At 47.6% G+C, this 71,816-nt stretch overlaps 1 protein-coding gene and 2 long non-coding RNA genes across 3 annotated transcripts; 1 reads left to right on the top strand and 2 right to left on the bottom strand.

The window, feature by feature from the left end:
* Nucleotides 1-34,252: 34,252 nt before the first annotated feature.
* Nucleotides 34,253-34,631, top strand: LOC137839570 (uncharacterized). Its single transcript, XR_011086610.1, has 3 exons — nucleotides 34,253-34,295; nucleotides 34,372-34,449; nucleotides 34,506-34,631. It is a non-coding gene; the product is annotated as an uncharacterized lncRNA (long non-coding RNA).
* A 28,013-nt stretch (nucleotides 34,632-62,644) lies between these two features.
* LOC125989901 (uncharacterized) lies at nucleotides 62,645-64,661 on the bottom strand. Its single transcript, XR_007488740.2, has 3 exons — nucleotides 64,502-64,661; nucleotides 64,279-64,356; nucleotides 62,645-62,751 (listed from the first exon to the last, which is right to left on the bottom strand). It is a non-coding gene; the product is annotated as an uncharacterized lncRNA (long non-coding RNA).
* A 1,176-nt stretch (nucleotides 64,662-65,837) lies between these two features.
* LOC125989806 (janus kinase and microtubule-interacting protein 3-like) lies at nucleotides 65,838-67,111 on the bottom strand. The gene is made up of 2 exons (XM_049756140.2): nucleotides 66,677-67,111; nucleotides 65,838-66,597 (listed from the first exon to the last, which is right to left on the bottom strand). The coding sequence occupies exons 1-2, from the start codon at nucleotides 66,902-66,904 to the stop codon at nucleotides 66,481-66,483; spliced, it is 345 nt and encodes a 114-aa protein (XP_049612097.1). The 5' UTR covers nucleotides 66,905-67,111; the 3' UTR covers nucleotides 65,838-66,480.
* Nucleotides 67,112-71,816: the final 4,705 nt, after the last annotated feature.

The following is a 71,816-nucleotide window of genomic DNA, read 5'->3' as shown; positions in this document are numbered from 1 at the left end:
ATGGAGTGAGCTGAAGTGCATGGCGCTGAAGATTTGAATCTTTGAAATGCGCTGAGGTGTGACATATCAGGCAGAATGGTTTGCCATCACGTTCAACAAAAAATAGAAACTTTCCCACTCTGATTAAAACGTCCTGTGTTCATCTACGTATTTTCGTTTTGCTGTGCATCTTTTCCCTGCCATTTCGAGAGCCCAATTGACACTCATAGTTTAAAGAAATGTGTTTGCCCATCCTACTTTGTGGAATTTCACCACATGCGCTTTTGACCAAAATACCAAATTGAACTCAAGTGAAGCCAACATGCACAGAATTGTTGGGGCACATTGCCGGAGTTCCCCTTGGCTGATGTCGCGTGTCTGTCTACCTTCTCACTTTCAATGTCCAACATCTTCTGTTGAAGTGCTGACTTGGTCACTTTGATGTATTCTAACCACTGAGGAAAGGCTGCTGTCACATAAGCAGAATGCGAGAGCGTGCGTGGACGTGCGCGTTACCTTCTCGGCTAGGGTGAGAAGGGTCCTGGCGTGAATCACGACCACCTGCTCCTCGTTGGTGAGATTCTGCAAGAGCCCAAAGGCACAGCGTCAACAAGCTTCTTTCAGCGCAAAGCCTTCCAAAAGTCACATTTGAGCCGCCGAGTCTCGTGGAGTGCGAACATAAGGAGTTCGACATACACTTACGGCGTTATAGCCCAGGATGTCCAGCTTCTTCATCAGATCACTGATGACGATGTCCGGGGGAAAGGCGCAAGAAGCAATGTAAGGTGTTCTGGGACCTCGGGTTAAGGTTAGGGTTGCGAGGGACGCCTTACGTACGCTCACGCCCTCGGCCTCGCAGTAGATCTGCAAAGGGCTGAGGCCGTCTGGGAAACGGACTTGCAGAAACTTCAAGACGGGGGAGCGCCACTCCCTCTCCTGAAAGGCAGAGGCATGCATCCGTCCGTCCGTCCGTCCGTCACATCTCTGGCCTCAACACGCTTGTGCGAGTCTTCCCACCTCCAGCTCCAGGATGCGGAACTCAAGCAGTTCGTTTTGGTCTCGGATATCCTGGATGTGCTCTTTCAGACGCGCTTCTTCCGCCTCCATCCGCCTGACCTGAAAAGACAGTCAGACCTCATCTGCGGGGCTTCCCGACAGGTGTGACGCCAAGCGACTCCGCCCAGCGCCTTTCTTTCCGTCACCTTTTCGGCCAACTGCTGATTGCTCTGACGCAGCAGCTGCTTCTCCTCCACCCACTTGACATTCGAGAAGAGACAAACGCGTGGACAGCTTTGGAATGTTGTGTCATTTTCATCCACAAATTCTTTGGTTGACTGGAAAATGACATTTGCTTTTCTCCGCATTTTCCCAGCCACGTTCGGGGGGGGGGGGGTTGGTCCAGTAATGCCAGACGGATGAGTGACTGAAGAATGTAGCTATTTTGTCTGAGAAAAAGGTGTGCTCATTGATGAGCTTACCTGTCCTTGTTGCTTCAGCGCTGACTCCAGATCTGCTACTCTGCTTTGATAGTGACCCATTTCTACCATCAGCTTTTCTCTGGTCTGAAAGGAGGAGGAGGGAGGCTCCTCCTCCTCCTTTCAGACCAGAGAACACCCGAGGCTGGGTGAGAACGGGGAGGCTGCGACCCGGCCGGGGGTTGCGGGAAGGGGCGCCACCTTGATCTCCTTCTCGGCGTCGTAGTCCCCTTCGCTGGTCTGGGCTAGCAGAGCGTAGGCTCGTTGCAGCGCTTGATATTCTTGCGTCAGCTGGCGGTAGCGAAGCTCCGCCTCTTCATGCACACACCAATGCAACACAGCACTAGTACCAGAATCAGTCAGACCGGCGACAAAGCACCCGCGACGCAAAGACGAGTCCGATTCCAGGCTGAAGAGGAATGTTTGGTGCCAATACGCTGGCAGAAATGGCGGGCTACCTCTTCGGGTTTCGTGTCGGGGGTTCTGTCGGTGTGAAAAGACAAGGACGATCCGTCCGGGTCCACCAACACGTCTTCGTCGTAGCCGTAAAATGTTTCGATGACCTGCGGGCGCGGAAGCAAACATCTCTCTGAACAAACTGAAGCGACACCTCACGATGAATCGACGAGAGGAACTATAGCGAGAAAAAGGCCATTTCATCTTGCGCAACACCAAGCAGCCGCAAACAAACAGACTCACCTTGCAGGACCTCACGCTTTGTTCCTCCTCAGAGATTCTCGACGTCGGTATCGTAGCAGCAAATCTCTCTCCTGTCGACACAAATAATCCGCCTTTGAGATTCTTTGGATGCAAAGGGAACGAACGGCTCCGGCGCAGAAACAAACGCGACTCACAATGACATTTCTGACATGAGCTCCTGTCTCCAGAGCCTGAAAAACACGTCACCGGCGATGATTGGAGGGACGCTCGTCTTTTCCAAAAGTGACAACTACAGGGTGTGTCAGGGTTTTCCAGATTATCTTTATCGTATCATTGTGTTGCTTTGACTTTGACTGCGACCTGTAATAAATAATATTATTTATCCCTTATTTATCCCTATCGCTTATCCCTTCCTACACAAAGTCGTAAAACACCCCTTGCTATGTTTTGACTAGAGGTCAAGGGCTTCCTCTATTCAATCCACTCTTACACCCACCCTGTTTCTCTTAATTAAAATGCTCGTGCAGGAGCCGAGAGTCAGACTTCATTCGTACAACGGATGGACTCTCCACCTGCAGGTGTCCAAAAGAACTTACTTGTCTCCCGTGTGGTTCTTGCAAAATAAGTTGGAGCGAGCGCAACTCTAACAGGGTGCATTTTGCCACTAGCTGCCTACGGACAATGACGTCGCGCTCGCGGCTCATGGTTGACGGGCTGAGCAGCCGGGCAAGTCCGTCGTTTTCAGCGCACAGCGAGTGGCAAAGGCGCTGACAAAACGGGAGCTTTGAGCTGCTGAAAACGGCAAAACAAGTCTAAAGCGTGTTCAAACGCGTGCGCACAATGCTCCTGCTTGAAAGGTCGGAATTTAAGGGGCCGATTTTTTGGATGGCGGCCGCCGGCCAAGCTTTGGACGGAAAAGGTTTCCTGGCGACAGCGAGCGAGCGCGGCGCTGCCGTACGTGCACCGAGTCGCCTGCCTGAAGACCTTGGACAAGTCGTCGATGATGTGCCGCTGCTCCACAACTTGAAGGAACTCCATTTCACCGTCCTGCTGGCCGCAACCGCGGTCCAGGTCATTGAGCGAACTAGGCCTTCTCTGTGGAACACAAATGCAGTGGACTCTGTTGGCACGCCGCCGTTGTCCGCGTCGACTTACCAAGCTTGCCATCTCCTCGTTCTCCTGGGTGACAAAGCGCACTTTGTTTTCAAGGCGACACAGCACCAGCGAGAGTTCTTCATTCTTCCTGCTCAGGCGTTTGTTTTTGTACAGGAGTGGCAGAAACTGGCTTTCTGTTTCTCTCAGTCGCTTAAGCTGCAAGCATGAAGTGCGGGATGCGAAAGACGCACAACACGCGGGCCAGAACGTATCCATTCCTTTTGCATCGGTTTGAACGGAATCGTGGCTTTGGCTCCCAATAAAAGACATCTACCAGGCAACCGACTCGCCGCGCCGCTCAACTAATAAGCAAGCACAATGGGTGCCTCGCTGGATGGCGCGCATCAAACGTAGCGCAAACCTTCAAGCGTGCCGTCAATAAATTACCAGTTCATTGCGCTCTTCAGAAAGCAGGGCGTTTCGATCCTCCAGTTTCCTGATGACTGCGCTGAGCTCAGCGATTTTCAGATGAAACCGTCGCGTGTCCCGATCCTCCTGAGACTGAAAACGCCCCGCAACACACACACACAAGCACTCGTTCAAAGTTCAAAACTGTTTTTGTGCTACCTTCCTCCAGCAACGAACTAAGTCATGCGTACTGCAAGTGTGTGATGAGGTGGCTTACGCAATGAAGAGGATTGCTAGTAGCGGCGTTGACCCCACTTCCAGGGTAGTTTAGGCCCGCCCTTTGGGAATCCCTCAGGGCAGCGATCTGCTGCTCGGCAGCCTGAGTCTGCAGCTGAAGGCGGTGGACGTGGCCAGCCCCAGGGCTTCATCCAAAACACTAACCGCTCTGTCTTTCAGCTTGATCTCATCCGTCTGGATGTACAAACGGGGAGCGCTCAGGCAGGCGGGCAAACTCATTTGCCAGAATTGTGACAAAAACAAAGAGAGCAACCGGCCAATTTTTTTCTTGAATCGACTAGAACACCTTTGCTGTGACAAAAGCGAAGCGAGCAACCGGACATTTTCTTCTTGTGAAATAGAATAGAATAGAATGCCTTAGGTGTCATTGCACTGCAGGTATACAACGAAATTGGGAACATAGCCACGCACCGCGCATCTGATCAGTCCTACCAGTCGGCGGATCTCCCTCTCGCAGTCTCTCTTGGTTCGGCTCAGCTCCTCCCGATGCTGGTGATGAGCCGATCGGAGCTCGGCCGCTCGGGACTGCCAGGCCTGCTGGGCCGCTGCCAGGGCTTCTTCCGCGCTCCTGGTGGAGGCGACACCGCTCGGTCTCCCGACACCGCCGCGTCTCCTCCACCTCCGCCAGCAAAGCGCCCCCCCTCCTCACCTGAGCAGACATTGCGCCACACCGGGCCGTTGAGACCGCAACGGAGCGCCGCGACGCTTACTGGGGACAAGCTACACAATACGGTAGCGGCCGCATCGAAGCCCGACGTGGCGTGCGGATAGTCAGACACGGATAGAGCGGATCACCTTGTCCATGGAGCCGTCCCTCAGGCTGAGGACCAAGGCATTCAGTCGCTGGATCTCTCCATCTTTGATTTTGATCACTCTCATCAGCTCCATTTCATGCTGCCGCAGTAATGTCTCCCTGGTAATGGCTAACTCTTTCTGCTTCTCCTCATGGAGTTTGCTTTTGAGTTCCGTCATGGCGGCGGTGGCACGGTGGTGCTCCGCCCGCAGGTCCTGACTTCTCTCTCTCTCCAGACAGCTGACCTGACATGACTTAGACTTAGACTTAGACAAACTTTATTGTCATCTTGTCTGCACATGGTGCATACAAAACGAAATTCCGTTGCATACGTCTTACAACAAAGTAGTGATATTGCAGTTGAATAGAAGTAACATATCCTATGAAAATATATATATATACATATACTATATATATATATATATTAAAAATAAGTATAAAGTGCAGCAGTGATAATTATGCAATAGTGCAAGTAGGCAAAACAGTATTCAAGAGTGTGCAGAGGAATGCTAAACCATGTATTAAACTTCTATTTAAAGGGTTTATACAAGTTCAGTAAAGTTGGTAGTGCGAGATAGTGCAAGATAGAGGTCCGTAGTGTCATAAAGTACAGTTCTGTGAATGTGTGATGCAGAGTTCAGTTTAGAGCTCAACAGTTCTAGTGTTCAACAGTCTGATGACAGCAGGGAAAAAGCTGTTGCAGAACCTGGTGGACCTGCAGCGGATGCTGCAAACCTCTTCCCAGAGGGCAGCAGGGAGAACAGTCCATGGTGGGGGTGTGATGGGTCATTGATGATGTTACGGGCACGGGACATGCAGCGCTGAGATGAAATGTCCTGAATGGAGGGAAGAGGAGCCCCTATGATCCTCTCTGCTGTCCTCACCACTCTCCTCACGTTCTTCCAATCGGAGGCGGTGCAGCCTCCACACCACACAGAGAGACAGCTTGTCAGAATGCTCTCTATGGTGCTCCTGTAGAACGTCCTCATGATGGGTGGGGGCAGGTGGGCTCTCCTCATCCTCCGCAGGAAGTACAAGCGCTTCTGTGCCCTCTTGACCAGTGCCGTAGTGTTCATAGTCCAGGTGAGGTCTTCTGTGATGTGGACCCCCAGGAATTTGGTGCTGCTGACCACCTCCACAGCTGAGCTGTTGATGATCAGTGGAGCGTGGTGAGGCTGTTTTTTCCTGAAGTCGACGATGATCTCCTTCATCTTCTCCTCATTCAGGATCAGGCTGTTTTCTCTGCACCAGCCCACCAGCTGCTCCACCTCCTCTCTGTAGTCCAGGTCGTTGTTGTCTCTGATGAGCCCCACCACCGTTGTGTCGTCTGCTGACTTCACGATGTGATTGGTGGTGAACCTGAGGACGCAGTCGTGTGTCATCAGGGTGCACAGCAGGGGGCTCAGGACGCAGCCCTGAAGGGAGCCTGTGCTGAGGGTGATGACATCAGAGGTGTTCTGTCCGACCCGGACTGACTGAGGTCTGTTGGTGAGGAAGTCTAGCAGCCAGTTGCGAAGGGGGGTGTTGAAGCCCAGGTGTTCCAATTTTCCTACCAGATGCTGTGGGATGATGGTGTTAAACGCTGAGCTGAAGTCCAGGAACAGCCTCCGCACATGGGTGTTCTTCTCCTCCAGGTGAGCCAGGCTCAGGTGAAGAACGGAGGAGATGGCTTCCTGAGTGGAGCGGTTTTGCCGGTCGGCAAACTGGAACGGGTCAAATAATAGGGGGAGTCTGGAAACGATGTGACCTTTAAGCAGCCTTTCGAAGCACTTCATCATAACCGGAGTCAGTGCAACAGGCCGGTAATCATTAAATGAGGTGATTTGAGGTTTCTTCGGCACCGGAATGATGGAGGCAGTCTTAAAGCACGCCGGCACTGTGGCTTGGCCCAGCGAGGTGTTAAAAATGTCTGTGATGACCCCAGCCAGATGACTTGCACATTCCCTGAACACACGCCCAGGAATGTTGTCCGGGCCAGGGGCCTTACAGGGGTTGACTCTCCTCAGGGTCTTCAACACATCGGCGGAGTCAAGGCAGAGTACCTCCTCTTCCTGATGGGGGACAGTTTTAACTGCTGGAGTGCCGTTTAGTGCCTCGAACCTCCCAAAGAAGTTATTTAGACCATTTAGAAAGTCAGCATCAACTACACCCACCGGGGGGGGGGAGGGTGAGTTGTCGTCTGTAATCGCCCGTATGCCTTGCCACATACTCCTGATGTTTTTGACGTCGTGGAAACGATCCTGAAATTTTCGACTGCGGTCTCGCTTCGCTATCCTGATGGCACGGTTCAAGTTGGCTCTCGCTGTCCTCAGTGTCTCCTTGTCGCCAGACTTGAAGGCAGAGTTCCGCGCTCGTAGCGTTTGACGTACCTCCTCAGTCATCCAGGGTCGTTGGTTGCCCCGGGTGATGATATTCTTAGTGGTGCTGACGTCCTCGGTGCATTTGTTGATGTAGGCTGACACAGTCATGGCACACGCATGTCTAATCTACATCGGGAAAACTGGGAGGGAGGGAGGCAGGCAGGGAGGCAGGCAGGGAGGCAGGCAGGGAGGCAGGCAGTGTCTGTCTGTTGAGGTTTTCACCTTGTTCTTCTCCTGCTGAAGTTCTAACTGGACGTCCATCAGTTTGGTTCTCAGCTCGTCATTGGCGGCCTGAAGGGCGTCCGTTCGCTCCGCCTTGGCCCGCCCTGCCGGAGCTCGTTTGGACATCTCTTACTCGAGTCTCGCCCGGTCGTCAGTCAGAGATCACAACATTTGTACCTGGAGAGCACAAACGCAGCGCTGTTTTCCACTGGCTTCGAACTCAACTTCAATCGGTACCGTAACTTACAACATCATAAACATAGAACTAGCTTGACTTATTCATTGAATAAATGCATTTGGTTCTTCAAAACTGCATCACGCAACATAGCGTGACCGAGACGGCCGTTATCCACCTGCGTGAAGTTATTTGGTGAAATGAATGAGATGTTTAAGACACCATCGTTCTGTCTCTATGTAGATGAAGGGAAATAATCGATTGCTGAAGGTCCAAAGGTGTTGTGATAAACAAATAAACATATTAGTGATTAGTGACATATTTGTGATAAACATATTAGGCAGGATAATCACATATGTTAACGTGACTGCCCACACTGTATTTATTTATGGTTATTTGTTAAATCGAGTACTGTTAGACATGAAATAGGAAGTGTTTAACATAAATGGAAGACGAAAGGGGTACTCACCATTGTAGCTCCTGCTGGTCAATGATACGAGCCTCTTCTTGCAGTGGAAAACATACAGCCAACAAACACCGTGGAACCTAAAGGAATGAAATTAAACATTAACATTTAGCCTAAACCAACATTCACAGATACAACGCAACGCAAACTACATAAACGTAAATCTTTTTAAACACAATGAGTTGTACTTACCGTGTACGCTCTAGACGGTCCACTTGCAAGCAGAAAATAAAGATATTTCTGTTGATAATCGTCGTGTTTGTATCCGGTGTCTCGCTCAAGGCCATTGCGCCCACAGATTTGAATTTTGGCGAGAGTTCAGCCTATTGACGTCATTTCCGCGGTGTAATACCCGCATATCTGAAACGGCAAAGTTAAGAGTAGAGTTAAATACAGTTTTTAGTCAACGCAATAATTTACAACCGTTGACCAGTCGAAATAATCGTCGAAATTTGGCGTCTGTGGCTGGAAGCAGACGCCGAGTTCGACATTCCTCCCAAACGCCACACTCCCTCGCTTTTCAGGGCTAAAAAAAAACAGTTGTAATTACCTTGTACGCTCTAGACGGTCAAGTTGCAAGCTGAAAACAAAAATATTTGCCTTGTAAGTCATCGTGTTACTAACCGCTGTGTCTTGTTTGCCAGAATTGCCGCTTTCCTACTTCCTGTTGCAAGCCACGCCCACGGATTATAATTTTGCCGTGAGTTCCGCCTATTGACGTCATGTCCGCGTCACATGACTGCGACGTAATATTATCTAAAACTGTTTGTGCGGTATTGTGTTGTTCTGTGCGGTATTGTGTTATTCTGTGCGGCGTCGTGTTGTTCTGTGCGGCGTCGTGTTGTTCAGTGCGACGTCGTGTTGTTCAGTGCGGCATGGTGTTGTTCAGTGCGGCATGGTGTTGTTCAGTGCGGCATGGTGTTGTTCAGTGCGGCATAATGTTGTTCAGTGCGGCATAATGTTGTTCAGTGCGGCATGGTGTTGTTCAGTGCGGCATGGTGTTGTTCAGTGCGGCATGGTGTTGTTCAGTGCGGCATAATGTTGTTCAGTAGGCCATAATGTTGTTCAGTGCGGCATGGTGTTGTTCAGTGCGGGATGGTGTTGTTCAGTGCAGGATGGTGTTGTTCAGTGCGGCATGGTGTTGTTCAATGCGGCATGGTGTTGTTCAGTGCGGGATGGTGTTGTTCAGTGCAGGATGGTGTTGTTCAGTGCGGCATGGTGTTGTTCAATGCGGCATGGTGTTGTTCAGTGCGGCATGGTGTTGTTCAGTGCGGCATGGTGTGTTGTTCAGTGCGGCATGGTGTTGTTCAGTGCGGAATGGTGTTGTTCAGTGCGGCATGGTGTTGTTCAGTGTGGGATGGTGTTGTTCAATGCGGGATCGTGTTGTTCAGTACGGGGTGGTGTTGTTCAGTGCAGGATGGTGTTGTTCAGTGCAGGATGGTGTTGTTCAGTGCGGCATGGTGTTGTTCAATGCAGGATCGTGTTGTTCAGTGCAGCATGGTGTTGTTCAGTGCAGCATGGTGTTGTTCAGTGCGGCATGGTGTTGTTCAATGCGGCATGGTGTTGTTCAGTGCGGGATGGTGTTGTTCAGTGCGGCATGGTGTTTTTCAGTGCGGCATAATGTTGTTCAGTGCAGCATGGTGTTGTTCAGTGCGGCATGGTGTTGTTCAGTGCGACATAATGTTGTTCAGTGCGGCATAATGTTGTTCAGTGCGGCATGGTGTTGTTCAGTGCGGCATGGTGTTGTTCAGTGCGGCATGGTGTTGTTCAGTGCGGCATGGTGTTGTTCAGTGCAGGATGGTGTTGTTCAGTGCAGGATGGTGTTGTTCAATGCGGCATGGTGTTGTTCAGTGCGGGATGGTGTTGTTCAGTGCAGGATGGTGTTGTTCAGTGCGGCATGGTGTTGTTCAGTGCGGAATGGTGTTGTTCAGTGCGGCATGGTGTTGTTCAGTGCGGCATGGTGTTGTTCAGTGCGGCATGGTGTTGTTCAGTGCGGCATGGTGTTGTTCAGTGCAGGATGGTGTTGTTCAATGCGGGATGGTGTTGTTCAGTGCGGGATGGTGTTGTTCAGTGCAGGATGGTGTTGTTCAGTGCGGCATGGTGTTGTTCAATGCGGCATGGTGTTGTTCAGTGCAGGATGGTGTTGTTCAGTGCGGCATGGTGTTGTTCAATGCGGCATGGTGTTGTTCAATGCGGCATGGTGTTGTTCAGTGCGGCATGGTGTTGTTCAGTGCGGCATGGTGTTGTTCAGTGCAGCGTAATGTTGTTCAGTGCGGCATGGTGTTGTTCAGTGCGGAATGGTGTTGTTCAGTGCGGCATGGTGTTGTTCAGTGCGGGATGGTGTTGTTCAGTGCGGCATGGTGTTGCTCAGTGCGGCATGGTGTTGTTCAGTGCGGCATGGTGTTGTTCAGTGCGGCATGGTGTTGTTCAGTGCGGCATAATGTTGTTCAGTGCGCCATAATGTTGTTCAGTGCGGCATGGTGTTGTTCAGTGCGGGATGGTGTTGTTCAGTGCGGGATGGTGTTGTTCAGTGCGGCATGGTGTTGTTCAATGCGGGATCGTGTTGTTCAGTGCGGCATGGTGTTGTTCAGTGCGGCATGGTGTTGTTCAGTGCGGCATGGTGTTGTTCAGTGCGGCATGGTGTTGTTCAGTGCGGCATAATGTTGTTCAGTGCGGCATAATGTTGTTCAGTGCGGCATAATGTTGTTCAGTGCGGCATAATGTTGTTCAGTGCGGCATAATGTTGTTCAGTGCGGCATAATGTTGTTCAGTGCGGGATGGTGTTGTTCATTGCGGCATGGTGTTGTTCAGTGCGGCATGGTGTTGTTCAGTGCGGCATGGTGTTGTTCAGTGCGGGATGGTGTTGTTCAGTGCAGGATGGTGTTGTTCAGTGCGGCATGGTGTTGTTCAATGCGGCATGGTGTTGTTCAGTTCGGGATGGTGTTGTTCAGTGCGGCATGGTGTTGTTCAGTGCGGCATAATGTTTTTCAGTGCGGCATGTTGTTGTTCAGTGCGGCATGGTGTTGTTCAGTGCAGCATAATGTTGTTCAGTGCGGCATGGTGTTGTTCAGTGCGGCATGGTGTTGTTCAGTGCGGCATGGTGTTGTTCAGTGCGGCATGGTGTTGTTCAGTGCGGCATGGTGTTGTTCAGTGCGGCATGGTGTTGTTCAGTGCGGGATGGTGTTCAATGCGGGATCGTGTTGTTCAGTGCGGCATGGTGTTGTTCAGTGCGGCATGGTGTTGTTCAGTGCGGCATGGTGTTGTTTAGTGCGGCATGGTGTTGTTCATTTCGGCATAATGTTGTTCAGTGCGGCATAATGTTGTTTAGTGCGGCATGGTGTTGTTCAGTGCGGGATGGTGTTGTTCAGTGCGTTATAATGTTGTTCAGTGCGGCATGGTGTTGTTCAGTGCGGCATGGTGTTGTTCAGTGCGGCATGGTGTTGTTCAGTGCGGCATAATGTTGTTCAGTGCGGCATGGTGTTGTTTAGTGCGGCATGGTGTTGTTCATTTCGGCATAATGTTGTTCAGTGCGGCATAATGTTGTTTAGTGCGGCATGGTGTTGTTCAGTGCGGGATGGTGTTGTTCAGTGCGTTATAATGTTGTTCAGTGCGGCATGGTGTTGTTCAGTGCGGCATGGTGTTGTTCAGTGCGGCATGGTGTTGTTCAGTGCGGCATAATGTTGTTCAGTGCGGCATAATGTTGTTCAGTGCGGGATGGTGTTGTTCAGTGCGGGATGGTGTTGTTCAGTGCGGCATGGTGTTCAATGCGGAATGGTGTTGTTCAGTGCAGGATGGTGTTGTTCAGTGCGGCATGGTGTTGTTCAGTGCGGCATAATGTTGTTCAGTGCGGCATGGTGTTGTTCAGTGCGGCATGGTGTTGTTCAGTGCGGCATGGTGTTGTTCAGTGCGGCATGGTGTTGTTCAGTGCGGCATGGTGTTGTTCAGTGCGGCATGGTGTTGTTCAGTGCGGCATAATGTTCAGTGCGGCATAATGTTGTTCAGTGCGGCATAATGTTGTTCAGTGCGGCATGGTGTTGTTCAGTGCGGGATGGTGTTGTTCAGTGCAGGATGGTGTTGTTCAGTGCGGCATGGTGTCTTTCAGTGCGGCATGGTGTCGTTCAGTGCGGCATGGTGTCTTTCAGTGCGGCATGGTGTCGTTCAGTGAGGCATGGTGTTGTTCAGTGCGGCATGGTGTTGTTTAGTGCGGCATGGTGTTGTTCAGTGCGGGATGGTGTTGTTCAGTGTGGCATGGTGTTCAGTGCGGCATGGTGTTGTTCAGTGCGGTATCGTGTTGTTCAGTGCGGTATCGTGTTTCTCAGTGCGGTATCGTGTTGTTCAGTGCAGTATCGTTGTGTTGTTCGTATTGTGTTGTGTTGTTCGTAATGTGTTGTGTTGTTCGTATTGTGTTGTGTTGTTCGTATTGTGTTGTGTTGTTCGTATTGTGTTGTGTTGTTCATATTGTGTTGTTCATATTGTGTTGAGTTGTTCGTATTGTGTTGTGTTGTTCGTATTGTGTTGCCTTTAACACTTAGCCTCTAACACTTAGCCTCTAACACTTAGCCTCTAACACTTAGCCTCTAGCATCTAGAAGGTAAATAAATAGGAAGGAAGGACTCACCGGTGACGTCCAAGCGTTGTACTTTGTATTTTCATCCTTCTGACAGTGGAAAACATAGCCAACAAACACCGTGGAACCTAAACGAATGAAAGAAAACTATCATTTGGCCACAACCAACATTCACAGATACAACACAATGTGACGTGCGGGGTTGAGGTTAAAGGTTGAGTGAAGGGCCCTCGTTTTAAACTACTTTTTTGAAAAGGATTGGGAACAAGTAAGACGTATTTAATTTATTTAATGGGAAGTAGTAAGAGCTATTGAATTTAATCTATGTATTATATTCTATTGTATTGTATTCTGTTGGATTGTATTCACACTAACCCCACTAAAACTTCAGCCCACAAAAACTCGCCTCTGGCGCCTAGCCTCTGGCACTTAGCCTCTAACACTTAGCCTTTAACACTTAGCCTTTAACACTTAGCCTTTAACACTTAGCCTTTAACACTTAGCCTTTAACACTTAGCCTAGAAGGTGAATAAATAGGGTTAAAGGTTGAGTGAAGGGCCCTCGTTTTAAACTACTGTTTTGAAAAGGAGTGGGAACAAGTAAGACGTATTTAATTTATTTAATGGGAAGTAGTAAGACTTATTAAATTTATTTAATCTACTTTTCTTCCCAGGCAAAATTTGATGTGCTGCAATTCCAAATTTCCAAAGTGAATGAAGGAATGAAGTCCTTTAAATTATGATTTTGTATAAATACTAGGCATTAACACAAAATCGACGGCACAAAATGGGCAGACTTTACTTGTTTGAAAAGGACTGGTTACAAGACAGACTTTTTTAATTTATTTAATGGGAAGAAGACTTAGTTTAATTGATCTATTTTTGTTCCCTGGCAAAATTCGATTTGCTGCAATTCCAAATTTCCAAAGTGAATGAAGGCAAGAAGTCGTTTAAATTATGATTTTGTTTAAATACTAGGCATGGACACAAAATCTACGGCACAAAATGGGCAGACTTTACTTGTTTGAAGAGGACTGGTTACAAGACAGACTTTTCTGATTTATTTATTGGGAAGAAGACTTATTTAGTTTATTTAATCTATTTTTGTTCCCTGGCAAAATTGGATTTGCTGAAACTGTATTTTGCCAAATCTTGCCTTGAGACCTGATAGGAAGTATTAAACGCTTAGTTAAATCAATACAAGTTGGTAGTAAGAGCGAGTAATGTTGGTTGAACCGATGAATGAAGGTTGAAAGCAATTTAAATTATGACTTTGTATAAATACTAGATATTAACAGAACATCTACTGCGCGAAATGGGCAGAGTTTACTTGTTTGAGAAGGAGTGGCTTATTCAAAACTAAGATTTATTTAATCTGTTTGTTCCCAGGCAAAGTTGGATGTGATGCAATTCCAAATTTCACCACATGACGGTGCCCAATTTCGACTTCATAGGACATATTAAACACTTAGCTTGTTATTATGTTCAAGGTAATCAGATTTGTTTATTATTCTAATGGCCTCTTCAAAACTATTCTGGATTACTACTTTGGATCTATTCTACATTACTTGGCAACAACATACTCTGTAACAGATTAGGCAGTATAATCATATATGTTAACTTGAGAGTGCCCACACTCAATCTACTTATCGTGATGTGTTAAATCAATTACTGTTAGACATTATTTGTCTGATAATCTACCAAATCTTTGAATTGAAGAATTTGTGATTTAATTAATAGCTTGTTGTTATGTTCAGGGTAATCAGACTTGTATATAATTCTAATGGCCTTCTTTTGAAAACTATTCTGAATTACAACTTTGGATCTTATATTACTTTGCAACAATCTACTCGGTGACAGATTAGGCAGTATAATCACATATGTTAACTTCAGTGCCCACACTGTATTTATTTATGGTTATTTGTTAAATCAAGTACTGTTAGACATGAAATAGGAAGTGTTTAACATAAATGTTATGGCTACTCACCATTGTAGCTCGCTCCTGGTCAATGATACGAGCCTCTTCTTGCAGTGGAAAACTTGCAGCCAACAAACACCGTGGAACCTAAAGGAATGAAATTAAACATTAAAATTTCGCCTCGACCAATTTTCACACGTACAACGCAACGCGGCTACACTTCTGCTATTACAAACGTAAATCTCCTTAAACACAATGAGTGTTACTTACCGTGTACGCTCTAGACGGTCCAGTTGCAAGCAGAAAATAAAGATATTTCTGTTGATAATCGTCGCTGCTCAGTGGCTCACGGCCATCGCGCCAACAGATTTGAATTTTGGCGGAGGTTCCGGCAATTACGTCATATCCGCGGCACATGACTGCGACGTAATACCCGCTTATCTGAAACGGCAGTTAAAAGTAGAGTTACATCAAGTTTTCTTGGAACCTAAACGAATGAAAGAAAACTATCATTTGGCCACAACCAACATTCACAGATACAACACAACGTGCGGGGTTGAGGTTAAAGATTGAGTGAAGGGCCCTCGTTTTAAACTACTGTTTTGAAAAGGAGTGGAAACAAGTAAGACGTATTTAATTTATTTAATGGGAAGTAGTAAGACTTATTAAATTTATTTAATCTACTTTTCTTCCCAGGCAAAATTTGATGTGCTGCAATTCCAAATTTCCAAAGTGAATGAAGGAATGAAGTCCTTTAAATTATGATTTTGTATAAATACTAGGCATAAACACAAAATCGACGGCACAAAATGGGCAGACTTTACTTGTTTGAAAAGGACTGGTTACAAGACAGACTTTTTTAATTTATTTAATGGGAAGAAGACTTATTTAGTTTAATTGATCTATTTTTGTTCCCTGGCAAAATTCGATTTGCTGCAATTCCAAATTTCCAAAGTGAATGAAGGAAAGAAGTCGTTTAAATTATGATTTTGTTTAAATACTAGGCATAGACACAAAATCTACGGCACAAAATGGGCAGACTTTACTTGTTTGAAGAGGACTGGTTACAAGACAGACTTTTCTGATTTATTTAATGGGAAGAGGACTTATTTAGTTTATTTAATCTATTTTTGTTCCCTGGCAAAATTGGATTTGCTGAAATTGTATTTTGCCAAATCTCGATTTGAGACCTGATAGGAAGTATTAAACGCTTAGTTAAATCAATACAAGTTGGTAATAAGAGCGAGTAATGTTGGTTGAACCGATGAATGAAGGTTGAAAGCAATTTAAATTATGACTTTGTATAAATACTAGATATTAACAGAACATCTACTGCGCAAAATGGGCAGAGTTTACTTGTTTGAGAAGGAGTGGTTTATTCAAAACTAAGATTTATGTAATCTGTTTGTTCCCAGGCAAAATTGGATGTGATGCAATTCCAAATTTCACCACATGATGGTGCCCAATTTTGACTTCATAGGACATATTAAACACTTAGCTTGTTATTATGTTCAAGGTAATCAGATTTGTTTATCATTCTAATGGCCTCTTCAAAACTATTCTGGATTACTACTTTGGATCTATTCTACATTACTTGGCAACAACATACTCTGTAACAGATTAGGCAGTATAATCACATATGTTAACTTGAGAGTGCCCACACTCAATCTACTTATCGTGATGTGTTAAATCAATTACTGTTAGACATTATTTGTCTGATAATCTACCAAATCTTTGAATTGAAGAATTTGTGATTTAATTAATAGCTTGTTCAGGGTAATCAGACTTGTATATAATTCTAATGGCCTTCTTTTGAAAACTATTCTGAATTACAACTTTGGATCTTATATTACTTTGCAACAATCTACTCGGTGACAGATTAGGCAGTATAATCACATATGTTAACTTCAGTGCCCACACTGTATTTATTTATGGTTATTTGTTAAATCAAGTACTGTTAGACATGAAATAGGAAGTGTTTAACATAAATGTTATGGCTACTCACCATTGTAGCTCGCTCCTGGTCAATGATACGAGCCTCTTCTTGCAGTGGAAAACTTGCAGCCAACAAACACCGTGGAACCTAAAGGAATGAAATTAAACATTAACATTTCGCCTCGACCAATTTTCACACGTACAACGCAACGCGGCTACACTTCTGCTATTACAAACGTAAATCTCCTTAAACACAATGAGTGTTACTTACCGTGTACGCTCTAGGCAAAATTGGATGTGATGCAATTCCAAATCTATCTGAAACGGCAGTTAAAAGTAGAGTTACATCAAGTTTTCTTTTTTAATCAACACAATCATTTACAACCGTTGACCAGAAAGAATCGTCGAAATTCGACGTCCCCCACAAACGCCACGCTCACTCGCTTTTCAGGGCAACAAAAGTACTTCTTTTTAAAAACGATGAGTTGTACTTACCGTGTACGCTCTGGACGGTCCAGTTGCAAGCAGAAAATAAAAATATTTCTCTTGTTAGTCGTATGTTACCATCCGCTGTGTCTTTGTCAACATCGCCGCCGTTTTCCTACTTCCTGCTGCGAGCCACGCCCACGGATTTAAATTTGGGCGGAAGCTCTTTCCATTGGCGTCGTTTTCGCGTATAGCAAATCCGATTGGTTGGGAAGGGGGCACGGTTATGCAGCCGAGGGGTCCTGTGATCGGTGGGATGTAAAGTAGGCGTCGACGTCACGTCCGCGTCACGTGACCACGACGTGGCAGACGTCATATAGCAACCGCTGTTTTGTTTAGTAGACTTACAGTTGTTATGCATTGACATAATGGCGCACACACCAAATAGATTTAAATAAATTAAATAATTCTTCTGCCCACTCTCTTTTAAACAAGTTAACTCTCCCCGCGGATTTGAATTCCGGCGAAAGTTACGCCCATCGACGTCACGTATGTCACGTGACCACGACGTGGCAGATGTCATATAGCAACCGCTGTTTTGTTTAGTAGATTTACAGTTGTTATGCATTGGCATAATGGTGTGCACTCAAAATAGATTTAAATAAATTAAATATTTCTTCTGCCCACTCCCTTTTAAACAAGTTAACTCTGCCCACGTCCATTGACGTCTTGTCTGCGTCACGTGACCACGACGTAGCGACGTCATATAGTAACCGCTGTTTTGATCAGTAGACTTACAGTTATTATGCGTTGACATAATGGCGCACTGGTTAGCATGGCCACCTCTTAAGCATGATGTTGCGGGTTCGACGCCTGATCAATGTTAGCATGGAGTGAGCTGAAGTGCATGGCGCTGAAGATTTGAATCTTTGAAATGCGCTGAGGTGTGACATATCAGGCAGAATGGTTTGCCATCACGTTCAACAAAAAATAGAAACTTTCCCACTCTGATTAAAACGTCCTGTGTTCATCTACGTATTTTCGTTTTGCTGTGCATCTTTTCCCTGCCATTTCGAGAGCCCAATTGACACTCATAGTTTAAAGAAATGTGTTTGCCCATCCTACTTTGTGGAATTTCACCACATGCGCTTTTGACCAAAATACCAAATTGAACTCAAGTGAAGCCAACACGCACAACCCCCCCCCCCCACACACACACACAAATGTTGATATGAACATAAAAGAGCCGCATGCGGTTCGGGAGTTGCGGCTTGGCCAAACCTGTACTATACAACTTTATTTGTATAAAATTTTCACAACAGCTGTCACACAAACAAAGCGGGAAAAACCGAAGACGTGCGTGTTCCGCCCACGCTGGATTTATTTGCACCTTTGAAAAGACACCGTATTGCCGCAGATGTGGCAAAGAGTACTTTTGGGCATCTGAGACGGAAGGATGTCCAAAGCATCACGTCACCTGCTCTGGTAGGCATGGTGGTGGGACGTTGAGGTCAACCGCTTTGGGGTTGGCTGAATCTTTGATCGCAGGATGCCACACACTTGAAGACAGAAGCAGAAAAGCAGAGCTAAATGCAAAATGTACTCACCGGTGACTCCAATTTTTTTCCCCCCTGAAGAAACAGCTGGACGGGTGGCCCCGGCTGGCCAGTGGGACTCTTGTTATTCTGACCCTTTTTAGTGCGCGTTTGGGGCAACAACCGTTTTTTGTGGCGCTCTCTTCTGGTTCAAAAGTGCCCTGCATGTGAATTTGCTTTTCCTGCCTTCTGATTGGATGAGCGCCGGTGTGACGCGGTGCCTCTGTCACCGTGGCGGGGGGTATACGTTGGCATCGGAGCGTCTGCCAACGTCTGAGACCGGCTGGCAGTGTATCGGAGGTGTCGAGTGCGGTGCCGCTGGAGCTCACTCACCAGCTGGTGTTAGGGCCACAGAATGAAGGCCAAGGAGAAGAATAGAAAGAGAAACAGAAACTTCTCCTCCAATTGTTTGATTTGTCTCTTCTGAGCTTCGATGAATTCTTTCAGCTCTTTGTTCCTCTAGGACGGACAAATGGAAAGTGGCATTCAAAAGCCAGTAAGCGTGCAAGTAAGTGCCGGGCTGGCTTTGGGCCCTTACCTGTTGCGCGCTGTGCAGCAGATCCATTCTCTCTTGGAGGATGCAAGCGTCGCGCTCCCTCAACTCGCACATCAGGGCTCGCAGTAGATCTGCAAAGGGCTGAGGCCGTCTGGGAAACGGACTTGCAGAAACTTCAAGACGGGGGAGCGCCACTCCCTCTCCTGAAAGGCAGAGGCATGCATCCGTCCGTCCGTCCGTCCGTCCGTCCGTCCGTCCGTCCGTCCGTCACATCTCTGGCCTCAACACGCTTGTGCGGGTCTTCCCACCTCCAGCTCCAGGATGCGGAACTCAAGCAGTTCGTTTTGGTCTCGGATATCTTGGATGTGCTCTTTCAGACGCGCTTCTTCCGCCTCCATCCGCCTGACCTGAAAAGACAGTCAGACCTCATCTGCGGGGCTTCCCGACAGGTGTGACGCCAAGCGACTCCGCCCAGCGCCTTTCTTTCCGTCACCTTTTCGGCCAACTGCTGATTGCTCTGACGCAGCAGCTGCTTCTCCTCCACCCACTTGACATTCTAGAAGAGACAAACGCGTGGACAGCTTTGGAATGTTGTGTCATTTTCATCCACAAATTCTTTGGTTGACTGGAAAATGACATTTGCTTTTCTCCGCATTTTCCCAGCCACGTTCGGGGGGGGGGGGGGTTGGTCCAGTAATGCCAGACGGATGAGTGACTGAAGAATGTAGCTATTTTGTCTGAGAAAAAGGTGTGCTCATTGATGAGCTTACCTGTCCTTGTTGCTTCAGCGCTGACTCCAGATCTGCTACTCTGCTTTGATAGTGACCCATTTCTACCATCAGCTTTTCTCTGGTCTGAAAGGAGGAGGAGGGAGGCTCCTCCTCCTCCTTTCAGACCAGAGAACACCCGAGGCTGGGTGAGAACGGGGAGGCTGCGACCCGGCCGGGGGTTGCGGGAAGGGGCGCCACCTTGATCTCCTTCTCGGCGTCGTAGTCCCCTTCGCTGGTCTGGGCTAGCAGAGCGTAGGCTCGTTGCAGCGCTTGATATTCTTGCGTCAGCTGGCGGTAGCGAAGCTCCGCCTCTTCATGCACACACCAATGCAACACAGCACTAGTACCAGAATCAGTCAGACCGGCGACAAAGCACCCGCGACGCAAAGACGAGTCCGATTCCAGGCTGAAGAGGAATGTTTGGTGCCAATACGCTGGCAGAAATGGCGGGCTACCTCTTCGGGTTCCGTGTCGGGGGTTCTGTCGGTGTGAAAAGACAAGGACGATCCGTCCGGGTCCACCAACACGTCTTCGTCGTAGCCGTAAAATGTTTCGATGACCTGCGGGCGCGGAAGCAAACATCTCTCTGAACAAACTGAAGCGACACCTCACGATGAATCGACGAGAGGAACGATAGCGAGAAAAAGGCCATTTCATCTTGCGCAACACCAAGCAGCCGCAAACAAACAGACTCACCTTGCAGGACCTCACGCTTTGTTCCTCCTCAGAGATTCTCGACGTCGGTATCGTAGCAGCAAATCTCTCTCCTGTCGACACAAATAATCCGCCTTTGAGATTCTTTGGATGCAAAGGGAACGAACGGCTCCGGCGCAGAAACAAACGCGACTCACAATGACATTTCTGACATGAGCTCCTGTCTCCAGAGCCTGAAAAACACGTCACCGGCGATGATTGGAGGGACGCTCGTCTTTTCCAAAAGTGACAACTACAGGGTGTGTCAGGGTTTTCCAGATTATCTTTATCGTATCATTGTGTTGCTTTGACTTTGACTGCGACCTGTAATAAATAATATTATTTATCCCTTATTTATCCCTATCGCTTATCCCTTCCTACACAAAGTCGTAAAACACCCCTTGCTATGTTTTGACTAGAGGTCAAGGGCTTCCTCTATTCAATCCACTCTTACACCCACCCTGTTTCTCTTAATTAAAATGCTCGTGCAGGAGCCGAGAGTCAGACTTCATTCGTACAACGGATGGACTCTCCACCTGCAGGTGTCCAAAAGAACTTACTTGTCTCCCGTGTGGTTCTTGCAAAATAAGTTGGAGCGAGCGCAACTCTAACAGGGTGCATTTTGCCACTAGCTGCCTACGGACAATGACGTCGCGCTCGCGGCTCATGGTTGACGGGCTGAGCAGCCGGGCAAGTCCGTCGTTTTCAGCGCACAGCGAGTGGCAAAGGCGCTGACAAAACGGGAGCTTTGAGCTGCTGAAAACGGCAAAACAAGTCTAAAGCGTGTTCAAACGCGTGCGCACAATGCTCCTGCTTGAAAGGTCGGAATTTAAGGGGCCAGTTTCTTGGATGGCGGCCGCCGGCCAAGCTTTGGACGGAAAAGGTTTCCTGGCGACAGCGAGCGAGCGCGGCGCTGCCGTACGTGCACCGAGTCGCCTGCCTGAAGACCTTGGACAAGTCGTCGATGATGTGCCGCTGCTCCACAACTTGAAGGAACTCCATTTCACCGTCCTGCTGGCCGCAACCGCGGTCCAGGTCATTGAGCGAACTAGGCCTTCTCTGTGGAACACAAATGCAGTGGACTCTGTTGGCACGCCGCCGTTGTCCGCGTCGACTTACCAAGCTTGCCATCTCCTCGTTCTCCTGGGTGACAAAGCGCACTTTGTTTTCAAGGCGACACAGCACCAGCGAGAGTTCTTCATTCTTCCTGCTCAGGCGTTTGTTTTTGTACAGGAGTGGCAGAAACTGGCTTTCTGTTTCTCTCAGTCGCTTTAGCTGCAAGCATGAAGTGCGGGATGTGAAAGACGCACAACACGCGGGCCAGAACGTATCCATTTCTTTTGCATCGGTTTGAACGGAATCGTGGCTTTGGCTCCCAATAAAAGACATCTACCAGGCAACCGACTCGCCGCGCCGCTCAACTAATAAGCAAGCGCAATGGGTGCCTCGCTGGATGGCGCGCATCAAACGTAGCGCAAACCTTCAAGCGTGCCGTCAATAAATTACCAGTTCATTGCGCTCTTCAGAAAGCAGGGCGTTTCGATCCTCCAGTTTCCTGATGACTGCGCTGAGCTCAGCGATTTTCAGATGAAACCGTCGCGTGTCCCGATCCTCCTGAGACTGAAAACGCCCCGCAACACACACACACAAGCACTCGTTCAAAGTTCAAAACTGTTTTTGTGCTACCTTCCTCCAGCAACGAACTAAGTCATGCGTACTGCAAGTGTGTGATGAGGTGGCTTACGCAATGAAGAGGATTGCTAGTAGCGGCGTTGACCCCACTTCCAGGGTAGTTTAGGCCCGCCCTTTGGGAATCCCTCAGGGCAGCGATCTGCTGCTCGGCAGCCTGAGTCTGCAGCTGAAGGCGGTGGACGTGGCCGGCCCCAGGGCTTCATCCAAAACACTAACCGCTCTGTCTTTCAGCTTGATCTCATCCGTCTGGATGTACAAACGGGGAGCGCTCAGGCAGGCGGGCAAACTCATTTGCCAGAATTGTGACAAAAACAAAGAGAGCAACCGGCCAATTTTTTTCTTGAATCGACTAGAACACCTTTGCTGTGACAAAAGCGAAGCGAGCAACCGGACATTTTCTTCTTGTGAAATAGAATAGAATAGAATGCCTTAGGTGTCATTGCACTGCAGGTATACAACGAAATTGGGAACATAGCCACGCACCGCGCATCTGATCAGTCCTACCAGTCGGCGGATCTCCCTCTCGCAGTCTCTCTTGGTTCGGCTCAGCTCCTCCCGATGCTGGTGATGAGCCGATCGGAGCTCGGCCGCTCGGGACTGCCAGGCCTGCTGGGCCGCTGCCAGGGCTTCTTCCGCGCTCCTGGTGGAGGCGACACCGCTCGGTCTCCCGACACCGCCGCGTCTCCTCCACCTCCGCCAGCAAAGCGCCCCCCCTCCTCACCTGAGCAGACATTGCGCCACACCGGGCCGTTGAGACCGCAACGGAGCGCCGCGACGCTTACTGGGGACAAGCTACACAATACGGTAGCGGCCGCATCGAAGCCCGACGTGGCGTGCGGATAGTCAGACACGGATAGAGCGGATCACCTTGTCCATGGAGCCGTCCCTCAGGCTGAGGACCAAGGCATTCAGTCGCTGGATCTCTCCATCTTTGATTTTGATCACTCTCATCAGCTCCATTTCATGCTGCCGCAGTAATGTCTCCCTGGTAATGGCTAACTCTTTCTGCTTCTCCTCATGGAGTTTGCTTTTGAGTTCCGTCATGGCGGCGGTGGCACGGTGGTGCTCCGCCCGCAGGTCCTGACTTCTCTCTCTCTCCAGACAGCTGACCTGACATGACTTAGACTTAGACTTAGACAAACTTTATTGTCATCTTGTCTGCACATGGTGCATACAAAACGAAATTCCGTTGCATACGTCTTACAACAAAGTAGTGATATTGCAGTTGAATAGAAGTAACATATCCTATGAAAATATATATATATATATATATACATATACTATATATATATATATATATATATATTAAAAATAAGTATAAAGTGCAGCAGTGATAATTATGCAATAGTGCAAGTAGGCAAAACAGTATTCAAGAGTGTGCAGAGGAATGCTAAACCATGTATTAAACTTCTATTTAAAGGGTTTATACAAGTTCAGTAAAGTTGGTAGTGCGAGATAGTGCAAGATAGAGGTCCGTAGTGTCATAAAGTACAGTTCTGTGAATGTGTGATGCAGAGTTCAGTTTAGAGCTCAACAGTTCTAGTGTTCAACAGTCTGATGACAGCAGGGAAAAAGCTGTTGCAGAACCTGGTGGACCTGCAGCGGATGCTGCAAACCTCTTCCCAGAGGGCAGCAGGGAGAACAGTCCATGGTGGGGGTGTGATGGGTCATTGATGATGTTACGGGCACGGGACATGCAGCGCTGAGATGAAATGTCCTGAATGGAGGGAAGAGGAGCCCCTATGATCCTCTCTGCTGTCCTCACCACTCTCCTCACGTTCTTCCAATCGGAGGCGGTGCAGCCTCCACACCACACAGAGAGACAGCTTGTCAGAATGCTCTCTATGGTGCTCCTGTAGAACGTCCTCATGATGGGTGGGGGCAGGTGGGCTCTCCTCATCCTCCGCAGGAAGTACAAGCGCTTCTGTGCCCTCTTGACCAGTGCCGTAGTGTTCATAGTCCAGGTGAGGTCTTCTGTGATGTGGACCCCCAGGAATTTGGTGCTGCTGACCACCTCCACAGCTGAGCTGTTGATGATCAGTGGAGCGTGGTGAGGCTGTTTTTTCCTGAAGTCGACGATGATCTCCTTCATCTTCTCCTCATTCAGGATCAGGCTGTTTTCTCTGCACCAGCCCACCAGCTGCTCCACCTCCTCTCTGTAGTCCAGGTCGTTGTTGTCTCTGATGAGCCCCACCACCGTTGTGTCGTCTGCTGACTTCACGATGTGATTGGTGGTGAACCTGAGGACGCAGTCGTGTGTCATCAGGGTGCACAGCAGGGGGCTCAGGACGCAGCCCTGAAGGGAGCCTGTGCTGAGGGTGATGACATCAGAGGTGTTCTGTCCGACCCGGACTGACTGAGGTCTGTTGGTGAGGAAGTCTAGCACCCAGTTGCGAAGGGGGGTGTTGAAGCCCAGGTGTTCCAATTTTCCTACCAGATGCTGTGGGATGATGGTGTTAAACGCTGAGCTGAAGTCCAGGAACAGCCTCCGCACATGCGTGTTCTTCTCCTCCAGGTGAGCCAGGCTCAGGTGAAGAACGGAGGAGATGGCTTCCTGAGTGGAGCGGTTTTGCCGGTCGGCAAACTGGAACGGGTCAAATAATAGGGGGAGTCTGGAAACGATGTGACCTTTAAGCAGCCTTTCGAAGCACTTCATCATAACCGGAGTCAGTGCAACAGGCCGGTAATCATTAAATGAGGTGATTTGAGGTTTCTTCGGCACCGGAATGATGGAGGCAGTCTTAAAGCACGCCGGCACTGTGGCTTGGCCCAGCGAGGTGTTAAAAATGTCTGTGATGACCCCAGCCAGATGACTTGCACATTCCCTGAACACACGCCCAGGAATGTTGTCCGGGCCAGGGGCCTTACAGGGGTTGACTCTCCTCAGGGTCTTCAACACATCGGCGGAGTCAAGGCAGAGTACCTCCTCTTCCTGATGGGGGACAGTTTTAACTGCTGGAGTGCCGTTTAGTGCCTCGAACCTCCCAAAGAAGTTATTTAGACCATTTAGAAAGTCAGCATCAACTACACCCACCGGGGGGGGGGGGAGGGTGAGTTGTCGTCTGTAATCGCCCGTATGCCTTGCCACATACTCCTGATGTTTTTGACGTCGTGGAAACGATCCTGAAATTTTCGACTGCGGTCTCGCTTCGCTATTCTGATGGCACGGTTCAAGTTGGCTCTCGCTGTCCTCAGTGTCTCCTTGTCGCCAGACTTGAAGGCAGAGTTCCGCGCTCGTAGCGTTTGACGTACCTCCTCAGTCATCCAGGGTCGTTGGTTGCCCCGGGTGATGATATTCTTAGTGGTGCTGACGTCCTCGGTGCATTTGTTGATGTAGGCTGACACAGTCATGGCACACGCATGTCTAATCTACATCGGGAAAACTGGGAGGGAGGGAGGCAGGCAGGGAGGCAGGCAGGGAGGCAGGCAGGGAGGCAGGCAGTGTCTGTCTGTTGAGGTTTTCACCTTGTTCTTCTCCTGCTGAAGTTCTAACTGGACGTCCATCAGTTTGGTTCTCAGCTCGTCATTGGCGGCCTGAAGGGCGTCCGTTCGCTCCGCCTTGGCCCGCCCTGCCGGAGCTCGTTTGGACATCTCTTACTCGAGTCTCGCCCGGTCGTCAGTCAGAGATCACAACATTTGTACCTGGAGAGCACAAACGCAGCGCTGTTTTCCACTGGCTTCGAACTCAACTTCAATCGGTACCGTAACTTACAACATCATAAACATAGAACTAGCTTGACTTATTCATTGAATAAATGCATTTGGTTCTTCAAAACTGCATCACGCAACATAGCGTGACCGAGACGGCCGTTATCCACCTGCGTGAAGTTATTTGGTGAAATGAATGAGATGTTTAAGACACCATCGTTCTGTCTCTATGTAGATGAAGGGAAATAATCGATTGCTGAAGGTCCAAAGGTGTTGTGATAAACAAATAAACATATTAGTGATTAGTGACATATTTGTGATAAACATATTAGGCAGGATAATCACATATGTTAACGTGACTGCCCACACTGTATTTATTTATGGTTATTTGTTAAATCGAGTACTGTTAGACATGAAATAGGAAGTGTTTAACATAAATGGAAGACGAAAGGGGTACTCACCATTGTAGCTCCTGCTGGTCAATGATACGAGCCTCTTCTTGCAGTGGAAAACATACAGCCAACAAACACCGTGGAACCTAAAGGAATGAAATTAAACATTAACATTTAGCCTAAACCAACATTCACAGATACAACGCAACGCAAACTACACAAACGTAAATCTTTTTAAACACAATGAGTTGTACTTACCGTGTACGCTCTAGACGGTCCACTTGCAAGCAGAAAATAAAGATATTTCTGTTGATAATCGTCGTGTTTGTATCCGGTGTCTCGCTCAAGGCCATTGCGCCCACAGATTTGAATTTTGGCGAGAGTTCAGCCTATTGACGTCATTTCCGCGGTGTAATACCCGCATATCTGAAACGGCAAAGTTAAGAGTAGAGTTAAATAAAGTTTTTAGTCAACGCAATAATTTACAACCGTTGACCAGTCGAAATAATCGTCGAAATTTGGCGTCTGTGGCTGGAAGCAGACGCCGAGTTCGACATTCCTCCCAAACGCCACACTCCCTCGCTTTTCAGGGCTAAAAAAAAACAGTTGTAATTACCTTGTACGCTCTAGACGGTCAAGTTGCAAGCTGAAAACAAAAATATTTGCCTTGTAAGTCATCGTGTTACTAACCGCTGTGTCTTGTTTGCCAGAATTGCCGCTTTCCTACTTCCTGTTGCAAGCCACGCCCACGGATTATAATTTTGCCGTGAGTTCCGCCTATTGACGTCATGTCCGCGTCACATGACTGCGACGTAATATTATCTAAAACTGTTTGTGCGGTATTGTGTTGTTCTGTGCGGTATTGTGTTATTCTGTGCGGCGTCGTGTTGTTCAGTGCGACGTCGTGTAGTTCAGTGCGGCATGGTGTTGTTCAGTGCGGCATGGTGTTGTTCAGTGCGGCATGGTGTTGTTCAGTGCGGCATAATGTTGTTCAGTGCGGCATAATGTTGTTCAGTGCGGCATGGTGTTGTTCAGTGCGGCATGGTGTTGTTCAGTGCGGCATGGTGTTGTTCAGTGCGGCATAATGTTGTTCAGTAAGCCATAATGTTGTTCAGTGCGGCATGGTGTTGTTCAGTGCGGGATGGTGTTGTTCAGTGCAGGATGGTGTTGTTCAGTGCAGGATGGTGTTGTTCAGTGCGGCATGGTGTTGTTCAATGCGGCATGGTGTTGTTCAGTGCGGGATGGTGTTGTTCAGTGCAGGATGGTGTTGTTCAGTGCGGCATGGTGTTGTTCAATGCGGCATGGTGTTGTTCAGTGTGGCATGGTGTTGTTCAGTGCGGCATGGTGTTGTTCAGTGCGGCATGGTGTTGTTCAGTGCGGAATGGTGTTGTTCAGTGCGGAATGGTGTTGTTCAGTGCGGCATGGTGTTGTTCAGTGTGGGATGGTGTTGTTCAATGCGGGATCGTGTTGTTCAGTACGGGGTGGTGTTGTTCAGTGCAGGATGGTGTTGTTCAGTGCAGGATGGTGTTGTTCAGTGCGGCATGGTGTTGTTCAATGCAGGATCGTGTTGTTCAGTGCAGCATGGTGTTGTTCAGTGCAGCATGGTGTTGTTCAGTGCGGCATGGTGTTGTTCAATGCGGCATGGTGTTGTTCAGTGCGGGATGGTGTTGTTCAGTGCGGCATGGTGTTTTTCAGTGCGGCATAATGTTGTTCAGTGCAGCATGGTGTTGTTCAGTGCGGCATGGTGTTGTTCAGTGCGACATAATGTTGTTCAGTGCGGCATAATGTTGTTCAGTGCGGCATGGTGTTGTTCAGTGCGGCATGGTGTTGTTCAGTGCGGCATGGTGTTGTTCAGTGCGGCATGGTGTTGTTCAGTGCGGCATGGTGTTGTTCAGTGCAGGATGGTGTTGTTCAGTGCAGGATGGTGTTGTTCAATGCGGCATGGTGTTGTTCAATGCGGCATGGTGTTGTTCAGTGCGGGATGGTGTTGTTCAGTGCAGGATGGTGTTGTTCAGTGCGGCATGGTGTTGTTCAGTGCGGAATGGTGTTGTTCAGTGCGGCATGGTGTTGTTCAGTGCGGCATGGTGTTGTTCAGTGCAGGATGGTGTTGTTCAATGCGGGATGGTGTTGTTCAGTGCGGGATGGTGTTGTTCAGTGCAGGATGGTGTTGTTCAGTGCGGCATGGTGTTGTTCAATGCGGCATGGTGTTGTTCAGTGCAGGATGGTGTTGTTCAGTGCGGCATGGTGTTGTTCAATGCGGCATGGTGTTGTTCAATGCGGCATGGTGTTGTTCAGTGCGGCATGGTGTTGTTCAGTGCGGCATGGTGTTGTTCAGTGCGGCATGGTGTTGTTCAGTGCAGCGTAATGTTGTTCAGTGCGGCATGGTGTTGTTCAGTGCGGAATGGTGTTGTTCAGTGCGGCATGGTGTTGTTCAGTGCGGGATGGTGTTGTTCAGTGCGGCATGGTGTTGCTCAGTGCGGCATGGTGTTGTTCAGTGCGGGATGGTGTTGTTCAGTGCGGCATGGTGTTGTTCAGTGCGGCATGGTGTTGTTCAGTGCGGCATAATGTTGTTCAGTGCGCCATAATGTTGTTCAGTGCGGCATGGTGTTGTTCAGTGCGGGATGGTGTTGTTCAGTGCAGGATGGTGTTGTTCAGTGCGGCATGGTGTTGTTCAATGCGGGATCGTGTTGTTCAGTGCGGCATGGTGTTGTTCAGTGCGGCATGGTGTTGTTCAGTGCGGCATGGTGTTGTTCAGTGCGGCATGGTGTTGTTCAGTGCGGCATAATGTTGTTCAGTGCGGCATAATGTTGTTCAGTGCGGCATAATGTTGTTCAGTGCGGCATAATGTTGTTCAGTGCGGCATAATGTTGTTCAGTGCGGCATAATGTTGTTCAGTGCGGGATGGTGTTGTTCATTGCGGCATGGTGTTGTTCAGTGCGGCATGGTGTTGTTCAGTGCGGCATGGTGTTGTTCAGTGCGGGATGGTGTTGTTCAGTGCAGGATGGTGTTGTTCAGTGCGGCATGGTGTTGTTCAATGCGGCATGGTGTTGTTCAGTTCGGGATGGTGTTGTTCAGTGCGGCATGGTGTTGTTCAGTGCGGCATGGTGTTGTTCAGTGCGGCATGTTGTTGTTCAGTGCGGCATGGTGTTGTTCAGTGCAGCATAATGTTGTTCAGTGCGGCATGGTGTTGTTCAGTGCGGAATGGTGTTGTTCAGTGCGGCATGGTGTTGTTCAGTGCGGCATGGTGTTGTTCAGTGCGGCATGGTGTTGTTCAGTGCGGCATGGTGTTGTTCAGTGCGGCATGGTGTTCTTCAGTGCGGCATGGTGTTGTTCAGTGCGGGATGGTGTTCAATGCGGGATCGTGTTGTTCAGTGCGGCATGATGTTGTTCAGTGCGGCATGGTGTTGTTCAGTGCGGCATGGTGTTGTTCAGTGCGGCATGGTGTTGTTCATTTCGGCATAATGTTGTTCAGTGCGGCATAATGTTGTTTAGTGCGGCATGGTGTTGTTCAGTGCGGGATGGTGTTGTTCAGTGCGTTATAATGTTGTTCAGTGCGGCATGGTGTTGTTCAGTGCGGCATGGTGTTGTTCAGTGCGGCATGGTGTTGTTCAGTGCGGCATAATGTTGTTCAGTGCGGCATAATGTTGTTCAGTGCGGGATGGTGTTGTTCAGTGCGGGATGGTGTTGTTCAGTGCGGCATGGTGTTCAATGCGGAATGGTGTTGTTCAGTGCAGGATGGTGTTGTTCAGTGCGGCATGGTGTTGTTCAGTGCGGCATAATGTTGTTCAGTGCGGCATGGTGTTGTTCAGTGCGGCATGGTGTTGTTCAGTGCGGCATGGTGTTGTTCAGTGCGGCATGGTGTTGTTCAGTGCGGCATGGTGTTGTTCAGTGCGGCATGGTGTTGTTCAGTGCGGCATAATGTTCAGTGAGGCATAATGTTGTTCAGTGCGGCATAATGTTGTTCAGTGCGGCATGGTGTTGTTCAGTGCGGGATGGTGTTGTTCAGTGCAGGATGGTGTTGTTCAGTGCGGCATGGTGTTCAGTGTGGGATGGTGTCTTTCAGTGCGGCATGGTGTCGTTCAGTGCGGCATGGTGTCTTTCAGTGCGGCATGGTGTCGTTCAGTGAGGCATGGTGTTGTTCAGTGCGGCATGGTGTTGTTTAGTGCGGCATGGTGTTGTTCAGTGCGGGATGGTGTTGTTCAGTGTGGCATGGTGTTCAGTGCGGCATGGTGTTGTTCAGTGCGGTATCGTGTTGTTCAGTGCGGTATCGTGTTCCTCAGTGCGGTATCGTGTTGTTCAGTGCAGTATCGTTGTGTTGTTCGTATTGTGTTGTGTTGTTCGTAATGTGTTGTGTTGTTCGTATTGTGTTGTGTTGTTCGTATTGTGTTGTGTTGTTCGTATTGTGTTGTGTTGTTCGTATTGTGTTGTGTTGTTCATATTGTGTTGTTCATATTGTGTTGAGTTGTTCGTATTGTGTTGTGTTGTTCGTATTGTGTTGCCTTTAACACTTAGCCTCTAACACTTAGCCTCTAACACTTAGCCTCTAGCATCTAGAAGGTAAATAAATAGGAAGGAAGGACTCACGGGTGACGTCTTCGCCCACGTCCAAGCGTTGTACTTTGTATTTTCATCCTTCTGACAGTGGAAAACATAGCCAACAAACACCGTGGAACCTAAACGAATGAAAGAAAACTATCATTTGGCCACAACCAACATTCACAGATACAACACAATGTGACGTGCGGGGTTGAGGTTAAAGGTTGAGTGAAGGGCCCTCGTTTTAAACTACTTTTTTGAAAAGGATTGGGAACAAGTAAGACGTATTTAATTTATTTAATGGGAAGTAGTAAGAGCTATTGAATTTAATCTATGTATTATATTCTATTGTATTGTATTCTGTTGTATTCTTTTGGATTGTATTCACACTAACCCCACTAAAACTTCAGCCCACAAAAACTCGCCTCTGGCGCCTAGCCTCTGGCACTTAGCCTCTAACACTTAGCCTTTAACACTTAGCCTTTAACACTTAGCCTTTAACACTTAGCCTAGAAGGTGAATAAATAGGGTTAAAGGTTGAGTGAAGGGCCCTCGTTTTAAACTACTGTTTTGAAAAGGAGTGGGAACAAGTAAGACGTATTTAATTTATTTAATGGGAAGTAGTAAGACTTATTAAATTTATTTAATCTACTTTTCTTCCCAGGCAAAATTTGATGTGCTGCAATTCCAAATTTCCAAAGTGAATGAAGGAATGAAGTCCTTTAAATTATGATTTTGTATAAATACTAGGCATTAACACAAAATCGACGGCACAAAATGGGCAGACTTTACTTGTTTGAAAAGGACTGGTTACAAGACAGACTTTTTTAATTTATTTAATGGGAAGAAGACTTAGTTTAATTGATCTATTTTTGTTCCCTGGCAAAATTCGATTTGCTGCAATTCCAAATTTCCAAAGTGAATGAAGGCAAGAAGTCGTTTAAATTATGATTTTGTTTAAATACTAGGCATGGACACAAAATCTACGGCACAAAATGGGCAGACTTTACTTGTTTGAAGAGGACTGGTTACAAGACAGACTTTTCTGATTTATTTATTGGGAAGAAGACTTATTTAGTTTATTTAATCTATTTTTGTTCCCTGGCAAAATTGGATTTGCTGAAACTGTATTTTGCCAAATCTTGCCTTGAGACCTGATAGGAAGTATTAAACGCTTAGTTAAATCAATACAAGTTGGTAGTAAGAGCGAGTAATGTTGGTTGAACCGATGAATGAAGGTTGAAAGCAATTTAAATTATGACTTTGTATAAATACTAGATATTAACAGAACATCTACTGCGCGAAATGGGCAGAGTTTACTTGTTTGAGAAGGAGTGGCTTATTCAAAACTAAGATTTATTTAATCTGTTTGTTCCCAGGCAAAATTGGATGTGATGCAATTCCAAATTTCACCACATGACGGTGCCCAATTTCGACTTCATAGGACATATTAAACACTTAGCTTGTTATTATGTTCAAGGTAATCAGATTTGTTTATTATTCTAATGGCCTCTTCAAAACTATTCTGGATTACTACTTTGGATCTATTCTACATTACTTGGCAACAACATACTCTGTAACAGATTAGGCAGTATAATCATATATGTTAACTTGAGAGTGCCCACACTCAATCTACTTATTGTGATGTGTTAAATCAATTACTGTTAGACATTATTTGTCTGATAATCTACCAAATCTTTGAATTGAAGAATTTGTGATTTAATTAATAGCTTGTTGTTATGTTCAGGGTAATCAGACTTGTATATAATTCTAATGGCCTTCTTTTGAAAACTATTCTGAATTACAACTTTGGATCTTATATTACTTTGCAACAATCTACTCGGTGACAGATTAGGCAGTATAATCACATATGTTAACTTCAGTGCCCACACTGTATTTATTTATGGTTATTTGTTAAATCAAGTACTGTTAGACATGAAATAGGAAGTGTTTAACATAAATGTTATGGCTACTCACCATTGTAGCTCGCTCCTGGTCAATGATACGAGCCTCTTCTTGCAGTGGAAAACTTGCAGCCAACAAACACCGTGGAACCTAAAGGAATGAAATTAAACATTAACATTTCGCCTCGACCAATTTTCACACGTACAACGCAACGCGGCTACACTTCTGCTATTACAAACGTAAATCTCCTTAAACACAATGAGTGTTACTTACCCTGTACGCTCTAGACGGTCCAGTTGCAAGCAGAAAATAAAGATATTTCTGTTGATAATCGTCGCTGCTCAGTGGCTCACGGCCATCGCGCCAACAGATTTGAATTTTGGCGGAGGTTCCGGCAATTACGTCATATCCGCGGCACATGACTGCGACGTAATACCCGCTTATCTGAAACGGCAGTTAAAAGTAGAGTTACATCAAGTTTTCTTGGAACCTAAACGAATGAAAGAAAACTATCATTTGGCCACAACCAACATTCACAGATACAACACAACGTGCGGGGTTGAGGTTAAAGATTGAGTGAAGGGCCCTCGTTTTAAACTACTGTTTTGAAAAGGAGTGGAAACAAGTAAGACGTATTTAATTTATTTAATGGGAAGTAGTAAGACTTATTAAATTTATTTAATCTACTTTTCTTCCCAGGCAAAATTTGATGTGCTGCAATTCCAAATTTCCAAAGTGAATGAAGGAATGAAGTCCTTTAAATTATGATTTTGTATAAATACTAGGCATAAACACAAAATCGACGGCACAAAATGGGCAGACTTTACTTGTTTGAAAAGGACTGGTTACAAGACAGACTTTTTTAATTTATTTAAAGCTGTCCACGCGTTTGTCTCTTCTAGAATGTCAAGTGGGTGGAGGAGAAGCAGCTGCTGCGTCAGAGCAATCAGCAGTTGGCCGAAAAGGTGACGGAAAGAAAGGCGCTGGGCGGAGTCGCTTGGCGTCACACCTGTCGGGAAGCCCCGCAGATGAGGTCTGACTGTCTTTTCAGGTCAGGCGGATGGAGGCGGAAGAAGCGCGTCTGAAAGAGCACATCCAGGATATCCGAGACCAAAACGAACTGCTTGAGTGCCGCATCCTGGAGCTGGAGGTGGGAAGACTCGCACAAGCGTGTTGAGGCCAGAGATGTGACGGACGGACGGACGGACGGACTGTCGGACGGATGCATGCCTCTGCCTTTCAGGAGAGGGAGTGGCGCTCCCCCGTCTTGAAGTTTCTGCAAGTCCGTTTCCCAGACGGCCTCAGCCCTTTGCAGATCTACTGCGAGGCCGAGGGCGTGAGCGTACGTAAGGCGTCCCTCGCAACCCTAACCTTAACCCGAGGTCCCAGAACACCTTACATTGCTCCTTGCGCCTTTCCCCCGGACATCGTCATCAGTGATCTGATGAAGAAGCTGGACATCCTGGGCTATAACGCCGTAAGTGTATGTCGAACTCCTTATGTTCGCACTCCACGAGACTCGGCGGCTCAAATGTGACTTTTGGAAGGCTTTGCGCTGAAAGAAGCTTGTTGACGCTGTGCCTTTGGGCTCTTGCAGAATCTCACCAACGAGGAGCAGGTGGTCGTGATTCACGCCAGGACCCTTCTCACCCTAGCCGAGAAGGTAACGCGCACGTCCACGCACGCTCTCGCATTCTGCTTATGTGACAGCAGCCTTTCCTCAGTGGTTAGAATACATCAAAGTGACCAAGTCAGCACTTCAACAGAAGATGTTGGACATTGAAAGTGAGAAGGTAGACAGACACGCGACATCAGCCAAGGGGAACTCCGGCAATGTGCCCCAACAATTCTGACCTTGAGCTGTGCTAGGATATGTTCTGCAAGCAGAAGGGCTACCTGGATGAAGAGTTGGACTTCAGGAAGTGTTCCATGGACCAGGCTCATAAGGTAAGCCGCCCTCAAATCTCCCGCCGGACCACTGATGGACGAGGATTGCGGCCCAGAGGATCCTGGAGCTGGAGGCCATGTTGTACGAGGCGCTACCGCAGCGGGACTGCCCCGCCACGGACGGCGAAAAAGCCAGCCACGCTGGCGTGAATGACGTGCTGACGGCGGATCAGAGAGAAGAGCTTAGGAGCGCCGTGGACCAATGGAAGCGAGCCCTGATGTGCGAGTTGAGGGAGCGCGACGCTTGCATCCTCCAAGAGAGAATGGATCTGCTGCACAGCGCGCAACAGGTAAGGGCCCAAAGCCAGCCCGGCACTTACTTGCACGCTTACTGGCTTTTGAATGCCACTTTCCATTTGTCCGTCCTAGAGGAACAAAGAGCTGAAAGAATTCATCGAAGCTCAGAAGAGACAAATCAAACAATTGGAGGAGAAGTTTCTGTTTCTCTTTCTATTCTTCTCCTTGGCCTTCATTCTGTGGCCCTAACACCAGCTGGTGAGTGAGCTCCAGCGGCACCGCACTCGACACCTCCGATACACTGCCAGCCGGTCTCAGACGTTGGCAGACGCTCCGATGCCAACGTATACCCCCCGCCACGGTGACAGAGGCACCGCGTCACACCGGCGCTCATCCAATCAGAAGGCAGGAAAAGCAAATTCACATGCAGGGCACTTTTGAACCAGAAGAGAGCGCCACAAAAAACGGTTGTTGCCCCAAACGCGCACTAAAAAGGGTCAGAAAAACAAGAGTCCCACTGGCCAGCCGGGGCCACCCGTCCAGCTGTTTCTTCAGGGGGGAAAAAAATTGGAGTCACCGGTGAGTACATTTTGCATTTAGCTCTGCTTTTCTGCTTCTGTCTTCAAGTGTGTGGCATCCTGCGATCAAAGATTCAGCCAACCCCAAAGCGGTTGACCTCAACGTCCCACCACCATGCCTACCAGAGCAGGTGACGTGATGCTTTGGACATCCTTCCGTCTCAGATGCCCAAAAGTACTCTTTGCCACATCTGCGGCAATACGGTGTCTTTTCAAAGGTGCAAATAAATCCAGCGTGGGCGGAACACGCACGTCTTCGGTTTTTCCCGCTTTGTTTGTGTGACAGCTGTTGTGAAAATTTTATACAAATAAAGTTGTATAGTACAGGTTTGGCCAAGCCGCAACTCCCGAACCGCATGCGGCTCTTTTATGTTCATATCAACATTTGTCTGTGTGTGTGTGGGGGGGGGTTGTGCGTGTTGGCTTCACTTGAGTTCAATTTGGTATTTTGGTCAAAAGCGCATGTGGTGAAATTCCACAAAGTAGGATGGGCAAACACATTTCTTTAAACTATGAGTGTCAATTGGGCTCTCGAAATGGCAGGGAAAAGATGCACAGCAAAACGAAAATACGTAGATGAACACAGGACGTTTTAATCAGAGTGGGAAAGTTTCTATTTTTTGTTGAACGTGATGGCAAACCATTCTGCCTGATATGTCACACCTCAGCGCATTTCAAAGATTCAAATCTTCAGCGCCATGCACTTCAGCTCACTCCATGCTAACATTGATCAGGCGTCGAACCCGCAACATCATGCTTAAGAGGTGGCCATGCTAACCAGTGCGCCATTATGTCAACGCATAATAACTGTAAGTCTACTGATCAAAACAGCGGTTACTATATGACGTCGCTACGTCGTGGTCACGTGACGCAGACAAGACGTCAATGGACGTGGGCAGAGTTAACTTGTTTAAAAGGGAGTGGGCAGAAGAAATATTTAATTTATTTAAATCTATTTTGAGTGCACACCATTATGCCAATGCATAACAACTGTAAATCTACTAAACAAAACAGCGGTTGCTATATGACATCTGCCACGTCGTGGTCACGTGACATACGTGACGTCGATGGGCGTAACTTTCGCCGGAATTCAAATCCGCGGGGAGAGTTAACTTGTTTAAAAGAGAGTGGGCAGAAGAATTATTTAATTTATTTAAATCTATTTGGTGTGTGCGCCATTATGTCAATGCATAACAACTGTAAGTCTACTAAACAAAACAGCGGTTGCTATATGACGTCTGCCACGTCGTGGTCACGTGACGCGGACGTGACGTCGACGCCTACTTTACATCCCACCGATCACAGGACCCCTCGGCTGCATAACCGTGCCCCCTTCCCAACCAATCGGATTTGCTATACGCGAAAACGACGCCAATGGAAAGAGCTTCCGCCCAAATTTAAATCCGTGGGCGTGGCTCGCAGCAGGAAGTAGGAAAACGGAGGCGATGTTGACAAAGACACAGCGGATGGTAACATACGACTAACAAGAGAAATATTTTTATTTTCTGCTTGCAACTGGACCGTCCAGAGCGTACACGGTAAGTACAACTCATCGTTTTTAAAAAGAAGTACTTTTGTTGCCCTGAAAAGCGAGTGAGCGTGGCGTTTGTGGGGGACGTCGAATTTCGACGATTCTTTCTGGTCAACGGTTGTAAATGATTGTGTTGATTAAAAAAGAAAACTTGATGTAACTCTACTTTTAACTGCCGTTTCAGATGGATTTGGAATTGCATCACATCCAATTTTGCCTAGAGCGTACACGGTAAGTAACACTCATTGTGTTTAAGGAGATTTACGTTTGTAATAGCAGAAGTGTAGGCGCGTTGCGTTGTACGTGTGAAAATTGGTCGAGGCGAAATGTTAATGTTTAATTTCATTCCTTTAGGTTCCACGGTGTTTGTTGGCTGCAAGTTTTCCACTGCAAGAAGAGGCTCGTATCATTGACCAGGAGCGAGCTACAATGGTGAGTAGCCATAACATTTATGTTAAACACTTCCTATTTCATGTCTAACAGTACTTGATTTAACAAATAACCATAAATAAATACAGTGTGGGCACTGAAGTTAACATATGTGATTATACTGCCTAATCTGTCACCGAGTAGATTGTTGCAAAGTAATATAAGATCCAAAGTTGTAATTCAGAATAGTTTTCAAAAGAAGGCCATTAGAATTATATACAAGTCTGATTACCCTGAACAAGCTATTAATTAAATCACAAATTCTTCAATTCAAAGATTTGGTAGATTATCAGACAAATAATGTCTAACAGTAATTGATTTAACACATCACGATAAGTAGATTGAGTGTGGGCACTCTCAAGTTAACATATGTGATTATACTGCCTAATCTGTTACAGAGTATGTTGTTGCCAAGTAATGTAGAATAGATCCAAAGTAGTAATCCAGAATAGTTTTGAAGAGGCCATTAGAATGATAAACAAATCTGATTACCTTGAACATAATAACAAGCTAAGTGTTTAATATGTCCTATAAAGTCAAAATTGGGCACCATCATGTGGTGAAATTTGGAATTGCATCACATCCAATTTTGCCTGGGAACAAACAGATTACATAAATCTTAGTTTTGAATAAACCACTCCTTCTCAAACAAGTAAACTCTGCCCATTTTGCGCAGTAGATGTTCTGTTAATATCTAGTATTTATACAAAGTCATAATTTAAATTGCTTTCAACCTTCATTCATCGGTTCAACCAACATTACTCGCTCTTATTACCAACTTGTATTGATTTAACTAAGCGTTTAATACTTCCTATCAGGTCTCAAATCGAGATTTGGCAAAATACAATTTCAGCAAATCCAATTTTGCCAGGGAACAAAAATAGATTAAATAAACTAAATAAGTCTTCTTCCCAATAAATAAATCAGAAAAGTCTGTCTTGTAACCAGTCCTCTTCAAACAAGTAAAGTCTGCCCATTTTGTGCCGTAGATTTTGTGTCCATGCCTAGTATTTAAACAAAATCATAATTTAAACGACTTCTTGCCTTCATTCACTTTGGAAATTTGGAATTGCAGCAAATCGAATTTTGCCAGGGAACAAAAATAGATCAATTAAACTAAGTCTTCTTCCCATTAAATAAATTAAAAAAGTCTGTCTTGTAACCAGTCCTTTTCAAACAAGTAAAGTCTGCCCATTTTGTGCCGTCGATTTTGTGTTAATGCCTAGTATTTATACAAAATCATAATTTAAAGGACTTCATTCCTTCATTCACTTTGGAAATTTGGAATTGCAGCACATCAAATTTTGCCTGGGAAGAAAAGTAGATTAAATAAATTTAATAAGTCTTACTACTTCCCATTAAATAAATTAAATACGTCTTACTTGTTCCCACTCCTTTTCAAAACAGTAGTTTAAAACGAGGGCCCTTCACTCAACCTTTAACCCTATTTATTCACCTTCTAGGCTAAGTGTTAAAGGCTAAGTGTTAAAGGCTAAGTGTTAAAGGCTAAGTGTTAAAGGCTAAGTGTTAAAGGCTAAGTGTTAGAGGCTAAGTGCCAGAGGCTAGGCGCCAGAGGCGAGTTTTTGTGGGCTGAAGTTTTAGTGGGGTTAGTGTGAATACAATCCAACAGAATACAATACAATAGAATATAATACATAGATTAAATTCAATAGCTCTTACTACTTCCCATTAAATAAATTAAATACGTCTTACTTGTTCCCAATCCTTTTCAAAAAAGTAGTTTAAAACGAGGGCCCTTCACTCAACCTTTAACCTCAACCCCGCACGTCACATTGTGTTGTATCTGTGAATGTTGGTTGTGGCCAAATGATAGTTTTCTTTCATTCGTTTAGGTTCCACGGTGTTTGTTGGCTATGTTTTCCACTGTCAGAAGGATGAAAATACAAAGTACAACGCTTGGACGTGGGCGAAGACGTCACCGGTGAGTCCTTCCTTCCTATTTATTTACCTTCTAGATGCTAGAGGCTAAGTGTTAGAGGCTAAGTGTTAGAGGCTAAGTGTTAAAGGCAACACAATACGAACAACACAACACAATACGAACAACTCAACACAATATGAACAACACAATATGAACAACACAACACAATACGAACAACACAACACAATACGAACAACACAACACAATACGAACAACACAACACAATACGAACAACACAACACATTACGAACAACACAACACAATACGAACAACACAACGATACTGCACTGAACAACACGATACCGCACTGAGAAACACGATACCGCACTGAACAACACGATACCGCACTGAACAACACCATGCCGCACTGAACACCATGCCACACTGAACAACACCATCCCGCACTGAACAACACCATGCCGCACTAAACAACACCATGCCGCACTGAACAACACCATGCCTCACTGAACGACACCATGCCGCACTGAAAGACACCATGCCGCACTGAACGACACCATGCCGCACTGAAAGACACCATCCCGCACTGAACACCATGCCGCACTGAACAACACCATCCTGCACTGAACAACACCATCCCGCACTGAACAACACCATGCCGCACTGAACAACATTATGCCGCACTGAACAACATTATGCCTCACTGAACATTATGCCGCACTGAACAACACCATGCCGCACTGAACAACACCATGCCGCACTGAACAACACCATGCCGCACTGAACAACACCATGCCGCACTGAACAACACCATGCCGCACTGAACAACACCATGCCGCACTGAACAACATTATGCCGCACTGAACAACACCATGCCGCACTGAACAACACCATCCTGCACTGAACAACACCATTCCGCATTGAACACCATGCCGCACTGAACAACACCATCCCGCACTGAACAACACCATCCCGCACTGAACAACATTATGCCGCACTGAACAACACCATGCCGCACTGAACAACACCATGCCGCACTGAACAACACCATGCCGCACTGAACAACACCATGCCGCACTGAACAACATTATAACGCACTGAACAACACCATCCCGCACTGAACAACACCATCCCGCACTGAACAACACCATGCCGCACTAAACAACATTATGCCGCACTGAACAACATTATGCCGAAATGAACAACACCATGCCGCACTGAACAACACCATGCCGCACTGAACAACACCATGCCGCACTGAACAACACCATGCCGCACTGAACAACACGATCCCGCATTGAACACCATCCCGCACTGAACAACACCATGCCGCACTGAACAACACCATGCCGCACTGAACAACACCATGCCGCACTGAACAACACCATGCCGCACTGAACAACACCATTCCGCACTGAACAACACCATGCCGCACTGAACAACATTATGCCGCACTGAACAACACCATGCCGCACTGAACAACAACATGCCGCACTGAAAAACATTATGCCGCACTGAACAACACCATGCCGCACTGAACAACACCATCCCGAACTGAACAACACCATGCCGCATTGAACAACACCATGCCGCACTGAACAACACCATCCTGCACTGAACAACACCATCCCGCACTGAACAACACCATGCCGCACTGAACAACACCATGCCGCACTGAACAACACCATGCCGCACTGAACAACACCATGCCGCAATGAACAACACCATCCCGCACTGAACAACATTATGCCGCACTGAACAACATTATGCCGCACTGAACAACATTATGCCGCACTGAACAACATTATGCCGCACTGAACAACATTATGCCGCACTGAACAACATTATGCCGCACTGAACAACACCATGCCGCACTGAACAACACCATGCCGCACTGAACAACACCATGCCGCACTGAACAACACCATGCCGCACTGAACAACACGATCCCGCATTGAACAACACCATGCCGCACTGAACAACACCATCCTGCACTGAACAACACCATCCCGCACTGAACAACACCATGCCGCACTGAACAACATTATGGCGCACTGAACAACATTATGCCGCACTGAACAACACCATGCCGCACTGAACAACACCATGCCGCACTGAACAACACCATGCCGCACTGAACAACACCATCCCGCACTGAACAACACCATGCCGCACTGAGCAACACCATGCCGCACTGAACAACATTATGTCGCACTGAACAACACCATGCCGCACTGAACAACACCATGCTGCACTGAACAACATTATGCCGCACTGAAAAACACCATGCCGCACTGAACAACACCATCCCGCACTGAACAACACCATGCCGCATTGAACAACACCATGCCGCATTGAACAACACCATGCCGCACTGAACAACACCATGCTGCACTGAACAACACCATGCTGCACTGAACAACACGATCCTGCATTGAACAACACCATGCCGCACTGAACAACACCATCCTGCACTGAACAACACCATCCTGCACTGAACAACACCACCCCGTACTGAACAACACGATCCCGCATTGAACAACACCATCCCACACTGAACAACACCATGCCGCACTGAACAACACCATGCCGCACTGAACAACACCATGCCGCACTGAACAACACCATGCCGCACTGAACAACACCATGCCGCACTGAACAACACCATGCCGCATTGAACAACACCATGCCGCACTGAACAACACCATCCTGCACTGAACAACACCATCCCGCACTGAACAACACCATGCCGCATTGAACAACACCATGCCGCACTGAACAACACCATCCTGCACTGAACAACACCATCCCGCACTGAACAACACCATGCCGCACTGAACAACATTATGGCTTACTGAACAACATTATGCCGCACTGAACAACACCATGCCGCACTGAACAACACCATGCCGCACTGAACAACACCATGCCGCACTGAACAACATTATGCCGCACTGAACAACATTATGCCGCACTGAACAACACCATGCCGCACTGAACAACACCATGCCGCACTGAACAACACCATGCCGCACTGAACAACACCATGCCGCACTGAACAACACGACGTCGCACTGAACAACACGACGCCGCACAGAACAACACGACGCCGCACAGAATAACACAATACCGCACAGAACAACACAATACCGCACAAACAGTTTTAGATAATATTACGTCGCAGTCATGTGACGCGGACATGACGTCAATAGGCGGAACTCACGGCAAAATTATAATCCGTGGGCGTGGCTTGCAACAGGAAGTAGGAAAGCGGCAATTCTGGCAAACAAGACACAGCGGTTAGTAACACGATGACTTACAAGGCAAATATTTTTGTTTTCAGCTTGCAACTTGACCGTCTAGAGCGTACAAGGTAATTACAACTGTTTTTTTTAGCCCTGAAAAGCGAGGGAGTGTGGCGTTTGGGAGGAATGTCGAACTCGGCGTCTGCTTCCAGCCACAGACGCCAAATTTCGACGATTATTTCGACTGGTCAACGGTTGTAAATTATTGCGTTGACTAAAAACTTTATTTAACTCTACTCTTAACTTTGCCGTTTCAGATATGCGGGTATTACACCGCGGAAATGACGTCAATAGGCTGAACTCTCGCCAAAATTCAAATCTGTGGGCGCAATGGCCTTGAGCGAGACACCGGATACAAACACGACGATTATCAACAGAAATATCTTTATTTTCTGCTTGCAAGTGGACCGTCTAGAGCGTACACGGTAAGTACAACTCATTGTGTTTAAAAAGATTTACGTTTGTGTAGTTTGCGTTGCGTTGTATCTGTGAATGTTGGTTTAGGCTAAATGTTAATGTTTAATTTCATTCCTTTAGGTTCCACGGTGTTTGTTGGCTGTATGTTTTCCACTGCAAGAAGAGGCTCGTATCATTGACCAGCAGGAGCTACAATGGTGAGTACCCCTTTCGTCTTCCATTTATGTTAAACACTTCCTATTTCATGTCTAACAGTACTCGATTTAACAAATAACCATAAATAAATACAGTGTGGGCAGTCACGTTAACATATGTGATTATCCTGCCTAATATGTTTATCACAAATATGTCACTAATCACTAATATGTTTATTTGTTTATCACAACACCTTTGGACCTTCAGCAATCGATTATTTCCCTTCATCTACATAGAGACAGAACGATGGTGTCTTAAACATCTCATTCATTTCACCAAATAACTTCACGCAGGTGGATAACGGCCGTCTCGGTCACGCTATGTTGCGTGATGCAGTTTTGAAGAACCAAATGCATTTATTCAATGAATAAGTCAAGCTAGTTCTATGTTTATGATGTTGTAAGTTACGGTACCGATTGAAGTTGAGTTCGAAGCCAGTGGAAAACAGCGCTGCGTTTGTGCTCTCCAGGTACAAATGTTGTGATCTCTGACTGACGACCGGGCGAGACTCGAGTAAGAGATGTCCAAACGAGCTCCGGCAGGGCGGGCCAAGGCGGAGCGAACGGACGCCCTTCAGGCCGCCAATGACGAGCTGAGAAACAAACTGATGGACGTCCAGTTAGAACTTCAGCAGGAGAAGAACAAGGTGAAAACCTCAACAGACAGACACTGCCTGCCTCCCTGCCTGCCTCCCTGCCTGCCTCCCTGCCTGCCTCCCTGCCTGCCTCCCTCCCTCCCACTTTTCCCGATGTAGATTAGACATGCGTGTGCCATGACTGTGTCAGCCTACATCAACAAATGCACCGAGGACGTCAGCACCACTAAGAATATCATCACCCGGGGCAACCAACGACCCTGGATGACTGAGGAGGTACGTCAAACGCTACGAGCGCGGAACTCTGCCTTCAAGTCTGGCGACAAGGAGACACTGAGGACAGCGAGAGCCAACTTGAACCGTGCCATCAGAATAGCGAAGCGAGACCGCAGTCGAAAATTTCAGGATCGTTTCCACGACGTCAAAAACATCAGGAGTATGTGGCAAGGCATACGGGCGATTACAGACGACAACTCACCCTCCCCCCCCCCGGTGGGTGTAGTTGATGCTGACTTTCTAAATGGTCTAAATAACTTCTTTGGGAGGTTCGAGGCACTAAACGGCACTCCAGCAGTTAAAACTGTCCCCCATCAGGAAGAGGAGGTACTCTGCCTTGACTCCGCCGATGTGTTGAAGAACCTGAGGAGAGTCAACCCCTGTAAGGCCCCTGGCCCGGACAACATTCCTGGGCGTGTGTTCAGGGAATGTGCAAGTCATCTGGCTGGGGTCATCACAGACATTTTTAACACCTCGCTGGGCCAAGCCACAGTGCCGGCGTGCTTTAAGACTGCCTCCATCATTCCGGTGCCGAAGAAACCTCAAATCACCTCATTTAATGATTACCGGCCTGTTGCACTGACTCCGGTTATGATGAAGTGCTTCGAAAGGCTGCTTAAAGGTCACATCGTTTCCAGACTCCCCCTATTATTTGACCCGTTCCAGTTTGCCGACCGGCAAAACCGCTCCACTCAGGAAGCCATCTCCTCCGTTCTTCACCTGAGCCTGGCTCACCTGGAGGAGAAGAACACGCATGTGCGGAGGCTGTTCCTGGACTTCAGCTCAGCGTTTAACACCATCATCCCACAGCATCTGGTAGGAAAATTGGAACACCTGGGCTTCAACACCCCCCTTCGCAACTGGCTGCTAGACTTCCTCACCAACAGACCTCAGTCAGTCCGGGTCGGACAGAACACCTCTGATGTCATCACCCTCAGCACAGGCTCCCTTCAGGGCTGCGTCCTGAGCCCCCTGCTGTGCACCCTGATGACACACGACTGCGTCCTCAGGTTCACCACCAATCACATCGTGAAGTCAGCAGACGACACAACGGTGGTGGGGCTCATCAGAGACAACAACGACCTGGACTACAGAGAGGAGGTGGAGCAGCTGGTGGGCTGGTGCAGAGAAAACAGCCTGATCCTGAATGAGGAGAAGATGAAGGAGATCATCGTCGACTTCAGGAAAAAACAGCCTCACCACGCTCCACTGATCATCAACAGCTCAGCTGTGGAGGTGGTCAGCAGCACCAAATTCCTGGGGGTCCACATCACAGAAGACCTCACCTGGACTATGAACACTACGGCACTGGTCAAGAGGGCACAGAAGCGCTTGTACTTCCTGCGGAGGATGAGGAGAGCCCACCTGCCCCCACCCATCATGAGGACGTTCTACAGGAGCACCATAGAGAGCATTCTGACAAGCTGTCTCTCTGTGTGGTGTGGAGGCTGCACCGCCTCCGATTGGAAGAACGTGAGGAGAGTGGTGAGGACAGCAGAGAGGATCATAGGGGCTCCTCTTCCCTCCATTCAGGACATTTCATCTCAGCGCTGCATGTCCCGTGCCCGTAACATCATCAATGACCCATCACACCCCCACCATGGACTGTTCTCCCTGCTGCCCTCTGGGAAGAGGTTTGCAGCATCCGCTGCAGGTCCACCAGGTTCTGCAACAGCTTTTTCCCTGCTGTCATCAGACTGTTGAACACTAGAACTGTTGAGCTCTAAACTGAACTCTGCATCACACATTCACAGAACTGTACTTTATGACACTACGGACCTCTATCTTGCACTATCTCGCACTACCAACTTTACTGAACTTGTATAAACCCTTTAAATAGAAGTTTAATACATGGTTTAGCATTCCTCTGCACACTCTTGAATACTGTTTTGCCTACTTGCACTATTGCATAATTATCACTGCTGCACTTTATACTTATTTTTAATATATATATATATATATATATATATATATATATATATATATATATATATATATATAGTATATGTATATATATATATATTTTCATAGGATATGTTACTTCTATTCAACTGCAATATCACTACTTTGTTGTAAGACGTATGCAACGGAATTTCGTTTTGTATGCACCATGTGCAGACAAGATGACAATAAAGTTTGTCTAAGTCTAAGTCTAAGTCATGTCAGGTCAGCTGTCTGGAGAGAGAGAGAAGTCAGGACCTGCGGGCGGAGCACCACCGTGCCACCGCCGTCGTGTTGTTCAGTGCGGCATGGTGTTGTTCAGTGCGGAATGGTGTTGTTCAGTGCGGCATGGTGTTGTTCAGTGCGGCATGGTGTTGTTAAGTGCGGCATGGTGTTGTTAAGTGCGGCGTAATGTTGTTCAGTGCGGCATGGTGTTGTTCAGTGCGGCATGGTGTTGTTCAGTGCGGCATGGTGTTGTTCAGTGCGGCATGGTGCTGTTCAGTGCGGCATGGTGCTGTTTAGTGCGGCATGGTGCTGTTCAGTGCGGCATGGTGTTGTTCAGTGCGGCATGGTGTTGTTCAGTGCGGCATGGTGTTGTTCAGTGCGGCATGGTGTTGTTCAGTGCGGCATGGTGTTGTTCAGTGCGGCATGGTGTTGTTCAGTGCGGCATGGTGTTGTTCAGTGCGGCATAATGTTGTTCAGTGCGGCATATTGTTGTTCAGTGCGGCATAATGTTGTTCAGTGCGGCATAATGTTGTTCAGTGCGGCATAATGTTGTTCAGTGCGGCATGGTGTTGTTCAGTGCGGCATGGTGTTGTTCAGTGCGGCATGGTGTTGTTCAGTGCGGCATGGTGTTGTTCAGTGCGGCATGGTGTTGATCAGTGCGGCATGGTGTTGTTCAGTGCGGCATGGTGTTGTTCAGTGCGGCATGGTGTTGTTCAGTGCGGGATGGTGTTGTTCAGTGCGGGATGGTGTTGTTCAGTGCGGCATGGTGTTCAGTGCGGCATAATGTTGTTCAGTGCGGGATGGTGTTGTTCAGTGCGGGATGGTGTTGTTCAGTGCGGCATGGTGTTCAGTGCGGCATAATGTTGTTCAGTGCGGCATAATGTTGTTCAGTGCGGCATGGTGTTGTTCAGTGCGGCATGGTGTTGTTCAGTGCGGCATAATGTTGTTCAGTGCGGCATAATGTTGTTCAGTGCGGTATAATGTTGTTCAGTGCTGCATGGTGTTGTTCAGTGCTGCATGGTGTTGTTCAGTGCGGCATGGTGTTGTTCAGTGCGGCATGGTGTTGTTCAGTGCGGCATGGTGTTGTTCAGTGCGGCATGGTGTTGTTCAGTGCGGCATGGTGTTGTTCAGTGCGGCATGGTGTTGTTCAGTGCGGCATGGTGTTGTTCAGTGCGGCATGGTGTTGTTCAGTGCGGCATGGTGTTGTTCAGTGCGGCATGGTGTTGTTCAGTGCGGCATGGTGTTGTTCAGTGCGGCATGGTGTAGTTCAGTGCGGCATGGTGTTGTTCAGTGCGGGATGGTGTTGTTCAGTGCGGCATGGTGTTGTTCAGTGCGGCATGGTGTTGTTCAGTGCGACATGATGTTGTTCAGTGCGGCATGGTGTTGTTCAGTGCGGCATAATGTTGTTCAGTGCGGCATAATGTTGTTCAGTGCGGCATGGTGTTGTTTAGTGCGGGATGGTGTTGTTCAGTGCGGCATGGTGTTGTTCAGTGCGGCATGGTGTTGTTCAGTGCGGCATGGTGTTGTTCAGTGCGGCATGGTGTTGTTCAGTGCGGCATGGTGTTGTTCAGTGCGGCATGGTGTTCAGTGCGGCATGGTGTTCAGTGCGGCATGGTGTTTTTCAGTGCGGCATAATGTTGTTCAGTGCGGCATAATGTTGTTCAGTGCGGCATAATGTTGTTCAGTGCGGCATAATGTTGTTCAGTGCGGCATAATGTTGTTCAGTGCGGGATGGTGTTGTTCAGTGCGGCATGGTGTTGTTCAGTGCGGCATGGTGTTGTTCAGTGCGGCATGGTGTTGTTCAGTGCGGCATGGTGTTGTTCAGTGCGGCATGGTGTTGTTCAGTGCGGCATGGTGTTGTTCAGTGCGGCATGGTGTTGTTCAGTGCGGGATGGTGTTGTTCAGTGCGGGATGGTGTTGTTCAGTGCGGGATGGTGTTGTTCAGTGCGGCATGGTGTTCAGTGCGGCATAATGTTGTTCAGTGCGGCATGGTGTTGTTCAGTGCGGCATGGTGTTGTTCAGTGCGGCATAATGTTGTTCAGTGCGGCATAATGTTGTTCAGTGCGGCACCTAGCACCTAGAAGGTAAATAAATAGGAAGGAAGGACTCACCGGTGACGTCGTCGCCCACGTCCAAGCGTTGTACTTTGTATTTTCATCCTTCTGACAGTGGAAAACATATAGCCAACAAACACCGTGGAACCTAAACGAATGAAAGAAAACTATCATTTGGCCACAACCAACATTCACAGATACAACACAATGTGACGTGCGGTGTTGAGGTTAAAGGTTGAGTGAAGGGCCCTCGTTTTAAACTACTTTTTTGAAAAGGAGTGGGAACAAGTAAGACGTATTTAATTTATTTATTGGGAAGTAGTAAGACTTATTAAATTTATTTAATCTACTTTTCTTCCCAGGCAAAATTTGACGTGCTGCAATTCCAAATTTCCAAAGTGAATGAAGGAATGAAATCCTTTAAATTATGATTTTGTATAAATACTAGGCATAAACACAAAATCTACGGCACAAAATGGGCAGACTTTACTTGTTTGAAAAGGACTGGTTACAAGACAGACTTTTTTAATTTATTTAATGGGAAGAAGACTTATTTAGTTTAATTGATCTATTTTTGTTCCCTGGCAAAATTCGATTTGCTGCAATTCCAAATTTCCAAAGTGAATGAAGGAATGAAGTCGTTTAAATTATGATTTTGTATAAATACTAGGCATAGACACAAAATCTACGGCACAAAACGGGCAGACTTTACTTGTTTGAAGAGGACTGGTTGCAAGACAGACTTTTCTGATTTATTTAATGGGAAGAAGACTTATTTAGTTTATTTAATCTCTTTTTGTTGCCTGGCAAAATTGGATTTGCTGAAATTGTATTTTGCCAAATCTTGACTTGAGACCTGATAGGAAGTATTAAACGCTCAGTTAAATCGATACAAGTTGGTAATAAGAGCGAGTAATGTTGGTTGAAGCGATGAATGAAGGTTAAAAGCAATTTAAATTATGACTTTGTCTAAATACTAGATATTAACAGACCATCTACTGCGCAAAATGGGCAGAGTTTACTTGTTTGAGAAGGAGTGGCTTATTTAAGTCTAAGATTTATTTAATCTGTTTGTTCCCAGGCAAAATTGGATGTGATGCAATTCCAAATTTCACCACATGATGGTGCCAAATTTTGACTTCATAGGACATATTCAACACTTAACTATTATGTTCAAGGTAATCAGATTTGTTTATTATTCTAATGGCCTTTTCAAAACTATTCTGGATTACTACTTTGGATCTATTCTACATTACTTGGCAACAACATACTCTGTAACAGATTAGGCAGTATAATCACATATGTTAACTTGAGAGTGCCCACACTAAATCTACTTATCGTGATGTGTTAAATCAATTACTGTTAGACATTATTATTCTGATAATCTACCAAATCTTTGAATTGAAGAATTTGTGATTTAATTAATAGCTTGTTGTTATGTTCAGGGTAATCAGACTTGTATATAATTCTAATGGCCTTCTTTTGAAAACTATTCTGAATTACAACTTTGGATCTTATATTACTTTGCAACAATATACTCGGTGACAGATTAGGCAGTATAATCACATATGTTAACTTCAGTGCCCACACTGTATTTATTTATGGTTATTTGTTAAATCAAGTACTGTTAGACATGAAATAGGAAGTGTTTAACATAAATGTTATGGCTACTCACCGTTGTAGCTCGCTCCTGGTCAATGATACGAGCCTCTTCTTGCAGTGGAAAACTTGCAGCCAACAAACACCGTGGAACCTAAAGGAATGAAATTAAACATTAACATTTCGCCTGGACCAATATTCACACGTACAACGCAACGCGGCTACACTTCTGCTAGCGCCTCAGCTACACGTTGCTATTACAAACGTAAATCTCTTTAAACACAATGAGTGTTACTTACCGTGTAGGCTGTAGACGGTCCAGTTGCAAGCAGAAAATAAAGATATTTCTGTTGATATTCGTCGTTGCTCAGTGGCTCACGGCCATCGCGCCAACAGATTTGAATTTTGGTGGAAGTTCAGCCAATTACGTCATATCCGCGGCACATGACTGCGACGTAATACCCGTTTATCTGAAACGGCAGTTAAAAGTAGAGTTACATCAAGTTTTCTTTTTTAATCAACGCAATCATTTACAACCGTTGACCAGAAAGAATCGTCGAAATTCGACGTTCCCCCCAAACGCCACACTCACTCGCTTTTCAGGGCAACAAAAGTACTTCTTTTTAAAAACGATGAGTTGTACTTACCGTGTACGCTCTGGACGGTCCAGTTGCAAGCAGAAAATAAAAATATTTCTCTCGTTAGTCGTATGTTACCATCCGCTGTGTCTTTGTCAACATCGCCATTTTCCTACTTCCTGTTGCGAGCCACGCCCACGGATTTAAATTCTGGCGGAAGAGCCCGCCCATTGGCGTCGTTTTCGCGTATAGCAAATCCGATTGGTTGGGAAGGGGGCGCGGTTATGCAGCCGAGGGGTCCTGTGATCGGTGGGATGTAAAGTAGGCGTCGACGTCACGTCCGCGTCACGTGACCACGACGTGGCAGACGTCATATAGCAACCGCTGTTTTGTTTAGTAGACTTACAGTTGTTATGCATTGACATAATGGCGCACACTCCAAATAGATTTAAATAAATTAAATAATTCTTCTGCCCACTCCCTTTTAAACAAGTTAACTCTCCCCGCGGATTTGAATTCCGGCGGAAGTTCTTACAGTTGTTATGCGTTGACATAATGGCGCACTGGTTAGCATGTCCACCTCTTAAGCATGATGTTGCGGGTTCGACGCCTGATCAATGTTAGCATGGAGTGAGCTGAAGTGCATGGCGCTGAAGATTTGAATCTTTGAAATGCGCTGAGGTCTGACGTATCAGGCAGAATGGTTTGCCATCACGTTCAACAAAAAATAGAAACTTTCCCACTCTGATAAAAACGTCCTGTGTTCATCTACATATTTTCGTTTTGCTGTGCATCTTTTCCCTGCCATTTCGAGAGCCCAATTGACACTAATAGTTTACTGGAATGTGTTTGCCCATCCTACTTTGTGGAATTTCACCACATGCGCTTTTGACGAAAATACTAAATTGAACTCAAGTGAAGCCAACACGCACAACCCCCCCCCCCCCCCACACACACACACACACACACCTACACACACACACACAAATGTTGATATGAACATAAAAGAGCCGCATGCGGTTCGGGAGTTGCGGCTTGGCCAAACCTGTACTATACAACTTTATTTGTGTAAAATTTTCACAACAGCTGTCACACAAACAAAGCGGGAAAAACCGAAGACGTGCGTGTTCCGCCCACGCTGGATTTATTTGCACCTTTGAAAAGACACCGTATTGCCGCAGATGTGGCAAAGAGTACTTTTGGGCATCTGAGACGGAAGGATGTCCAAAGCATCACGTCACCTGCTCTGGTAGGAATGGTGGTGGGACGTTGAGGTCAACCGCTTTGGGGTTGGCTGAATCTTTGGTCGCAGGATGCCACACACTTGAAGACAGAAGCAGAAAAGCAGAGCTAAATGCAAAATGTACTCACCGGTGACTCCAATTTTTTCCCCCCCTGAAGAAATGGATGGACGGGTGGCCCCGGCTGGCCGGTGGGACTCTTGTTATTCTGACCCTTTTTAGTGCGCGTTTGGGGCAACAACCGTTTTTTGTGGCGCTCTCTTCTGGTTCAAGAGTGCCCTGCATGTGAATTTGCCTTTCCTGCCTTCTGATTGGATGAGCGCCGGTGTGACGCGGTGCCTCTGTCACCGTGGCGGGGGGTATACGTCGGCATCGGAGCGTCTGCCAACGTCTGAGACCGGCTGGCAGTGTATCGGAGGTGTCGAGTGCGGTGCCGCTGGAGCTCACTCACCAGCTGGTGTTAGGGCCACAGAATGAAGGCCAAGGAGAAGACTAGAAAGAGAAACAGAAACTTCTCCTCCAATTGTTTGATTTGTCTCTTGTGAGCTTCGATGAATTCTTTCAGCTCTTTGTTCCTCTAGGACGGACAAATGGAAAGTAGCCTTCAAAAGCCAGTAAGCGTGCAAGTAAGTGCCGGGCTGGCTTTGGGCCCTTACCTGTTGCGCGCTGTGCAGCAGATCCATTCTCTCTTGGAGGATGCAAGCGTCGCGCTCCCTCAACTCCCACATCAGGGCTCGCTTCCATTGGTCCACGGCGCTCCTAAGCTCTTGTCTCTGATCCGCCGTCAGCACGTCATTCACGCCAGCGTGGCTGGCTTTTTCGCCGTCCGTGGCGGGGCAGTCCCGCTGCGGTAGCGCCTCGTACAACATGGCCTCCAGCTCCATGATCCTCTGGGCCGCAATCCTCGTCCATCAGTAGTCCGGCGGGAGATTTGAGGGCGGCTTACCTTATGAGCCTGGTCCATGGAACGCTTCCTGAAGTCCAACTCTTCATCCAGGTAGCCCTTCTGGTTGCAGAACATATCCTAGCACAGCTCAAGGTCAGAATTGTTGGGGCACATTGCCCCGAGTTCCCCTTGGCTGATGTCGCGTGTCTGTCTACCTTCTCACTTTCAATGTCCAACATCTTCTGTTGAAGTGCTGACTTGGTCACTTTGATGTATTCTAACCACTGAGGAAAGGCTGCTGTCACATAAGCAGAATGCGAGAGCGTGCGTGGACGTGCGCGTTACCTTCTCGGCTAGGGTGGGAAGGGTCCTGGCGTGAATCACGACCACCTGCTCCTCGTTGGTGAGATTCTGCAAGAGCCCAAAGGCACAGCGTCAACAAGGTTCTTTCAGCGCAAAGCCTTCCAAAAGTCACATTTGAGCCGCCGAGTCTCGTGGAGTGCGAACATAAGGAGTTCGACATACACTTACGGCGTTATCGCCCAGGATGTCCAGCTTCTTCATCAGATCACTGATGACGATGTCCTGGGGAAAGGCGCAAGGAGCAATGTAAGGTGTTCTGGGACCTCAGGTTAAGGTTAGGGTTGCGAGGGACGCCTTACGTACGCTCACGCCGTCGGCCTCGCAGTAGATCTGCAAAGGGCTGAGGCCGTCTGGGAAACGGACTTGCAGAAACTTCAAGACGGGGGAGCGCCACTCCCTCTCCTGAAAGGCAGAGGCATGCATCCGTCCGTCCGTCCGTCCGTCACATCTCTGGCCTCAAAACGCTTGTGCGAGTCTTCCCACCTCCAGCTCCAGGATGCGGAACTCAAGCAGTTCGTTTTGGTCTCGGATATCCTGGATGTGCTCTTTCAGACGCGCTTCTTCCGCCTCCATCCGCCTGACCTGAAAAGACAGTCAGACCTCATCTGCGGGGCTTCCGGACGGGTGTGACGCCAAGCGACTCCGCCCAGCGCCTTTCTTTCCGTCACCTTTTCGGCCAACTGCTGATTGCTCTGACGCAGCAGCTGCTTCTCCTCCACCCACTTGACATTCTAGAAGAGACAAACGCGTGGACAGCTTTGGAATGTTGTGTCATTTTCATCCACAAATTCTTTGGTTGACTGGAAAATGACATTTGCTTTTCTCCACATTTTCCCAGCCACGTTCAGGGGGGGGGTGTTGGTCCAGTAATGCCAGACGAATGAGTGACTGAAGAATGTAGCTATTTTGTCTGAGAAAAAGGTGTGCTCATTGATAAGCTTACCTGTCCTTGTTGCTTCAGCGCTGACTCCAGATCTGCTACTCTGCTTTGATAGTGACCCATTTCTACTGTCATGTAACATGGGGGGAAGAGATGGTGCAAATGGTAAAATATGGATTGTTCACAGGAATAAATTGGCAGAGCTGAAATTCCAAATTTGTCCAAAAGATGGCGCCAGACCAAAACATGAGACCAAAAAAGGGGCCAAAATAAGCTAAGCAAGTTAAAATAGAAATAAAACAGGAACACGGTGTCGGATTGTGAGTCACGCATGGACGCACAAATGTGATTTTTACTTTTTGATTTCTTTGCTTGGCTAAAAATGTATTCTGTAACAGCTTAAAGCAATATTGTTAGTCAATTCGATCAAGGGACCCGTCACTATGAGAATAGTGGCGTGACATAAATTGTTTGGAGAAGCACAAATGTGATTTTTACTTCTTGATTTCTTTGCTTGGCTAAAAATTGATTCCCTCTTTCATGAACTGTGTTTTGCAATCGAATTGTTCTGGGATTGAATGATTTTATTAACACGGGTATCAGTGGGTGAAATTGTTCGGTTTCTGGAGTGATTAAGATTTGTAATTCTATTTCATGTTTCTTCAATAAATGTGTTGTGTATATTCATCTACTTTGTTGTGCGCTGATTTGTACTGAATGTACAATCGATGGTTCGGGGTTGATTTGACAATTTGATTAATGTGCGGGGGGTTATTATGGTATAACATAGGACCGTAATAAATAAAAGTAACATCAGACAATTTTAGAGAATTGAATAACTTTCGTAGTTATTTGAGACACGAGTGAATTTCAATCCGTTTGAAAGTTTGCTTCGTCTGAATAAATTAACGGAAGTGTTTGAATCGGATTATCGGTTTGGTGTAGAACTGAAAGTAATTTAATTATTTGAAGGGCGCAGGCCCGTTTCCCCTTTTGACGGGCCGCGTAAAAAGTAACTCCGAACATGTTAGAGAATTAAATAACTTTCGTAGATATTTAAGGGAAGAGTGATTATTGAAAGAGGTGCGTTTGACACTACCATCAGCTTTTGTCTGGTCTGAAAGGAGGAGGAGGGAGGCTCCTCCTCCTCCTTTCAGACCAGAGAACACCCGAGGCTGGGTGAGAACGGGGAGGCTGCGACCCGGCCGGGGGTTGCGGGAAGGGGCGCCACCTTGATCTCCTTCTCGGCGTCGTAGTCCCCTCCGCTGGTCTGGGCTAGCAGAGCGTAGGCTCATTGCAGCGCTTGATATTCTTGCGTCAGCTGGCGGTAGCGAAGCTCCGCCTCCTCATGCACACACCAATGCAACACAGCACTAGTACCAGAATCAGTCAGACCGGCGACAAAGCACCCGCGACGCAAAGACGAGTCCGATTCCAGGCTGAAGAGGAATGTTTGGCGCCAATACGCTGGCAGAAATGGCGGGCTACCTCTTCGGGTTCCGTGTCGGGGGTTCTGTCGGTGTGAAAAGACAAGGACGATCCGTCCGAGTCCACCAACACGTCTTCGTCGTAGCCGTAAAATGTTTCGATGACCTGCGGGCGCGGAAGCAAACATCTCTCTGAACAAACTGAAGCGACACCTCACGATGAATCGACGAGAGGAACGATAGCGAGAAAAAGGCCATTTCATCTTGCGCAACACCAAGCAGCCGCAAACAAACAGACTCACCTTGCAGGACCTCACGCTTTGTTCCTCCTCAGAGATTCTCGACGTCGGTATCGTAGCAGCAAATCTCTCTCCTGTCGACACAAATAATCCGCCTTTGAGATTCTTTGGATGCAAAGGGAACGAACGGCTCCGGCGCAGAAACAAACGCGACTCACGATGACATTTCTGACATGAGCTCCTGTCTCCAGAGCCTGAAAAACCCGTCACCGGCGATGATTGGAGGGACGCTCGTCTTTTCCAAAAGTGACAACTACAGGGTGTGTCAGGGTTTTCCAGATTATCTTTATCGTATGATTATGTTGCTTTGACTTTGACTGCAACCTGTAATAAATAATATTATTTATCCCTTATTTATCCCTATCGCTTATCCCTTCCTACACAAAGTCGTAAAACATCCCTTGCTATGTTTTGACTAGAGGTCAAGTGTTAGAGATTTGCTCACTCCAACTTATTTTGCAAGAACCAAACAGAAGACAAGCAAGTTCTTTTAGACACCTGCAGGTGGAGAGTCCATTCGTCGCTGTCTGAACAGCGATTATCGAATGAAGTCTGAACTCTCCTTCCTGCAAGGGCATATTTATTAGGAGGAACAGAGTGGGGGTGGGAGTGGACAGGTTTGGTGAACCCCCGGCCTCTGATAAGATCAGAGCAGGGGGTGTTTTACACTATTGTGGGAAACAGACTCTGCATTGTGAGGGCCAGACGTGATTGATTTAATTATTACAGTCTACCTTCCAACATAATCATAGGATCAAACTAACCTGAAAACCCTAACATCAAGGGCTTTCTCTATTCAATCCACTCTTACACCCACCCTGTTTCTCTTAATAAAAATGCTCGTGCGGGAGCCGAGAGTCAGACTTCATTCGTACAACGGATGGACTCTCCACCTGCAGGTGTCCAAAAGAACTTACTTGTCTCCCGTGTGGTTCTTGCAAAATAAGTTGGAGCGAGCGCAACTCTAACAGGGTGCATTTTGCCACTAGCTGCCTACGGACAATGACGTCGCGCTCGCGGCTCATGGTTGACGGGCTGAGCAGCCGGGCGAGTCCGTCGTTTTCAGCGCACAGCGAGTGGCAAAGGCGCTGACAAAACGGGAGCTTTGAGCTGCTGAAAACGGCAAAACAAGTCTAAAGCGTGTTCAAACGCGTGCGCACAATGCTCCTGCTTGAAAGGTCGGAGTTTAAGGGGCCAATTTTTTGGATGGCGGCCGCCGGCCAAGCTTTGGACGGAAAAGGTTTCCTGGCGACAGCGAGCGAGCGCGGCGCTGCCGTACGTGCACCGAGTCACCTGCCTGAAGACCTTGGACAAGTCGTCGATGATGTGCCGCTGCTCCACAACTTGAAGGAACTCCATTTCACCGTCCTGCTGGCCGCAACCGCGCTCCAGGTCATTGAGCGAACTAGGCCTTCTCTGTGGAACACAAATGCAGTGGACTCTGTTGGCACGCCGCCGTTGTCCGCGTCGACTTACCAAGCTTGCCATCTCCTCGTTCTCCTGGGTGACAAAGCGCACTTTGTTTTCAAGGCGACACAGCACCAGTGAGAGTTCTTCATTCTTCCTGCTCAGGCGTTTGTTTTTGTACAGGAGTGGCAGAAACTGGCTTTCTGTTTCTCTCAGTCGCTTAAGCTGCAAGCATGAAGTGCGGGATGCGAAAGACGCACAACACGCGGGCCAGAACGTATCCATTCCTTTTGCATCGGTTTGAACGGAATCGTGGCTTTGGCTCCCAATAAAAGACATCTACCAGGCAACCGACTCGCCGCGCCGCTCAACTAATAAGCAAGCGCAATGGGTGCCTCGCTGGATGGCGCGCATCAAACGTAGCGCAAACCTTCAAGCGTGCCGTCAATAAATTACCAGTTCATTGCGCTCTTCAGAAAGCAGGGCGTTTCGATCCTCCAGTTTCCTGATGACTGCGCTGAGCTCAGCGATTTTCAGATGAAACCTTCGCGTGTCCCGATCCTCCTGAGACTGAAAACGCCCCGCAACACACACACACAACCACTCGTTCAAAGTTCAAAACTGTTTTTGTGCTACCTTCCTCCAGCAACGAACTAAGTCATGCGTACTGCAAGTGTGTGATGAGGTGGCTTACGCTATGAAGAGGATTGCTAGTAGCGCCGTTGACCCCACTTCCAGGGTAGTTTAGGCCCGCCCTTTGGGAATCCCTCAGGGCAGCGATCTGCTGCTCGGCAGCCTGAGTCTGCAGCTGAAGGCGGTGGACGTGGCCGGCCCCAGGGATTTATCCAAAACACTAACCGCTCTGTCTTTCAGCTTGATCTCATCCATCTGGATGTACAAACGGGGAGCGCTCAGGCAGGCGGGCAAACTCATTTGCCAGAATTGTGACAAAAACAAAGAGAGCAACCGGCCAATTTTTATCTTGAATCGACTAGAACACCATTGCTGTGACAAAAGCGAAGCGAGCAACCGGACGTTTTCTTCTTGTGAAATAGAATAGAATAGAATGCCTTAGGTGTCATTGCACTGCAGGTATACAACGAAATTGGGAACATAGCCACGCACCGCGCATCTGATCAGTCCTACCAGTCGGCGGATCTCCCTCTCGCAGTCTCTCTTGGTTCGGCTCAGCTCCTCCCGATGCTGGTGATGAGCCGATCGGAGCTCGGCCGCTCGGGACTGCCAGGCCTGCTGGGCCGCTGCCAGGGCTTCTTCCGCGCTCCTGGTGGAGGCGACACCGCTCGGTCTCCCGACACCGCCGCGTCTCCTCCACTTCCGCCAGCAAAGCGCCCCCGCTCCTCACCTGAGCAGACATTGCGCCACATCGGGCCGTTGACCCGTGGAACCTAAAGGAAGGAAATTAAACATTAACATTTAGCCTCAACCAACATTCACAGATACAACGCAACGCAAACTACACAAACATAAATCTTTTAAAACACAATGAGTTGTACTTACCGTGTACGCTCTAGACGGTCCACTTGCAAGCAGAAAATAAAGATATTTCTGTTGATAATCGTCGTGTTTGTATCCGTTGTCTCGCTCAAGGCCATTGCGCCCACAGATTTGAATTTTGGCCAGAGTTCAGCCTATTGACGTCATTTCCGCGGTGTAATACCCGCATATCTGAAACGGCAAAGTTAAGAGTAGAGTTAAATAAAGTTTTTAATCAACGCAATAATTTACAAACGTTGACCAGTCGAAATAATCGTCGAAATTTGGCGTCTGTGGCTGGAAGCAGACGCCGAGTTCGACGTTCCTCCCAAATGCCACACTGCCTCGCTTTTCAGGCCAACAAAAAAACATATTTTTCAAAACAATGAGTTGTAATTACCTTGTACGCTCTAGACGGTCAAGTTGCAAGCTGAAAACAAAAATATTTGTCTTGTTAGTCGTCGTGTTACTAACCGCTGTGTCTTGTTTGCCAGCATTGCCGCTTTCCTACTTCCTGTTGCAAGCCACGCCCACGGATTATAATTTTGGCATGAGTTCCGCCTATTGACGTCATGTCCGCGTCGCATGACTGCGACGTAATATTATCTAAAACTGTTTGTGCGGCATGGTGTTGTTCTGTGCGGTATTGCGTTATTCTGTGCGGCGTCGTGTTGTTCTGTGCGGCGTTGTTGTTCAGTGCGGCATGTTGTTGTTCAGTGCGGCATGTTGTTGTTCAGTGCGGCATGTTGTTGTTCAGTGCGGCATGGTGTTGTTAAGTGCGGCATGGTGTTGTTAAGTGCGGCATGGTGTTGTTAAGTGCGGCATGGTGTTGTTCAGTGCGGCATGGTGTTGTTCAGTGCGGCATGGTGTTGTTCAGTGCGGGATGGTGTTGTTCAGTGCGGCATGGTGTTGTTCAGTGCGGCATGGTGTTGTTCAGTGCGGCATGGTGTTGTTCAGTGCGGCATAATATTGTTCAGTGCGGCGTAATGTTGTTCAGTGGGGCGTGGTGTTGTTCAGTGCGGCATGGTGTTGTTCAGTGCGACATGATGTTGTTCAGTGCGGCATAATGTTGTTCAGTGCGGCATAATGTTGTTCAGTGCGGCATAATGTTGTTCAGTGCGGGATGGTGTTGTTCAGTGCGGCATGGTGTTGTTCAGTGCGGCATGGTGTTGTTCAGTGCGGCATGGTGTTGTTCAGTGCGGCATGGTGTTGTTCAGTGCGGCATGGTGTTGTTCAGTGCGGCATGGTGTTGTTCAGTGCGGCATGGTGTTGTTCAGTGCGGCATGGTGTTGTTCAGTGCGGCATGGTGTTGTTCAGTGCGGCATGGTGTTGTTCAGTGCGGCATGGTGTTGTTCAGTGCGGCATGGTGTTGTTCAGTGCGGCATGGTGTTGTTCAGTGCGGCATGGTGTTGTTCACTGCGGCATGGTGTTGTTCAGTGCGGCATGGTGTTGTTCAGTGCGGCATGGTGTTGTTCAGTGCAGCATGGTGTTCAGTGCGGCATAATGTTGTTCAGTGCGGCATAATGTTGTTCAGTGCGGCATGGTGTTGTTCAGTGCGGCATAATGTTGTTCAGTGCGGTATATTGTTGTTCAGTGGGGCATAATGTTGTTCAGTGGGGCATAATGTTGTTCAGTGCGGCATGGTGTTGTTCAGTGCGGGATGGTGTTGTTCAGTGCGGGATGGTGTTGTTCAGTGCGGCATGGTGTTGTTCAGTGCGGCATGGTGTTGTTCAGTGCGGCATGGTGTTGTTCAGTGCGGCATGGTGTTGTTCAGTGCGGCATGGTGTTGTTCAGTGCGGCATGGTGTTGTTCAGTGCGGCATGGTGTTGTTCAGTGCGGCATGGTGTAGTTCAGTGCGGCATGGTGTAGTTCAGTGCGGCATGGTGTTGTTCAGTGCGGCATGGTGTAGTTCAGTGCGGCATGGTGTTGTTCAGTGCGGGATGGTGTTGTTCAGTGCGGCATGGTGTTGTTCAGTGCGGCATGGTGTTGTTCAGTGCGACATGATGTTGTTCAGTGCGGCATAATGTTGTTCAGTGCGGCATAATGTTGTTCAGTGCGGCATAATGTTGTTCAGTGCGGCATGGTGTTGTTCAGTGCGGGATGGTGTTGTTCAGTGCGGCATGGTGTTGTTCAGTGCGGCATGGTGTTGTTCAGTGCGGCATGGTGTTGTTCAGTGCGGCATGGTGTTGTTCAGTGCGGCATGGTGTTGTTCAGTGCGGCATGGTGTTGTTCAGTGCGGCGTCGTGTTGTTCAGTGCGGCGTCGTGTTGTTCAGTGCAGCATGGTGTTGTTCAGTGCGGCATGGTGTTGTTCAGTGCGGCATGGTGTTGTTCAGTGCGGCATGGTGTTGTTCAGTGCGGCATGGTGTTGTTCAGTGCGGCATGGTGTTGTTCAGTGCGGCGTAATGTTGTTCAGTGCGGCATGGTGTTGTTCAGTGCGGCATGGTGTTGTTCAGTGCGGCATGGTGTTGTTCAGTGCGGCATGGTGCTGTTCAGTGCGGCATGGTGCTGTTCAGTGCGGCATGGTGCTGTTCAGTGCGGCATGGTGTTGTTCAGTGCGGCATGGTGTTGTTCAGTGCGGCATGGTGTTGTTCAGTGCGGCATGGTGTTGTTCAGTGCGGCATGGTGTTGTTCAGTGCGGCATGGTGTTGTTCAGTGCGGCATGGTGTTGTTCAGTGCGGCATAGTGTTGTTCAGTGCGGCATAATGTTGTTCAGTGCGGCATAATGTTGTTCAGTGCGGCATAATGTTGTTCAGTGCGGCATAATGTTGTTCAGTGCGGCATAATGTTGTTCAGTGCGGGATGGTGTTGTTCAGTGCGGCATGGTGTTGTTCAGTGCGGCATGGTGTTGTTCAGTGCGGCATGGTGTTGTTCAGTGCGGCATGGTGTTGTTCAGTGCGGCATGGTGTTGTTCAGTGCGGCATGGTGTTGTTCAGTGCGGCATGGTGTTGTTCAGTGCGGGATGGTGTTGTTCAGTGCGGGATGGTGTTGTTCAGTGCGGCATGGTGTTCAGTGCGGCATAATGTTGTTCAGTGCGGCATAATGTTGTTCAGTGCGGCATGGTGTTGTTCAGTGCGGCATAATGTTGTTCAGTGCGGCATAATGTTGTTCAGTGCGGTATAATGTTGTTCAGTGCTGCATGGTGTTGTTCAGTGCTGCATGGTGTTGTTCAGTGCGGCATGGTGTTGTTCAGTGCGGCATGGTGTTGTTCAGTGCGGCATGGTGTTGTTCAGTGCGGCATGGTGTTGTTCAGTGCGGCATGGTGTTGTTCAGTGCGGCATGGTGTTGTTCAGTGCGGCATGGTGTTGTTCAGTGCGGCATGGTGTTGTTCAGTGCGGCATGGTGTTGTTCAGTGCGGCATGGTGTTGTTCAGTGCGGCATGGTGTTGTTCAGTGCGGCATGGTGTTGTTCAGTGCGGCATGGTGTTGTTCAGTGCGGCATGGTGTAGTTCAGTGCGGCATGGTGTTGTTCAGTGCGGGATGGTGTTGTTCAGTGCGGCATGGTGTTGTTCAGTGCGGCATGGTGTTGTTCAGTGCGACATGATGTTGTTCAGTGCGGCATAATGTTGTTCAGTGCGGCATAATGTTGTTCAGTGCGGCATAATGTTGTTCAGTGCGGCATGGTGTTGTTTAGTGCGGGATGGTGTTGTTCAGTGCGGCATGGTGTTGTTCAGTGCGGCATGGTGTTGTTCAGTGCGGCATGGTGTTGTTCAGTGCGGCATGGTGTTGTTCAGTGCGGCATGGTGTTGTTCAGTGCGGCATGGTGTTGTTCAGTGCGGCATGGTGTTGTTCAGTGCGGCATGGTGTTGTTCAGTGCGGCATGGTGTTGTTCAGTGCGGCATGGTGTTTTTCAGTGCGGCATAATGTTGTTCAGTGCGGCATAATGTTGTTCAGTGCGGCATAATGTTGTTCAGTGCGGCATAATGTTGTTCAGTGCGGCATAATGTTGTTCAGTGCGGCATAATGTTGTTCAGTGCGGGATGGTGTTGTTCAGTGCGGCATGGTGTTGTTCAGTGCGGCATGGTGTTGTTCAGTGCGGCATGGTGTTGTTCAGTGCGGCATGGTGTTGTTCAGTGCGGCATGGTGTTGTTCAGTGCGGCATGGTGTTGTTCAGTGCGGCATGGTGTTGTTCAGTGCGGGATGGTGTTGTTCAGTGCGGGATGGTGTTGTTCAGTGCGGGATGGTGTTGTTCAGTGCGGCATGGTGTTCAGTGCGGCATAATGTTGTTCAGTGCGGCATGGTGTTGTTCAGTGCGGCATGGTGTTGTTCAGTGCGGCATAATGTTGTTCAGTGCGGCATAATGTTGTTCAGTGCGGCACCTAGCACCTAGAAGGTAAATAAATAGGAAGGAAGGACTCACCGGTGACGTCGTCGCCCACGTCCAAGCGTTGTACTTTGTATTTTCATCCTTCTGACAGTGGAAAACATATAGCCAACAAACACCGTGGAACCTAAACGAATGAAAGAAAACTATCATTTGGCCACAACCAACATTCACAGATACAACACAATGTGACGTGCGGTGTTGAGGTTAAAGGTTGAGTGAAGGGCCCTCGTTTTAAACTACTTTTTTGAAAAGGAGTGGGAACAAGTAAGACGTATTTAATTTATTTATTGGGAAGTAGTAAGACTTATTAAATTTATTTAATCTACTTTTCTTCCCAGGCAAAATTTGACGTGCTGCAATTCCAAATTTCCAAAGTGAATGAAGGAATGAAATCCTTTAAATTATGATTTTGTATAAATACTAGGCATAAACACAAAATCTACGGCACAAAATGGGCAGACTTTACTTGTTTGAAAAGGACTGGTTACAAGACAGACTTTTTTAATTTATTTAATGGGAAGAAGACTTATTTAGTTTAATTGATCTATTTTTGTTCCCTGGCAAAATTCGATTTGCTGCAATTCCAAATTTCCAAAGTGAATGAAGGAATGAAGTCGTTTAAATTATGATTTTGTATAAATACTAGGCATAGACACAAAATCTACGGCACAAAACGGGCAGACTTTACTTGTTTGAAGAGGACTGGTTGCAAGACAGACTTTTCTGATTTATTTAATGGGAAGAAGACTTATTTAGTTTATTTAATCTCTTTTTGTTGCCTGGCAAAATTGGATTTGCTGAAATTGTATTTTGCCAAATCTTGACTTGAGACCTGATAGGAAGTATTAAACGCTCAGTTAAATCGATACAAGTTGGTAATAAGAGCGAGTAATGTTGGTTGAAGCGATGAATGAAGGTTAAAAGCAATTTAAATTATGACTTTGTCTAAATACTAGATATTAACAGACCATCTACTGCGCAAAATGGGCAGAGTTTACTTGTTTGAGAAGGAGTGGCTTATTTAAGTCTAAGATTTATTTAATCTGTTTGTTCCCAGGCAAAATTGGATGTGATGCAATTCCAAATTTCACCACATGATGGTGCCAAATTTTGACTTCATAGGACATATTCAACACTTAACTATTATGTTCAAGGTAATCAGATTTGTTTATTATTCTAATGGCCTTTTCAAAACTATTCTGGATTACTACTTTGGATCTATTCTACATTACTTGGCAACAACATACTCTGTAACAGATTAGGCAGTATAATCACATATGTTAACTTGAGAGTGCCCACACTCAATCTACTTATCGTGATGTGTTAAATCAATTACTGTTAGACATTATTATTCTGATAATCTACCAAATCTTTGAATTGAAGAATTTGTGATTTAATTAATAGCTTGTTGTTATGTTCAGGGTAATCAGACTTGTATATAATTCTAATGGCCTTCTTTTGAAAACTATTCTGAATTACAACTTTGGATCTTATATTACTTTGCAACAATATACTCGGTGACAGATTAGCCAGTATAATCACATATGTTAACTTCAGTGCCCACACTGTATTTATTTATGGTTATTTGTTAAATCAAGTACTGTTAGACATGAAATAGGAAGTGTTTAACATAAATGTTATGGCTACTCACCGTTGTAGCTCGCTCCTGGTCAATGATACGAGCCTCTTCTTGCAGTGGAAAACTTGCAGCCAACAAACACCGTGGAACCTAAAGGAATGAAATTAAACATTAACATTTCGCCTGGACCAATATTCACACGTACAACGCAACGCGGCTACACTTCTGCTAGCGCCTCAGCTACACGTTGCTAATACAAACGTAAATCTCTTTAAACACAATGAGTGTTACTTACCGTGTACGCTGTAGACGGTCCAGTTGCAAGCAGAAAATAAAGATATTTCTGTTGATATTCGTCGTTGCTCAGTGGCTCACGGCCATCGCGCCAACAGATTTGAATTTTGGTGGAAGTTCAGCCAATTACGTCATATCCGCGGCACATGACTGCGACGTAATACCCGTTTATCTGAAACGGCAGTTAAAAGTAGAGTTACATCAAGTTTTCTTTTTTAATCAACGCAATCATTTACAACCGTTGACCAGAAAGAATCGTCGAAATTCGACGTTCCCCCCAAACGCCACACTCACTCGCTTTTCAGGGCAACAAAAGTACTTCTTTTTAAAAACGATGAGTTGTACTTACCGTGTACGCTCTGGACGGTCCAGTTGCAAGCAGAAAATAAAAATATTTCTCTCGTTAGTCGTATGTTACCATCCGCTGTGTCTTTGTCAACATCGCCATTTTCCTACTTCCTGTTGCGAGCCACGCCCACGGATTTAAATTCTGGCGGAAGAGCCCGCCCATTGGCGTCGTTTTCGCGTATAGCAAATCCGATTGGTTGGGAAGGGGGCGCGGTTATGCAGCCGAGGGGTCCTGTGATCGGTGGGATGTAAAGTAGGCGTCGACGTCACGTCCGCGTCACGTGACCACGACGTGGCAGACGTCATATAGCAACCGCTGTTTTGTTTAGTAGACTTACAGTTGTTATGCATTGACATAATGGCGCACACTCCAAATAGATTTAAATAAATTAAATAATTCTTCTGCCCACTCCCTTTTAAACAAGTTAACTCTCCCCGCGGATTTGAATTCCGGCGGAAGTTCTTACAGTTGTTATGCGTTGACATAATGGCGCACTGGTTAGCATGTCCACCTCTTAAGCATGATGTTGCGGGTTCGACGCCTGATCAATGTTAGCATGGAGTGAGCTGAAGTGCATGGCGCTGAAGATTTGAATCTTTGAAATGCGCTGAGGTCTGACGTATCAGGCAGAATGGTTTGCCATCACGTTCAACAAAAAATAGAAACTTTCCCACTCTGATAAAAACGTCCTGTGTTCATCTACATATTTTCGTTTTGCTGTGCATCTTTTCCCTGCCATTTCGAGAGCCCAATTGACACTAATAGTTTACTGGAATGTGTTTGCCCATCCTACTTTGTGGAATTTCACCACATGCGCTTTTGACGAAAATACTAAATTGAACTCAAGTGAAGCCAACACGCACAACCCCCCCCCCCCCCCCACACACACACACACACACCTACACACACACACACAAATGTTGATATGAACATAAAAGAGCCGCATGCGGTTCGGGAGTTGCGGCTTGGCCAAACCTGTACTATACAACTTTATTTGTGTAAAATTTTCACAACAGCTGTCACACAAACAAAGCGGGAAAAACCGAAGACGTGCGTGTTCCGCCCACGCTGGATTTATTTGCACCTTTGAAAAGACACCGTATTGCCGCAGATGTGGCAAAGAGTACTTTTGGGCATCTGAGACGGAAGGATGTCCAAAGCATCACGTCACCTGCTCTGGTAGGAATGGTGGTGGGACGTTGAGGTCAACCGCTTTGGGGTTGGCTGAATCTTTGGTCGCAGGATGCCACACACTTGAAGACAGAAGCAGAAAAGCAGAGCTAAATGCAAAATGTACTCACCGGTGACTCCAATTTTTTCCCCCCCTGAAGAAATGGATGGACGGGTGGCCCCGGCTGGCCGGTGGGACTCTTGTTATTCTGACCCTTTTTAGTGCGCGTTTGGGGCAACAACCGTTTTTTGTGGCGCTCTCTTCTGGTTCAAGAGTGCCCTGCATGTGAATTTGCCTTTCCTGCCTTCTGATTGGATGAGCGCCGGTGTGACGCGGTGCCTCTGTCACCGTGGCGGGGGGTATACGTCGGCATCGGAGCGTCTGCCAACGTCTGAGACCGGCTGGCAGTGTATCGGAGGGGTCGAGTGCGGTGCCGCTGGAGCTCACTCACCAGCTGGTGTTAGGGCCACAGAATGAAGGCCAAGGAGAAGACTAGAAAGAGAAACAGAAACTTCTCCTCCAATTGTTTGATTTGTCTCTTGTGAGCTTCGATGAATTCTTTCAGCTCTTTGTTCCTCTAGGACGGACAAATGGAAAGTAGCCTTCAAAAGCCAGTAAGCGTGCAAGTAAGTGCCGGGCTGGCTTTGGGCCCTTACCTGTTGCGCGCTGTGCAGCAGATCCATTCTCTCTTGGAGGATGCAAGCGTCGCGCTCCCTCAACTCCCACATCAGGGCTCGCTTCCATTGGTCCACGGCGCTCCTAAGCTCTTGTCTCTGATCCGCCGTCAGCACGTCATTCACGCCAGCGTGGCTGGCTTTTTCGCCGTCCGTGGCGGGGCAGTCCCGCTGCGGTAGCGCCTCGTACAACATGGCCTCCAGCTCCATGATCCTCTGGGCCGCAATCCTCGTCCATCAGTAGTCCGGCGGGAGATTTGAGGGCGGCTTACCTTATGAGCCTGGTCCATGGAACGCTTCCTGAAGTCCAACTCTTCATCCAGGTAGCCCTTCTGGTTGCAGAACATATCCTAGCACAGCTCAAGGTCAGAATTGTTGGGGCACATTGCCCCGAGTTCCCCTTGGCTGATGTCGCGTGTCTGTCTACCTTCTCACTTTCAATGTCCAACATCTTCTGTTGAAGTGCTGACTTGGTCACTTTGATGTATTCTAACCACTGAGGAAAGGCTGCTGTCACATAAGCAGAATGCGAGAGCGTGCGTGGACGTGCGCGTTACCTTCTCGGCTAGGGTGGGAAGGGTCCTGGCGTGAATCACGACCACCTGCTCCTCGTTGGTGAGATTCTGCAAGAGCCCAAAGGCACAGCGTCAACAAGGTTCTTTCAGCGCAAAGCCTTCCAAAAGTCACATTTGAGCCGCCGAGTCTCGTGGAGTGCGAACATAAGGAGTTCGACATACACTTACGGCGTTATCGCCCAGGATGTCCAGCTTCTTCATCAGATCACTGATGACGATGTCCTGGGGAAAGGCGCAAGGAGCAATGTAAGGTGTTCTGGGACCTCAGGTTAAGGTTAGGGTTGCGAGGGACGCCTTACGTACGCTCACGCCGTCGGCCTCGCAGTAGATCTGCAAAGGGCTGAGGCCGTCTGGGAAACGGACTTGCAGAAACTTCAAGACGGGGGAGCGCCACTCCCTCTCCTGAAAGGCAGAGGCATGCATCCGTCCGTCCGTCCGTCCGTCCGTCACATCTCTGGCCTCAAAACGCTTGTGCGAGTCTTCCCACCTCCAGCTCCAGGATGCGGAACTCAAGCAGTTCGTTTTGGTCTCGGATATCCTGGATGTGCTCTTTCAGACGCGCTTCTTCCGCCTCCATCCGCCTGACCTGAAAAGACAGTCAGACCTCATCTGCGGGGCTTCCGGACGGGTGTGACGCCAAGCGACTCCGCCCAGCGCCTTTCTTTCCGTCACCTTTTCGGCCAACTGCTGATTGCTCTGACGCAGCAGCTGCTTCTCCTCCACCCACTTGACATTCTAGAAGAGACAAACGCGTGGACAGCTTTGGAATGTTGTGTCATTTTCATCCACAAATTCTTTGGTTGACTGGAAAATGACATTTGCTTTTCTCCACATTTTCCCAGCCACGTTCAGGGGGGGGGTGTTGGTCCAGTAATGCCAGACGAATGAGTGACTGAAGAATGTAGCTATTTTGTCTGAGAAAAAGGTGTGCTCATTGATAAGCTTACCTGTCCTTGTTGCTTCAGCGCTGACTCCAGATCTGCTACTCTGCTTTGATAGTGACCCATTTCTACTGTCATGTAACATGGGGGGAAGAGATGGTGCAAATGGTAAAATATGGATTGTTCACAGGAATAAATTGGCAGAGCTGAAATTCCAAATTTGTCCAAAAGATGGCGCCAGACCAAAACATGAGACCAAAAAAGGGGCCAAAATAAGCTAAGCAAGTTAAAATAGAAATAAAACAGGAACACGGTGTCGGATTGTGAGTCACGCATGGACGCACAAATGTGATTTTTACTTTTTGATTTCTTTGCTTGGCTAAAAATGTATTCTGTAACAGCTTAAAGCAATATTGTTAGTCAATTCGATCAAGGGACCCGTCACTATGAGAATAGTGGCGTGACATAAATTGTTTGGAGAAGCACAAATGTGATTTTTACTTCTTGATTTCTTTGCTTGGCTAAAAATTGATTCCCTCTTTCATGAACTGTGTTTTGCAATCGAATTGTTCTGGGATTGAATGATTTTATTAACACGGGTATCAGTGGGTGAAATTGTTCGGTTTCTGGAGTGATTAAGATTTGTAATTCTATTTCATGTTTCTTCAATAAATGTGTTGTGTATATTCATCTACTTTGTTGTGCGCTGATTTGTACTGAATGTACAATCGATGGTTCGGGGTTGATTTGACAATTTGATTAATGTGCAGGGGGTTATTATGGTATAACATAGGACCGTAATAAATAAAAGTAACATCAGACAATTTTAGAGAATTGAATAACTTTCGTAGTTATTTGAGACACGAGTGAATTTCAATCCGTTTGAAAGTTTGCTTCGTCTGAATAAATTAACGGAAGTGTTTGAATCGGATTATCGGTTTGGTGTAGAACTGAAAGTAATTTAATTATTTGAAGGGCGCAGGCCCGTTTCCCCTTTTGACGGGCCGCGTAAAAAGTAACTCCGAACATGTTAGAGAATTAAATAACTTTCGTAGATATTTAAGGGAAGAGTGATTATTGAAAGAGGTGCGTTTGACACTACCATCAGCTTTTCTCTGGTCTGAAAGGAGGAGGAGGGAGGCTCCTCCTCCTCCTTTCAGACCAGAGAACACCCGAGGCTGGGTGAGAACGGGGAGGCTGCGACCCGGCCGGGGGTTGCGGGAAGGGGCGCCACCTTGATCTCCTTCTCGGCGTCGTAGTCCCCTCCGCTGGTCTGGGCTAGCAGAGCGTAGGCTCGTTGCAGCGCTTGATATTCTTGCGTCAGCTGGCGGTAGCGAAGCTCCGCCTCCTCATGCACACACCAATGCAACACAGCACTAGTACCAGAATCAGTCAGACCGGCGACAAAGCACCCGCGACGCAAAGACGAGTCCGATTCCAGGCTGAAGAGGAATGTTTGGCGCCAATACGCTGGCAGAAATGGCGGGCTACCTCTTCGGGTTCCGTGTCGGGGGTTCTGTCGGTGTGAAAAGACAAGGACGATCCGTCCGAGTCCACCAACACGTCTTCGTCGTAGCCGTAAAATGTTTCGATGACCTGCGGGCGCGGAAGCAAACATCTCTCTGAACAAACTGAAGCGACACCTCACGATGAATCGACGAGAGGAACGATAGCGAGAAAAAGGCCATTTCATCTTGCGCAACACCAAGCAGCCGCAAACAAACAGACTCACCTTGCAGGACCTCACGCTTTGTTCCTCCTCAGAGATTCTCGACGTCGGTATCGTAGCAGCAAATCTCTCTCCTGTCGACACAAATAATCCGCCTTTGAGATTCTTTGGATGCAAAGGGAACGAACGGCTCCGGCGCAGAAACAAACGCGACTCACGATGACATTTCTGACATGAGCTCCTGTCTCCAGAGCCTGAAAAACCCGTCACCGGCGATGATTGGAGGGACGCTCGTCTTTTCCAAAAGTGACAACTACAGGGTGTGTCAGGGTTTTCCAGATTATCTTTATCGTATGATTATGTTGCTTTGACTTTGACTGCAACCTGTAATAAATAATATTATTTATCCCTTATTTATCCCTATCGCTTATCCCTTCCTACACAAAGTCGTAAAACATCCCTTGCTATGTTTTGACTAGAGGTCAAGGGCTTTCTCTATTCAATCCACTCTTACACCCACCCTGTTTCTCTTAATAAAAATGCTCGTGCGGGAGCCGAGAGTCAGACTTCATTCGTACAACGGATGGACTCTCCACCTGCAGGTGTCCAAAAGAACTTACTTGTCTCCCGTGTGATTCTTGCAAAATAAGTTGGAGCGAGCGCAACTCTAACAGGGTGCATTTTGCCACTAGCTGCCTACGGACAATGACGTCGCGCTCGCGGCTCATGGTTGACGGGCTGAGCAGCCGGGCGAGTCCGTCGTTTTCAGCGCACAGCGAGTGGCAAAGGCGCTGACAAAACGGGAGCTTTGAGCTGCTGAAAACGGCAAAACAAGTCTAAAGCGTGTTCAAACGCGTGCGCACAATGCTCCTGCTTGAAAGGTCGGAGTTTAAGGGGCCAATTTTTTGGATGGCGGCCGCCGGCCAAGCTTTGGACGGAAAAGGTTTCCTGGCGACAGCGAGCGAGCGCGGCGCTGTCGTACGTGCACCGAGTCACCTGCCTGAAGACCTTGGACAAGTCGTCGATGATGTGCCGCTGCTCCACAACTTGAAGGAACTCCATTTCACCGTCCTGCTGGCCGCAACCGCGCTCCAGGTCATTGAGCGAACTAGGCCTTCTCTGTGGAACACAAATGCAGTGGACTCTGTTGGCACGCCGCCGTTGTCCGCGTCGACTTACCAAGCTTGCCATCTCCTCGTTCTCCTGGGTGACAAAGCGCACTTTGTTTTCAAGGCGACACAGCACCAGTGAGAGTTCTTCATTCTTCCTGCTCAGGCGTTTGTTTTTGTACAGGAGTGGCAGAAACTGGCTTTCTGTTTCTCTCAGTCGCTTAAGCTGCAAGCATGAAGTGCGGGATGCGAAAGACGCACAACACGCGGGCCAGAACGTATCCATTCCTTTTGCATCGGTTTGAACGGAATCGTGGCTTTGGCTCCCAATAAAAGACATCTACCAGGCAACCGACTCGCCGCGCCGCTCAACTAATAAGCAAGCGCAATGGGTGCCTCGCTGGATGGCGCGCATCAAACGTAGCGCAAACCTTCAAGCGTGCCGTCAATAAATTACCAGTTCATTGCGCTCTTCAGAAAGCAGGGCGTTTCGATCCTCCAGTTTCCTGATGACTGCGCTGAGCTCAGCGATTTTCAGATGAAACCTTCGCGTGTCCCGATCCTCCTGAGACTGAAAACGCCCCGCAACACACACACACAACCACTCGTTCAAAGTTCAAAACTGTTTTTGTGCTACCTTCCTCCAGCAACGAACTAAGTCATGCGTACTGCAAGTGTGTGATGAGGTGGCTTACGCTATGAAGAGGATTGCTAGTAGCGCCGTTGACCCCACTTCCAGGGTAGTTTAGGCCCGCCCTTTGGGAATCCCTCAGGGCAGCGATCTGCTGCTCGGCAGCCTGAGTCTGCAGCTGAAGGCGGTGGACGTGGCCGGCCCCAGGGATTTATCCAAAACACTAACCGCTCTGTCTTTCAGCTTGATCTCATCCA

Source organism: Syngnathus scovelli, chromosome 1 (genome assembly GCF_024217435.2).
Source record: "Syngnathus scovelli strain Florida chromosome 1, RoL_Ssco_1.2, whole genome shotgun sequence".
In the NCBI taxonomy this organism is placed as follows: domain Eukaryota; kingdom Metazoa; phylum Chordata; class Actinopteri; order Syngnathiformes; family Syngnathidae; genus Syngnathus; species Syngnathus scovelli.
The sequence above is the reverse complement of the archived record's forward strand: the minus strand, read 5'-3'. Positions and strand labels throughout refer to the sequence as shown.

Excerpts from the sequence above, each read along its gene's own strand:
- LOC125989806 (XM_049756140.2), bottom strand. The coding sequence starts at position 66,904 with ATGGAGCTGGAGGCCATGTTGTACGAGGCGCTACCGCAGCGGGACTGC. Across the intron at positions 66,598-66,676 it reads TGCTGCACAGCGCGCAACAG|AGGAACAAAGAGCTGAAAGA; the intron begins GTAAGGGCCCAA and ends TGTCCGTCCTAG.